The 67,309-nt window shown below is 45.1% G+C and overlaps 1 protein-coding gene across 1 annotated transcript; it reads left to right on the top strand.

Annotated features, from left to right (window-relative positions):
* The first annotated feature begins 26,906 nt into the window (after positions 1 to 26,906).
* CHMP4C (charged multivesicular body protein 4C) lies at positions 26,907 to 61,418 on the top strand. The gene is made up of 5 exons (XM_088471415.1): positions 26,907 to 27,234; positions 39,720 to 39,897; positions 53,383 to 53,497; positions 56,199 to 56,322; positions 60,843 to 61,418. Exons 1-5 carry the CDS (start codon positions 27,042 to 27,044, stop codon positions 60,905 to 60,907), a joined length of 675 nt encoding a protein of 224 aa, XP_088327541.1. The 5' UTR covers positions 26,907 to 27,041; the 3' UTR covers positions 60,908 to 61,418.
* Positions 61,419 to 67,309: the final 5,891 nt, after the last annotated feature.

Here is a 67,309-nt window from a genome sequence, read left to right as displayed (position 1 = left end):
GGGGCACTACTGTGTGTCGTAACATAAATAAGAGACACTACTTTATGGTGTAATGTGAATCAGGCCCTATGTGCGGTGTAATGCTAATAAGATTGTGCACTGTGACTCCTAGGGCCGTAGCCCACTTTGTAAACAAGTACTGTGACTCTGCTGGCCGTACCCCACTGGGTGGGTGGACTACTTTTCATTTCTGCCACTGCTGTGTGGCAATGTGTCATAGATGTGCTTTATACTGTGGTGTCTGTGTCGTTGTGCCGCTGATTTGTCGCTTAGTAACCAGTCAGCTCACTGCAACCTTTGGCCAATAATGTTGAAAACAATATTATAAGCTGTGATATGGTCTAAATTGACTGGAAATTAATGTTATTGAGGTTAATAATACTCTAGGAAGAAAAAAAAGACCAATTTATGTGATTTTAGCTTTTTTTGTCAATTTTTGTAAAAAAATCCAAATCCAAATCCAAAGCCAGTCACCGCAGTTTGGCAAATCCAAAGCCGGACGACGAATTAGAACCAAATCCAAATCCGGCAAAAATGGTCCGGCGCACATCCCTACTTTAAACTGAAAGGTGGGTTGTTTAATGTGACTGTTTGTAGACATGAATAAAGATAAACTAAAGTCCAGTAATAAACAAACTGATATATGTGGCTGAAGGAAGCTGCAGTGAATGGGAGTAACAAATGTCCAGATCAGTGGCAGAGATGAATCCAGATGAACTGTGGGAGTGAAGTGAAAATCCTGGTTTTCTGAATAGTGGCTGAAGGGGATATCCAGTAATGCAGTGATGCTGGCTGAAATGGAGATCCGGAAATGCTGTGATGCGTGAACTGAGGAGACTGGTGCAGGCAGGAGTGGGTTAACTGAGGAGACAGGTTCAGGCAGGAGAGAGTCTGGTGGAAGGCACAGGACTGATCTCAGCAGTGAGCAAGGCTAGGCAGAGCAGTGCAGGCTATGCAGGGAGCCAGAGACTGACAAGGAGCCAGGCCTAGCACTGGAACACAAGTCTGGGTACAGGAGCGCAGAAAACTCTCTCACAGCTATGCTGTGAACACGTTGCACTGGCAACTACAGGGAGCTCCAAACACCCTTAAGTACCCAGTACGGAACGTGATAGGCCAGAGAGAGTAGGTGACCTACAGAAGATTGGCCTGCTATGTCACATGGCCAAAGACAACATGGCGGCACCCAGACACCTGTGACACAGAGATGCCGCTAGACTTACCCTCGCCAGGATGGTCCAATGCTGGCAGACCTCTGCATACAGCCAATGCCAGTCTCCACATGCCAGCTCCCCCGACAGAAGGACCGCGCCACAGCGCCCTCACCGGTAAGGACCGCAAACCTCCACGCCGCGAAAGCCTGGTCGTGACACTCATCATTGGAACAGGGAGCAGAAAGGAGTTTTTCTTTTAAATCAAATTTTGTATGCAGCACACTGTGGATACATCTGCATGCAACACTACAGCACTTCCTGACCCCCTGCAAATCTGAACGAACTTCATAATTGCAGGACTGTCCTGCTAAAAGCGGGAAGGTTGGGACGTATGGATTAGCAGATTAATCGTTACTGTGCTCGAGGCCTGATTCAGAGATGGACGCCGTTCTGATGTTCGCAAGGTTGAGTGACTTTTTGGTACTGCACATGCACAAAAAGCCTTACAGCGCGAACCCATGTGTGCGATGCCGTTAGCAACTGCGTACACCATCGCAAACACTTGAGAAAGGGTCTGCAATCCCTGGGCGAATAAGGGTGGAGACTGGGAGGTGATCTAAAGTGTTCGCAAAAAGGGGCCGATTCATGGGAGTGTCACAGGCGTGCCTGGCAGTGCTGCTGCGTACCCAATCACAAATCCAATGCCCACAGTCCATGTTTAGTTGGATTTTTGGAGATTAGATAGCGTAGACCCTAGGCTACAGCAAGTGTAGATGGTACTACCGATGTTACGTTGATGTTGGAGTGTTTACAATCTCCTTAGCAAATGCACAGACCACACAGCCTCAAAGTGGGCGTCTCACAGTTAGTACACTTAGTCGTACTGTCGAGCACTAAAGGCAGGCTGAGATTAGCATTTGCATATTTCCACAGCTGCTGCTGCGAGAGCAGATGCGACTTTGTCTGCATAAGCAACCATCTGTGAATCAGGCTCTCAGTGTGTATATAGTTTGTGTATTCACGTACCTTTAAAAAGAAGCATTATGCTATATAAGACTTGGCGGAACCAGGGGACGATCGGGGCGATCGCCCTCCGAACACATAGCCCCGCCCATTTATTTACAGAGACACATACAGGTTCAGCCGGGCAACGCGGCCAGTGGCAAACGCAGGATTTCTAGAGAGGGGTTTCCAAATGCTTGATTTCAAATGGGGTGGGGGCAGAAAAAAAATGTGCACTGCCCTGGACATAGATGTACAGATTGGTCTCCTTATGTACTGGATAGTGTATTATTATTAGGGGTGTGCACCGGCCACTTTTCGTGTTTTGGATCTGGATCTTTCTTCGTGTTTTGGATCTGGATTGGTTTTGCCAAAACCACCCTTCCGTGTTTTGGGTTCTGGGTTTTGTGTTTTGGATCTGTATTTTTTTTAAAAAAAGCATAAAAACAGCTAAAATCACAGAATTTGTAGGTTTTTCTGCTCCTATGCTATTATTAACCTCAATAACCTTAATTTCCACTAATTTCCAGTCTATTCTGAACACCTCACACCTCACAATAGTGTTTTTATGTCCAAAAGGTTGCACCGAGTTAGCTGGATGACTATGCTAAGCGACACGAGTGGGCGGCACAAACACGTGACCCATCTAGGCATGATACTGCAGTGGCAGACAGGATGGCAGTTTGAAAAACTAGGCCCCAAACTGTACATAATGCAAAGAAAAAAAAGAGGTGCAAGATGGAATTGTCCTTGGGCCCTCCCACCCACCCTTATATTGTATAAACAGGACATGCACACTTTAACAAACCAATCATTTCAGCGCCAGGGTCTGCCACACAACTGTGGCTGAAATGATTGGTTCGTTTGGGCCCCCACAAAAGAAGCTGGCAATTAATCTGTCCCTGCACAAACTGGCTCTACGGAGGCAAGATGTCATCCTCATCCTCATCCACCGATTCCTCACCCTCTTCAGTGTGTACATCCTCATCCTCACAAAGTATTAACTCGTCCCCACTTGAATCCACCACCACAGGTCCCTCTGTACGTTCTGGAGGCTGGTCTCCCTGGAAGAGCTGATAATTCATTTTGATGAACATCATCTTCTCCACATTCTGTGGAAGCAACCTCCTACGCCTTTCGCTGACAAGGTTCCTGGCTGCACTAAACACGGAGTACACACTGGAGGGGGGGCAACTCAGGTAAAATAGAGCCAGTTTTTACAGCGGCCTCCAAATTGCCTCTTTTTCCTGCCAGTACAGGTATGGACTGTCTGACATGCCTACGTGGATGCTGTCACCGATGTAATCCTCCACCATTCTGTCAATGGTGACAGTATCATATGCAGTGACAGTAGACAAGTCAGAAATTGTTGCCAGGTCCTTCAGTCCGGACCAGATGTCCAAACTTGGTCCTGCCTGCCCTGCATCACCGCCAGCGGGTTGCTTAGGATACCTAAGTTTTTTCCTGGCAGCCCCAGTTGCGGGAGAAAATGAGCTGTTGACGTGTCACATTCCGGTTCAGCTGACAGTGTTTTCACCAGCAGGTCTTTGCACCTCTGCAGGCTTGTGTCAGCCGGAAAGAGAGACACCACATAGGCTTTAAACCTAGGATCGAGCAGGGTGGCCAAAATGTAGTGGTCTGATTTCAACAGATTGACCACCCTGGAATCCTGGAGTCCCACATGCCGAGCGGAATCGCTCCGTCTTAGCTCCTCCTTCACTTTCTCCAGCTGCTTCTGCAAAAGCCTGATGAGGGGAATGACCTGACTCAAGCTGGCAGTGTCTGAACTGACTTCACGTGTGGCAAGTTCGAAGGGCTGGAGAACCTTGCACAACACGGAAATCATTCTCCACTGCGCTTGAGTCAGGTGCATACCCCCTCCTTTGCCTATGTAATAGTTGGATGTATAGGCTTGTATGGCTTTTTGCTGCTCCTCCATCCTCTGAAGCATATAGAGGGTTGAGTTCCACCGCGTCACAACCTCTTGCTTCAGGTGATGGCGGGGCAGGTTCAAGAGTGTTTGCTGGCGCTCCAGTCTTCGGCACGCAGTCGCTGAATGGCGAAAGTGGCCAGAAATTTTTCGGGCCACCCAAAGCGTCTCCTGCACGCCCCTGTCGCTTTTCAGAAAATTCTGCACCACCAAGTTTATTGTGTGAGCAAAACATGGGACGTGCTGGAATTTGCCCAGATGTAATGCCCGCACAATATTGGTGGCGTTGTCAGATATCACAAATCCCCAGGAGAGTCTAAGTGGGGTAAGCCACTGGGCGATGATTTCCCTCAGTTTCTCTAAGAGGTTGTCGGCGGTGTGCCTCTTACTGAAACCGGTGATACACAGCGTAGCCTGCCTTGGAACGAGCTGGCGTTTCTGAGATGCTGCTACTGGTGACGCTGCTGCTGTTGCTGCGTAAGGTGATACATCTACCCAGTGGGCTGTCACAGTCATATAGTCCTTAGTCTGCCCTGTTCCACTTGTCCACATGTCCGTGGTTAAGTGGACATTGTGTACAACGGCATTTTTCAGGACACTGAGGACACTTTTTCTGACGTTTCTGTACAGTCTCGGTATCGCCTGCCTAGTGAAGTGGAATCTAGACGGGATTTGGAACCGGGGACACACTACCTCCATCAATTGTCTAAATCCCACTGCACTAATGGCGGATACCGGACGCACATCTAACACCAACATAGCAGTCAAGGCCTCATTTATAAGTTTTGCTTCAGGATGACTGCTGTCGTACTTCATCCTCCTCGCTAAGGACTGTTGGAGGGTCAATTGTTTAGTAAAAGTAGTGGTGTTCCTACTTCCTCTCTGGGATGATGAACGACTCCCAGCAGCAGCAACAGCAGCAGCGGCAGCAGTAGGCGTAGCAATGCAGGATCCTCCGAAGGAATCCCGGATAGGAGAGTCAGTCATGCCAGTGACATGGCCTGCAGGACTACTTCCGATCCTGACTAAGGAGGAAATTGACGAGGAGGGAGTTGACGGTGTGGTTTGCAGGCGCTTGGATACAACAGGACAACGGGATTTAGGTGTCCCTGGACTGCTTACAGTCTTAGCCAAAGTTTCTGAACTTGACAGTAACTTTTTATGAACGCGCTGCAGGTGCCGTATAAGGGAGGATGTTCCTAGGTGGTTGACGTCCCTACCCCTACTTATTTCACCTTTACATATGGTACATATGGCAAGACAGTTGTTGTCCGGATTTGGATAGAAATATTGCCAGACCAAAGAGGTGGAATGTTTGGTCTTCTGCCCAGGCATGACCGTGATGGGCTTTTTCATCCCACGGACAACAACTGTCTCCCCCGGAGCCTGATTTAAACAAACCACATCACCATCAGAATCCTCCTCGCCAACTTCCTCCTCAGCGCCAGCTACACCAGTATCCTCATCCTGTTGTACTTCAACAGTGACATCATCAATTGGCATATCAGCAAGTGGACTGTGGGTGCTCCTTTCAGCACTTGCAGGGGGCGTGCAAATGGTGGAAAGAGCCACCTCTTCCCGTCCAGTGCTGGGAAGGTCAGGCATCGCAACCACCACCACACTTGGACTCTCCTTGGGGATTTGTGATATCTTCTTAGAAAGCACAGTTCTTCGCTGTGCTTTTGCCAGCTTAACTCTTTTGATTTTTTTAGTGGGAGGAGGGCTTCCATCGTCATGTGAAGCTGAACCACTAGTCATGAACATACTAGGGATCGACCTTAGCCGTTCCTTGCCACTCCGTGTCGTAAATGGCATATTGGCAAGTTTACGTTTCTCTTCAGCTGATTTAAATGTTTTTTTCAAGGTCATTTTCCTGAACTTTGTCATTTGGGATTGTATGTGCCCTCTACTATGACATTGGGCATCGGCCTTGGCAGATGACGTTGATGGCATGTTATCGTCTATGTCATGACTAGTGGCAGCAGCTTCAGCACTAGGAGGAAGTGGTTCTTGATCTTTCTCTATTTTATTTTTATCGGAGAAAGTTTGGTCCTCCATTTATGTTATATCGATTTGATATATACGTGCGGCTACACACAGAAAATATTTTTTTATTTTTGCTGGAGAGTAGTGCACTTTGTGGGTTACACCAGCCTTTAAGAAATGAGCCAGCTGGCTCTTTACTTATGGGACACAGGCGCACGCTTGGCGCTGCTCCTTTGTTGATGCACGTGCGGCTACTGCGCACACAATTCACAAACACAGAAAATAATTTTTTTTTTGGTTTGGACTGGAGTGTACTTTGGGGGTTACAGCACCCTTTAACGGTCAAGCCAGCCGGCCCTTTACTTATGACACAGGCGCACGCTTGGCACTACTTTGTTGATGCACGTGCGGCTACTGCGCACACAATTCACAAACACAAAAAAAATATTATTTTTTTAGCACTTTGGGGGAGCACCCCTGATGGACAGAGCACCCCCTGGACAACACTACAGCACCCCTTTAGGACTGGGACACTGCACAGGACTTTGGAGTGGACACAGCCCCTATGGACAACTGACTGCACAACACAGTCCAGCCAGCCCCTATGGACTTTGAAGTAGTGGACACAGCCCCTATTAACAACAGCAGCACAGCACAACACAGCCAGCCCCTATGGACTTTGAAGTAGTGGACAACAGCAGCACAGCACAGCACAACACTACTCTGCACTACACAGCCCAGCCAGCCCTAACTCCCACCCTCCCTCTTCACTGTCCACAGTCGAGTGAGAAAATGGCGCCGACGCGGGTACCTTATATAGGATCCAAAACCCGCGAGACTCGGAAGGCGGGAAGATGACTTTTTGCCTCGATTTCAGAATCCGAGTCAGGCGGGAAAAGTCGAGCCTGACTCGGATCGGGGGGGGGTTCGGGGGGGTTCGGATTTCAGAAATCCGAACCCGCTCACCCCTAATTATTATACAGTATTAATAATTGACCCTATACAGTAGATGGTCTATATCAGTGCACCCCTAACAGTGCATGTTTTCCATATCTCCTAGTTGGTGCACAAGTATATTCATTACTGGCTGGCACATTTTAAAAGTTCAGCAGGTTGTGCTAATTATTTCATTTGTGACACTGAGGGGATTTTAAAAACATGCAACTTTACTATTATATGCTATTTATGTTGTGGTCCTCATGCTGTGGGCTAGGGAGGAGGGTTTCCAGGAAACTGGAAACCCCCCCTGCGTTTGCCTATGAGCGCGGCTGCTGCCTGTCAGTAGTGCAGGCGGCCGCAGCACCAGCGCAATGTAAATGTGACAGACTCTCTGCAGCCAGAGACTCTGGCAGAGAGAGTCTGTCACATGCACATCGCGCTGGTGCTGTAGGGCCTCGGCGGGCCCGCTGAGTTACCTACAGTAGTAGAATCTCTTCCGCGGTTGCCACCCCCCGCCCTGTCCTCCTTTGCGCATGCACAGGGTTAGAGATTGCTGACATCTGAAGTGAAGACAGTGAGGATGCTAAAGACACGTTGAGGGTGGCTCCATCTTGAGCAGAGAAGCAGACTGGGCTGTGACGGTCCGGTGGCGAATGCAAATACTTTGTTGTCATTGTGGAGCATATCATTAGGGGTCGGTCGGTCGGTGGGTCAGGTGCACATGTGGGGCTGGGGGGAGTCTGCTTGTGGAGCATATTATTAACGTGGCGATGTCTGGTGCATATGTGTGGCTGGAGGGAGCCTGTTTGTGGATCATATTGTTAATGTGGGGGGTACAGGAGGGTCTGGTGGACATGTGGGACTGGAGGAGCCTGCTTGTAGACCATATTATTATTGTGGGGGACTCAGTATTATTCTTAAACCGCCCCCCCCTAAAAGTAAAGTCTAGATCCGCCACTGGCAGTATGCTATAGCAACCAATCAGATCTGGCTGTGTTTTAAGTAAAATATCTAAAAAATTTTGTCTCTTACCTTGTTCCCTTGAGAGGATGGAATCTCAAAAGACAAGATACGAGACAATGGGGCCCATTTATCATTGTGTATTTGTGGCTATGTCTGTTTTTGGGGGTTAACCGCAAATATTCCGTTTTCCCCAGATGTATGAAGGAGGGACCTGCTGCGATCCCTCCATTCCCTCTGGCAGCCGCATCCCCCATAGGTGTCTATGGGGAATACGATGCTGCCCAATTTACCAACATATTGATCCCCGCAGCTAACGCCACCTGAAGATGGCATTGGCCGCTATAGCCTATGGGCTACACTCCACATAACACTTTGGAACCCTCACCATAAATGGCTGCCGTGCATGTGCAGTCAGCGTGACTGCGCATGCACAGTAGCCCTGGCAGCTCTCCGGGCACATCGCAGGGACGGGCATGTGCCGGATGATACATTTCGGCGATAGGTTTGCATCTTTCAATGCTATCATGGGCGGTAATGCTATGCCCAGATCGCATTTCAATTGTGATAATTAATAAATGGAGCCCAACAACATGTAGTATAGTGATATATTTTATTTTTAGATATGTGTGCAACACCTACAGTACATTGTATACACTACTCTATATATTGTATGTTATTTTGTATCTTGAAAATCCAATAGATGTACAATATACATGTAAAAAAAATATTGAAGGAGATAACAGACTATTATTATTAATTAAGTATAGTAAGTTACTATATTGGCCTATTTTTTTTACATAGTATGTCCCCAACAGCTCATGTTTTCATGGTTTCTTGCACTGGTGACTTGTGGTGAAATGTAATTGGTTGCGATCTTTTGAAATTCACGATTTTCAGGGGAGATTATAGTCTCTGTATGTAATAGAATTTGAGTACAGCCGAACTCAGCAAATATTGACCCCAGCGTTTTCAGCGCGACACAACCTGCCATCCAGATGTGTATAAGGTTATACAGTATATACAACCTGCCATCCAGATGTGTATAAGGTTATACAGTATATACAACCTGCCATCCAGATGTGTATAAGGTTATACAGTATATACAACCTGCCATTCAGATGTGTAGAAGGTTATATAGTATATACAACCTGCCATCCAGATGTGTATAAGGTTATACAGTATATACAACCTGCCATCCAGATGTGTATAAGGTTATACAGTATATACAACCTGCCATCCAGATGTGTATAAGGTTATATAGTATATACAACCAGCCATCCAGATGTGTATAAGGTTATATAGTATATACAACCTGCCATCCAGATGTGTATAAGGTTATATAGTATATACAACCTGCCATCCAGATGTGTATAAGGTTATACAGTATATACAACTTACTGGATGTAATAGTGTGTGAGTTTGATAATAGCTGGAACTGCACCAGAAAACTTTGCTGAATAATAGACGGTCCAAAGGGCAGCGAGATAGCTGCTAATCACTGTGCTCCTTATTATGAAATACTTTTTAAAATAAATACATTAATTAAAACACACTAGAACGATATCCTCACAATTTGTCGTATTGGAAGGAACAATCGTGAAGATTGTTTAGTGTGTACCCACAATTGCGCACTCTCGTGGGTTTCGTACGAGATCTTATGGTTGGCCGTGCTGCACGGCCAATCAGACAATATCGTAAGGGGTGCTGTGTAGTTTAATGAAGGACAGAATGAGGTATGGTTCTATCCTTCATTAAATTTCATAGGGCCTGATTCATTACGGATCGCAACTGCGAATGCAATAGCGATTACGCACGCAGTCTCACTGTGATAGTATGCTAATCCAATGTGATCGCTAGGCCGTCGCAGCACTTCACAGGGCCACCCCACCTTACCTTACACACATTCGTAATGTTTAGCAAGATTGCAAAACCATCGGTAACATCGAGTACAATTGCAGCTTCACGCACAGTTGCATAAGCTCTGACTTTACTCAGTTGCTAACCTCATTGCACGCTATGAGTACTCAAGCTGCGTATGGCATCGCAGTGGATAATTTATGCGCGCATATGCATCGCCGTTCGAACGCACTGGCACGGCTGCGTTTTTCTGACCAGCCCCCCGTCACAACCCACAAACGCCACATCCTGTCAATAACTCTGCGATGGGTCTTTGTAGCCACAGCGATCGCAGTCCCGATCTCAGTGGATGGTTCGTGCATGCGCACTGCGATGCATACACATGTGCACATCGCAACAATTTGGCCATCGGCAAGACTGCACATGGTTTAGATGAGGTTCCAGTCCGAAGCGCAATCAGCCCTGGCGCTGGTGCATAGGCTGGTATCAGAAAAAAAAGGGGGGAAGGCGTGAGGCCCCCCTGATTCTTACAATACCAGCTTTATTTTACTTTAAAGAACAGCGTGTTTCCAGCAGACCCTGCATTGCAGCCAAGTGTCACTTTTTAAGCCACCGCACATCGCTGTACAGTTGCCAAGCTGAGGGCTATCTTGCAACCTTTTACATTTGGCTAGTTTCAACTGAAAGTCGACGAAAACTTTCTGCAGATTCCAGCAACTTTATTGTTCCTGGAAACCCACACTCTATTACATTCCACCTTCAGTCTACTGGGCTGGGATTATCCAGAGACAGAAATCCTCAAAAACATGAGCTGATTTGGGAAACCTTGACCTAAGCCATACTTGCTGATTTTTTAAATCTCTTCTCTGGGAGAAGCCCAGAGAGGTAACGCAGTTGGTCACTTCGGGGAGCAGGGCTGGGCTCCTGTGTCATTAGGTCTCGCCCCGTCATGGCAAACTGACGCGAATCGCGGATCCGCGAGGAGGGGGTGGGGCTAAATGACCTGAAAACGCACCCTGTCCCTATGGAGCAGCGATTCCTAGCAATTATCTCCCCATCTTGCCCACTTCGCTAGGAAGAGGGTGGGATGCGTGTGATCCGGACACTCTTCAGGGGTGCGGGGGGGCTACCTGAAGATACAAGAGCCTCCCACAACTTCCGGGAGAGTAGGTAACTATGACCTATGCTAACAAGATGCTGACAATTAGGATTCACACTGGGCTGAATAACAAGTTTCATCACTGTCATTATAATTCAGCCAACAAATTTAATGCAGAGCTACTGCCATGTTTCTTGGCTCCAAAAGCAGTTACCGAGAATTGAATACAATTAAAAAATAATTCCGTCTGCCAGCCAGACACAGCTATGTATAATTTAAGCAGGTTGGGTATGGAATACTGGCACTCAGAATCCCAACACGGCATCCCAACTGGGTTAGAATCCCGACAGCTTCTGGTAAGTACCCTAACCCTACCCCTAATACCCCTAAACCTAACCCTTCCTTGCCGCAGCCTAAAAAGTAAAAACCCTCCCCCCCACAGTCTAAACATAACCCTCCCCTTAGTACCTAACCCTAACTATCCCCCATCCCCAATACAGTCAGGATGTCAGAGGTGTCAGGACTCCGACATCAGCGTTTTGAGTGCTGGGATCATAACTATATCCCCTATAAGCAATGCACTCTAAAGGGGCCTAGCCATTTGCCAACTTTCTTCACGATGCAACCAAAACCAGGAGGTTTTGGTCGGAAAGTGCAGAAAGTCTGCTAGTGGATAGCCGGCAAGGACCAGCAATGTGCGTGCACGTTGGGTCCTTGCCGACCCCGACTATTTCTCCAACATGTCAGTCAACCTGACGACAGTCGTCAGGTTCAGCATGTTAGGAGATAGGAAGCCGGACGTGCAGCAGCGGCAGCACTGAAAAGACGTTCAGTGAACGTCTTTCAGTGCCGCTCAGCACCTGGCGACTTGAAGGTCTGAACACAAGTCTATAAATGGACCTTAAAGGTGCATACACACAACGATTTTTTGAACAATTATCGATAACAATATCGTTTCTCATTCCATCGTTGAAAAAATCGTTCACTTTCTGGGTTAAAACGATGAACGGTTATCGTTCATGCGCGTTAACATTTGTAGTTTGTAGTTCAGTCAGACTGACCAACTCAACGATTTTCTGTAAGGGGATATGCAAAAATCGTTTGTAGTTCAAAACAATCGTTCATTACTTTTAGTAAATGAACGATTTTAGTAAATGATTTTCGTTCATTTTTCCCTTGAAAAAATTAACGAAAATCATTTACTAAATTCGTTCATTTACTAAATCGTTGTGTGTGTATGCAGCTATAGAAGTGCTGGTCATCATTTTGTATACTCCTTCAGCATATACTATATTGCATTTTGTTTTCAATTAGGTTATTATGTATTCTCAACAAAGTCTATTTTTTTTTTTTTTATCATTCTAGCTCTCGCATTTTCTCCTTTTCTATTCACAGCGCGCTCTTTGACTGTTACAGACAAAAGCTTATTTGTTTGAAGTTCACTGAATTCCAATGAATAACCCACTAAAGAACATTGGCAGTGTCGCTGTCTCAGGGGATTGGGCTTCATATAGTGTAAAATTCCTAAGTGCTGTCAAAAGGGAGATAAGGACCTCAATGGGAGCAGGGGGATAAATATACAACTAGAAAATCAAATTACTGTCTCAGAAGACAAATGCATTTTAAATCAAATTTCAAATTGTTGCTAATTAGCCATGCAGCATAATGAACGAGAGGGAGTTTCATGCTGATACAGAAGTGCACATCGTATAAATAATATTAAGGTTCAAGAGTGTTAATACAATGTATTCCTTTAGCGAAGACACAAAGAAAGGATATTGCATAACTGAGGTTGATATGCAGGGTTTGGAACGTGGTTTTCTGCCTTGTCACAGAGCCCAGAAATAAATGATTAAAGGGAGATGCTGATGCATCTTCATGGAGCAAAACTATGCAAATTCTATGGATACAGAGTGTGAAGCTCTCATGTTATTCCATCATTTCTGTTTTCAAAAATTGCCCTTTTGAGTCATCTGTTGTACAATGCTTGTATAGAAAACATAAGCTCTATCGCCTTGTTTATGTATAAGGGGTTTGGGGTACAATTTCTGGCCACCCATGCATACCTCCCTACACATGGAATTGGAAGAAAATAAACCCCACCCTTGTTACATCCAAACTCCCCCCTGATCCAGCCAAACCCCACCCACGAATGCCCACTTCGGGTGAAATTCCGCCCCTTTGAAGGTCCACATGTTGGGTTAGTTGGAAGGCATGTTAATTTACCATAGGGATGGCTATCAAAGGCCTCATCATTGATGGAGACCATGGGTGCTTTCCATTGATGGCAGGAAACCATTGAAGGACAACCATCAAAGTTTTGAACCATCGATGGCCATTCCAGCTGTGCATTACGGGAAGACAGCAATCTAATGAGGGAAAGAGGCAGCGGCTAAGGGGAAATGGGGGTGGGGCTGAGTGTCCTGCACAGGAAAAAAAAATTGCGGCATCTCAGCTATCTATGGCCGAGAACCATCGGTCCTCTGCCATTGATGGTGAAACCATTGTCCTTAATTTAACATGAGCGGACCACGCTGGCACATGCCTTATCTATCCCCATAAAGCTAGGGGTGTCAGGAAACTGAGGTAGAAGTGCTCCTGTCTCGAGTGTGAAGATATATAGGAATAAGATAGTATATATATATATATATATATATATATATACACACACACTAACAAACACAGGGGTCTACATATCTATGTACTAAGCCTTGGAGAGAGATAAAGGGGATGGAGATAAAGTACCAACCAATCGACTCCTAGCTGACACTTTACAGGGTGTGTTTGAAAACTGACAGGAGTTTATTGACTGTACTTTATCTCTATCCACTTAATTTCTCTCTCATGGGGGTATCCAATTTGCCGCGATCTGCGAAGAACTGGGTGTTTTCGCCGATTACCCTCGTTTCTCGCCAATGTTTTTTTTACCCTTATCCTATTATTTCGGACGAAATAGGATATTTCATACGGAAACACATAGCATCTGTGATAAGCTCACGGACCTATGTGTTTTTGCCATATCAGTGGTGAGAAAACGGCACTTTGTTCGTGGATTCTTTTTCGTAACACATCAGGTCCCGAACAAAATCCACGATAAGATCTGGCATTGGGCGGCACTCTGGGGCTAATTGGATAGCCCCGTGACGATCCATTAGTATGGATGTCTTAGGCTTAGTACATAGACCCCACAATGCTTATACAAAGAAAACTTTAATGGATTTACCGAACTGGCTTGTAAAATCTGATAATAGTAAATAATAGAAGTTATTTAAGTCGCGTTACTAGTCTAATTGAGTATATAAGTCCATAACAGTTCCACTGTTTAGTTAGAACCCCAGAGGCAGAAGTTTTATTTTTAAGTCAGTGACTCTCAGTCTGGCTAATGAGCCTCAAACAGATATATATGGACAGGCGAAAATGGGAAGGAAGTTTGTGGGGGGCACAAATGGCCTGATTCACAGATGTATGTAAACCCCATGGTCTATGTACATCTCGGATGGAGGGACAACTGCACATGTGCAGGACAAGTCCTGCGTGATCGCATGTGTTTCTTAGCATAAAATACACATTACTGTACTGCACCGCCCAGGGTACAGGGCTTAGAGGATGGCACCATCGCTGCCCCGCGGCACCTGTATTTGGTATGCAGAGTGCCTAGAGCGGCACCCTACAGCTTAGAAAGCCAACGGCTGAGGCATCCCTAGAATGCCCTGGACGGTCAGCTTCTCCTTGGTTTCAGAATCCCTGTCCCCCCGTTGTGACATCAACTTTGATTGTCGATTTTTTTAGATGCCATCATAACGTCCTTAACGACATTCTGACTGACGACATTCAGATCCTGTTGACATTCTGGTGCCGACATTCTAACTGTCGAATTCTGAATGGAACCCTTGGCTGGTCACCCTAATAACAGTACCCCTATTATTATTATCAGCATGAAGCTGAATTCCCTGAAGAATTTGGACCAGTAAAACAAATGCCCACTACCTAGGAAAAACAGTCCTTTGCCGATGGCCGACAACTCTAGCTGGTTGGTGTTAGGATAATAATGTTTAATAGCTAAAAAAAAATAAAAAAATGGCATACTGTGTTATAAGTCTGATTGCATGCTACATTTCTGATACATTTAGCAACATTTAAATATACATATGCATTATTATTGGATCTTTTGTATATTTGATTTAGAAGTTTTGTTGATTTAGACACATGGATCTATTATGTAATGTGGTTATCTAGTATGCGACTGAATGTTCATATGTGAATGTCTGTAAGGCAATGTGATATCCCTTAGATGACATAATCAGACTTATAAAACAGTATATTGTTCTATGTACCAAATGGATGATGTCATCACTGTGATTCACACAGCAGTTAGGCAACTCATTGGTTGCACATGTTACTGAAGGTATTTAAGGTGAGCACGTTATTTGATTCTTATCTGATGAAAGCAATAAACTTGCTGAAACGTATATAATTTTGCCAGTGTATTGCTGATCTTTGTGAGCTGAGTGCCCCTGTTAATTCATTGTTTCTGTGAAGGGCATCAGGACCAATCTTTAGGGATTCATCAAAACGTAAGTGCCATTTCCTTGCTGCAATTATATTCGTGTGTGTGTAGCTATGTACAAAAATATTCCATTATAAACAAGAGTCATATGTGGCCAAATTACAAACAGATCCACTTATTTTGTAGTTATACACAGTGGTTGCGCGTGTGAGAGAAAGAAAGAATGAATGAATTGTGGCATTAGGAAATGGTGGATAGATCATAATATTTTTATTCACCGAAATTGTGTTATCATGCCCTGTACTGCCCACATCAATGGGGAAGTGAGGTTTGAGACCTCCCGTAATATTGTGGGAGAGTAGGCAAGTATGCGTGTGGGGTCATTGGAACCAGTATATTCCTTCACCATAGCTGTTTACATCCCTTTGCTAGTATTAAGAAATTATCTCCATTGATGGTGCCATTAGTCTTTTCCATAGATGACATTAAACCATCAACGGAGAACCATCCATTGGCATCCCTGCTGTGGGACAAGTGAGCATTGTGGACTAGTAGCGAAAAGGGGTTGGGGCTAAGTGGTACAATGAGAACAGAGCCATGAGCTGTGAGCAGTGTGTGGGGGGAATTAAACATTGCCACATCTCTGCCATTGATGGTGAAGAACTACCAGACCTCCACCATTGATGGCAAAACCATCACTGCTCAATGGCCATTCCCAGTACTTGAGTCCATCTGAGGTCTTGGCAGGAGAATTATAGCATGCAGGATATTGGGGGTCACTGACTCTGTGCAGATCTTTGGCAAAATGCTTTTCCTGATTGTGTTCTCAAGCATCGCTATTTATGTTATTACACAAAGCGGAAATACGAACAAAGAAAAGGATACCTTTTGGGTGCTAGGAAATATATGTGATGATTCGATTTTTATTTAAATTAATGCCACTCGCTTCCACTCGGAGGAGCTGCAGAATAAACTATAAAAAATCTAGAAAGAGGTTGTGGAGCGCTGCTTTAACTGAACAGATATTTACTCAGAGAAATTATAATGAAACATTTTAATCCATATAACAATTTAAAATGCTACATGTAGCTATATATTCATAATAATGACAAATATCAAACATATACAGGTTGAGTCTCCCATATCCAAAATGCTTGGGACCAGGGGTATTTTGGATAACGGAATATTCCGTATTTTGGAATATTTGCACATCATAATGAAATATCTTGGGAATGGGACCCAAATATACACACAGAATACATTTATGTTTTATATACACCATATACACACAGCCTGCAGGTAATTTTATACAATAATTTCAATAATTTTGTGGCTCAAGCAAAGTTTGTGTACAGAAATTAAATTCAATTATGTTTCATATACACCCTATATACACAGCCTGAAGGTAATGCTATACAATATTTTTAATAATTTGTGCCTTAAACAAAGTTTGTGTACATTGAACCATCAAAAATCAAAGGTTTCATTATCTCAGTCATGCCAAAATTATTCCGTATTTCGGAATATTCCGTATTTCGGAATATTTGGATGTGGGAGACTCAACCTGTATAGACATATGGATAAAACATTTATAAAAATACCTTTTGTATTCACAACATTCAATAGAAATTAATAAATATGATAAAAAAATATATATAAAATATGTAAATCAGGATTGATAGTGGCAAAGTCTGTTTTGCACCGTCCAGCTCTAATGAGCAGTCATAGCATGTAAGCTCTGCAGCCAAGGGGTTAGTAAGTCTGTAGTATAGCAGCAGTTGACAGTGTTATTATATACTGTATACAGTATATTTATTTATTTAAAACTAAAAGCAGTAGTGTTGTTCCTAAAAGGTCTGGCAAACCAAAATTTGTTTTACACCTCAGCATTTTTAGTGTTTGGTTGTTTTTCTGTTTTATATGACTGTATACGTATCTATATATATATATATATATATATATATTTTATTTATTTTTTGTTTATAAATCACAAACACATTGTGGTATGCCAGGAGCATATCAATACAACACAGGCATAAAAAGAAGCAGGGATTCTGGAGTGGGAAGGAAAAAACAAAGCACCCCACAAGGAGGGAAGAAAATGGAGGACACAGGAGTAGGATGAGATCATGTCTGGCCTTCTCAAGTTGCAGTTCTCATTAAGGGCCTTATTGAGAGGTGGGCGCTAATTGCACGCAGCTCAGATGTTCACATAGTTGAGCAATTATTTGCTACGTCACATGCGTTACTCTGTGTATGCACAAATGCGCTGTTGTGTACGGGACCGCAGGTAACAACACCGGCAAGATAAAAACATGGGTATTCCTGGGTGGTGGCAGGGAGGTGGTCAAAAGTGAACGCGAAAAAAATCTGTTGCGTTGGCGTGTCATGGGAGTGTCATGGGAGTGTCATGGGTGTGTTATGGGTGTGTCATGGGCGTGTCATGGGTTTGTCGTGGGTGTGTTGTGGGCGTGGGTGTGGCAGCGAAAGTGGCAGCATTCGCTGATGCAGAGCCGCAGCCACAGAAGCCATGTTTAGCAGGATTTGAGGCGGAGACACAGCACCATAAGTAGGTACAAGTATCAATGGTGCACGTGATGGCGCGCCAAAGGTGGAGTGTCTTGAATCACTGGCGGGATTGCACCGTGCTGCACCGCTGATGGTGGGTGTGTCAGTGCTTGCTCAGGTGAACGCTAGTACAAAAGGAGTAGGCTGAAACGGGCTTTGTTTTATTTAAAACAACTTGCAACATATATCATACATACATAAAATCACAGAGGAGGCCCCAACCCACAAGGGGTGAGGGTCCAGGCAATATGACAACATTCAGAATCTCAATATTTTGTGAATATAATTCAAGATGTCAAAATGTTAGCATAATGTTGGCATAATGTTGGCATAATGTTGGCATAATGTCGACATTTTCCAAATGCAGACAGTAACAATATCAACCCATGCATTTAGTGTTAGGGTGGGGCTGGAATTAGGGTTAGGGTTAGCTTTAGGCAAAAATAGTACAGTCGACATATCATACCCAACCCCAAGGGTGTAACAGTAGCATGGTTATCTACCCAATCCGACCATATTTTAAGCAACTCGGACAACCTTAATTTCTATAGGTAGATTTTCAATATTCAACTGTTGAGAGACTAGGATATATCCACTTAACAGTAATTGCCTTTTTTGGAATAATTAAAGAGAAGTGAAAGTAATATTGTTATTGTTATTATTATTATTTGTTAAGTACATATATTTATATAGGACCAGCATACTCTGCAGCTCTTACAATTGGTAACAAACACAGCCAGATGCAATATGGGAAAGTACTTAGTGGGGGTGCATGACCCAGCCACACAGCAGTGTTTGGTTTTTAATAAGTGGGCTGTTTAAGTAAGGAAGAGGATAAAGGCAAGTTTTCAGTGGACTGTGTAGGAAGGTGGTAACCAGGCAGATTGTGTAGGAGGGTGGTAACCAGGTAGATTGTGTAGGAGGATGGTAACCAGGTAAAATGTGTAGGAGGATGGTAACCAGGTAGATTGTGTAGGAGGATGGTAACCAGGTAAAATGTGTAGGAGGGTGTTAACTAGGGATGTGCAGGCTCGGTTCTACTCGGTTCCGTTCGGTTCTTTTTACCGAACCTTATTGGCTATCCAAAACTCGTGACAGCTGAAACCCAATAAGATCCGGTAAAAAGAACCGAACGGAACCGAGTAGAACCGAGCCTGCACATCCCTAGTGTTAACCAGGTAGATTGTGTAGGAGGGTGTTAACCAGGTAGATTGTGTAGGAGGATGGTAACCAGGTAAAATGTGTAGGAGGGTGTTAACCAGGTAGATTGTGTAGGAGGGTGTTAACCAGGTAGATTGTGTAGGAGGATGGTAACCAGGTAGATTGTGTAGGAGGGTGGTAACCAGGTAGATTGTGTAGGAGGGTGGTAACCAGGTAGATTGTGTAGGAGGATGGTAACCAGGTAGATTGTGTAGGAGGGTGTTAACCAGGTAGATTGTGTAGGAGGGTGGTAACCAGGTAGATTGTGTAGGAGGATGGTAACCAGGTAAAATGTGTAGGCGGGTGTTAACCAGGTAAAATGTGTAGGCTGGTGTTAACCAGGTAGATTGTGTAGGAGGGTGTTAACCAGATAGATTGTGTAGGAGGGTGGTAACCAGGTAGATTGTGTAGGAGGGTGGTAACCAGGTAGATTGTGTAGGAGGATGGTAACCAGGTAAAATGTGTAGGCGGGTGTTAACCAGGTAAAATGTGTAGGCTGGTGTTAACCAGGTAGATTGTGTAGGAGGGTGGTAACCAGGTAGATTGTGTAGGAGGATGGTAACCAGGTAAAATGTGTAGGCGGGTGTTAACCAGGTAAAATGTGTAGGCTGGTGTTAACCAGGTAGATTGTGTAGGAGGGTGTTAACCAGATAGATTGTGTAGGAGGGTGGTAACCAGGTAGATTGTGTAGGAGGGTGGTAACCAGGTAGATTGTGTAGGAGGATGGTAACCAGGTAAAATGTGTAGGCGGGTGTTAACCAGGTAAAATGTGTAGGCTGGTGTTAACCAGGTAGATTGTGTAGGAGGGTGTTAACCAGATAGATTGTGTAGGAGGGTGGTAACCAGGTAGATTGTGTAGGAGGGTGGTAACCAGGTAGATTGTGTAGGAGGATGGTAACCAGGTAGATTGTGTAGGAGGGTGTTAACCAGGTAGATTGTGTAGGAGGGTGGTAACCAGGTAAAATATGTATGTGGGTGTTAACCAGGTAGATTATGTAGGAGGGTGGTAACCAGGTAGATTGTGTAGGAAGGTGGTAACCAGGTAGATTATGTAGGAGGGTGGTAACCAGGTAAAATGTGTAGGCTGGTGTTAACCAGGTAGATTGTGTAGGAGGGTGTTAACCAGATAGATTGTGTAGGAGGATGGTAACCAGGTAGATTGTGTAGGAGGATGGTAACCAGGTAAAATGTGTAGGAGGGTGTTAACCAGGTAGATTGTGTAGGAGGGTGTTAACCAGGTAGATTGTGTAGGAGGATGGTAACCAGGTAGATTGTGTAGGAGGATGGTAACCAGGTAGATTGTGTAGGAGGGTGTTAACCAGGTAGATTGTGTAGGAGGGTGGTAACCAGGTAGATTGTGTAGGAGGATGGTAACCAGGTAAAATGTGTAGGCGGGTGTTAACCAGGTAAAATGTGTAGGCTGGTGTTAACCAGGTAGATTGTGTAGGAGGGTGTTAACCAGATAGATTGTGTAGGAGGATGGTAACCAGGTAGATTGTGTAGGAGGATGGTAACCAGGTAGATTGTGTAGGAGGATGGTAACCAGGTAGATTGTGTAGGAGGGTGTTAACCAGGTAGATTGTGTAGGAGGGTGGTAACCAGGTAAAATGTGTAGGTGGGAGTTAACCAGGTAGATTGTGTAGGAGGGTGGTAACCAGGTAGATTGTGTAGGAGGGTGGTAACCAGATAGATTGTGTAGGAGGATGGTAACCAGGTAGATTGTGTAGGAGGATGGTAACCAGGTAGATTGTGTAGGAGGGTGTTAACCAGGTAGATTGTGTAGGAGGGTGGTAACCAGGTAAAATGTGTAGGTGGGAGTTAACCAGGTAGATTGTGTAGGAGGGTGGTAACCAGGTAGATTGTGTAGGAGGGTGGTAACCAGGTAGATTGTGTAGGAGGGTGGTAACCAGGTAGATTGTGTAGGAGGATGGTAACCAGGTAGATTGTGTAGGAGGGTGGTAACCAGGTAGATTGTGTAGAAGGGTGGTAACCAGGTAGATTGTGTAGGAGGGTGGTAACCAGGTAGATTGTGTAGAAGGGTGGTAACCAGGTAGATTGTGTAGGAGGGTGGTAACCAGGTAGATTGTGTAGGAGGGTGTTAACCAGGTAGATTGTGTAGGAGGATGGTAACCAGGTAAAATGTGTAGGTGGGAGTTAACCAGGTAGATTGTGTAGGAGGGTGGTAACCAGGTAGATTGTGTAGAAGGGTGGTAACCAGGTAGATTGTGTAGGAGGGTGTTAACCAGGTAGATTGTGTAGGAGGGTGGTAACCAGGTAGATTGTGTAGGAGGGTGGTAACCAGGTAGATTGTGTAGGAGGGTGGTAACCAGGTAGATTGTGTAGGAGGGTGGTAACCAGGTAGATTGTGTAGGAGGGTGGTAACCAGGTAGATTGTGTAGGAGGGTGGTAACCAGGTAGAAAAGACTAAAGAGGTTAATAAGGTGGTTTAGTAATTTAATATATTTAACTAAAAAGGTGGATTATTAGGGATCACTTAATGGCTTGGAGGCAAAGGGATAGTATAGTTGTATGAGGGAAAGGATTCCACATACTGTAGTATGTGCAGCCGGAAAAAATCCTGTAATTGGAGCAGGTGCATGACGCTGGGCACACACGATATATCATCCAATCCCGCCGATCGGAGCGACATATCAGGTACATTTTCTAGTTTGTACCCATGATATGTGCTCTCATGTGGGTCGCAGGGCCGACGGGGGATGTCGATAATGATACCATGCTGCAAAGTACAGCATGACACGTTCCCCACCCCCCCAACCGTCAGACACGGCATCGGCAAGTGTGTATGTGCTTGCCGCATGCCGACCGTCGCCAGTGATGTTGTGCTGGGTACACATCGTCTAATTTGTACCCAGCTTAAGAGATACAGATCTTGGTTCCAGTTAGGAAACATTTGTGAAACAAGTAAGGGGAATCTTCCCTTGTGTTGCTGCAGCTATATTTCCCATATCTCTGTAATAAATAAGATACAATGTTTTAGATTGTATCAGCGTCCATGTGTGCATCTTTTGCCAGTATTGCTTCAGTGACTTTATGCAAATGGCACTAAAAAGATTCCCGGGTGCACAGCCACATGCCTGCATAAGTAAGGACTGAGACACCCACTTTGACCGTTATTAGATGCTCAAATACCGATTGGTGAGTCTTTAGATACAACCATCGGTCGCACCGTGGAAACTTGCACCAGCTCCGTGCTAGGTGCGGATTCTCCATCAGAGATTGGCTTCCAATGTGAATGATAATGAATCTGAGTTCACAACCACTTCAGCTGCGCACCCACAATACTCCGATAATATGGGGCTGCTCTGTGCATGCGCACAGCCACCTCCCAGCCACCACTCAGGGATTCCCAATACCTTTTAAAGACATCTGTGAGACCGAGCACCTCAATGGCAACTGTGACTTAGTGCGCAAGGACTCAAAACGCATGCGCAGTGCCACTTGGACGCATGCGCAGTAGAAAAAGATCACTCGCCTGCGTCCGACATCGTCATCGCATACAACTCAGAATCAAGCCCTTTGTTGGACCGTGAACCAAGCATCTGATCAGTCCTCATTCTCCAGATTTCCAATATCCTCTTCCCATCTTTTTCTGTACATCTCTGGATGATAGTGGCGTGCTGGGCCTTAATGTCCGGGACTCAGCATCAGACATTTCAAGCTGATATTTGCCAGAATGAAACATCATAAAATTCATAGGGGGTGTATTTACTAAAGTGCGGGTTTACAGAAGAGGAGATGTTGCCCATAGCACCCAATCAGATTCTAGCTATTATCTTCTATAAGGTAAATGATAAGTAGAATCTGATTGGTTTCTATGGGCAACACCTCCACTTATATAAATCCGCATTTTAGTAAATATATGCACCCATTTTTTTTAATTCCACGTCGGCGCCAGTATCAGCGCTGTCAAAATTGTTTGTAAAATGGCCAACGCTGCCATTTTGCCGGCACTTTGCGCATGTGCAGTAGTGAAAAGGCCGCAGCGCCATTTTCCCGGTGACCTGTGCTTGTGCTGTAAATTCTGGGCACACTCTAGTGCCCAGAGTCTAGCGGTGCGGCGCTGTGCTCAATACACAGCCGGCCACCGGCGAGAGAGGATGGGCCCCGGACAGAGACTGCATACGGGCCCCCTCATCTCTTGAAATGCCCCTGCCTCAAATGATCCCAATATGGCAGCCTTCAGCACATTTGCTGCGTTATCTTACTTCGGGGCTAGCCACCAATTCAGTGTAATAAGGTGAGATGACATACGCTATTTAGAAGGAAGCCCCCACTTACTGTTTCTTCATTTTCAGTTTGTTCATGCAAATGGGTCTTTACAATATTTGCAATGTCCCCACAGAAATGTAACATTCCATATTACTGCATATTGCACTGATCTGGAATGTTTTTTTTTGTATGCAATTTATCAGACAATGGGGTCTATTCATCATCCCTTCATTTCTACAAAAGTGTGAGAAAATTAACATTTTCCCTTTTACTTTTGTAAAAAATTAAAGTTCACAGATATCTCCTGGTTATAATTATCCCACGATAATTTCCACAGTCCCCATACTTTAGTATGGGGACATAGAAATTATGTAATTCATCAAGTTCCGAAAAAACATTTTATTTGGAACTTGCAAGTGATAGTGTATGCCACCCTGAGATGGCGTACAGCATCCAATGCCCATCAGAAAATGCCTTTTACACTGCACCTTGTGCAGCTGGACGGAGCAGAGGAAAGTAGGCGACAGGGGAGAAGATTCAGACCGGACCCGGCAGCATGAGGGATGGACATCGGAGCTGGCAGTGGGAGTGAATGAAGCACCAAAGAAGAGGAGCCGGAGAAGGGATTGAGACCCCAGTCAGAGGACACAGCAGTGCGGAGGGGAAGACATCGGAGATGGCAGCCAGGGAAACTGAAGTACCAGGGAGTAACTGGAGTGAGGACATCGGAGCTGGCTGCGGGGGTGAATGAAGCACTGCAGAAGAGAAGCAGGAGGAGGGATTGAGACCCCAGTCAGAGAACACAGCAGTGTGGAGGGGAAGACATCGGAGATGGCAGCCAGGGAGACTGAAGTACCAGGGAGTAACTGGAGTGAGGACATCGGAGCTGGCTGCGGGGGTGAATGAAGCACCACAGAAGAGGAGCCGGAGGAGGGATTGAGACCCCAGTCAAAGGACACAGCAGTGTGGAGGGGAAGACATCGGAGATGGCAGCCAGGGAAACTGAAGTACCAGGGAGTAACTGGAGTGAGGACATCGGAGCTGGCTGCGGGGGTGAATGAAGCACTGCAGAAGAGAAGCAGGAGGAGGGATTGAGACCCCAGTCAGAGGACACAGCAGCGCACAGGGGAAGGCATCGCAGCAGGCCTAGCTGGCCACGCCTCTCTTTGCATGTGCGCCTTTGGCGTGCGCATGATCTCGGCTCTTTGACATACCTACAGATATTTTTGGTCTCTTTGCCTCTGACTGGTTGCTACCCCTGCTTTAGTAATTGGGAAATTATGAATAGGTCTAAATTTAACAATGAACTCGCAGCGAGTTAAAAAAAAAATGATCACCAATGAAATGTTTATCATGATGAATATGGGCCCTGAGCGCCTCGGATTATTCAGATTCATCCTGATATTTAAAACCGTTGGACCCTGAATGAATTAGGATAAAACAAATGTTTTCTTAAATAATAACACATAGTAAATCACTAATAAGGGCCCTCATTCAGAGCCGTACGCTCTGAGCAGAGCGCACGCTCTGCATGAGGGCCGGGCTCCATTTTCATGGAGCGTCCTCCTGGACGCTCGTATAGCTGTGGGTCACCACCCACAGGCTATACGAGCGTGCATTTTGATGGCCGCGATGGTCGTGACCATCGCGACCATCGAAATTGCGAGCCGGAGCCTGCGGTTGAGGTTTTCAACCGCAAGCTCCGGAGTGATTTTGGCTCTATCAGAGCCAAAATCACTCCCACTGACATCACTAGTGATGTCAGTGGGTCGGCTTCTGACGGGAGGCGTTCCCGTGGGAACGCCCCCATCAGGGAGGCACGCCCCCGGCACGCCCACCAAAGGGGGCGTGCTGTAAATCAACATTGACAGCACGCCCCCTTTGATCGGACACAACGAGCGAAGGAAAGTCCTTCGCTCGTCGTGTCTGGCGCATGCGCACGACGGAGCTCCCTCCGTCGTGCGCATGCTCAGTGCAGACCATCGACCCACTTGCGAGCGGACAGCCGCTTGCGAGTGGGTCTGAATCAGGCCCAAGGTCTGTAACACATTGACCCCATAATAGCAGAAAACCTAAGACATCTGCTAGTAACAGCGCCCCTTTAAGCGAAAAAATTTATTTGAAATAAATCCATATTATTTAGACAGCTGAAACCACCACATGCTATTCATTTACAACTGTGGGCCTGAATCACTACGGATCGCAATTCTGCTTATACGCACGCACCGCAGTTGCTAATATCAGCGGTGTTATTTAAATGTTTGCATTCACATTGTGATCGCATCCTGCCATAAGGACGCCCGCTTCCCCTTACTCACATCCGTAGACTAGGGCAACATAGCGAAACAATCGGTAACATCGGACCCAGACGCACAGTTAAGGCAGGTCAGACCTCACTCAGGGGGCGAGATGTATTAATGCTTACCGCCGTGGTCTAGGCTCTGAAGTTGCAGCGGTGACATCCGCACTCCCGTTGCCTCCCATGTTACATACGCGCAGCTGCAAGTCCCATCAGCTGTGTATGTAGCATTGCGGGAGTTCAATGACGCTCACGTTTACTTTATTGAAAGGAACCCGATGAAGTCACCGCTGCAACTTCAGAGCCTAGACCACTGGCGGTAAGCATTAATACATCTCACCCAGGAATTGCTAACTTCTGAGCAACCTATGAGACTTCGGGAGGCGTCTGGTATCACAGTGGCTAATTTATGCATGCCCATGCAACGGCGTGGAAACGCAATGGCACACCTGCGTTCGGCCAACCACCCCTCCCCCGTCACCACCCACAAATGGCACTTCCTGTCAATCACTGCAAAGAGTCTACGTAGCGTCTGCGTACGCAGTTCTGACTGCAGTGTATGCCACGCGCGATGCATGCGCAGTACGAATTAATCGACTGATTGCGTGCGTATTAGCAACTGCGTTCCTTGCTGAATCAGGCCCTGTATCCAATACATGGGGAAAAAAAAGATGATATTTCTGTCAGTTAAGCTGCTGTGACATTACTGGACCTGTGCCTCTGCATAAGTCCACCAATCAACAATCTGCATTTATGCTGTGCAAGCATGTCACTTACACTCTATTGTTTCGCATAGAGATACACCTTCCATCTGGCACCCTGCTCTAAAATGGTAACTGAGCATGATGGACATATTTAATGAATAAATACATCAGTTATTTAATGTACATTATCCAGCTCAGTCATACATAGCCTATGGGCTATACTGTACTAATGTTAAGTAGTGGCTTGGGTTACTCTTTAACATAACACAAACAGAACGTCATTGTTTGGTGTCTGCATTATGTAAAGGAAACACGTTGACATTTTAGTCAGTATCTGCTGTTAGCAAGGTGTGTGATTATCAGGCAGGTATTTGGTTACGTAACAAGTCACTTGATCGTGCTCTTGTTGCTCCACCCTTCTACCAAGTTGATCTTTGAAGTCGCTTTTCCAGTTTTACTTGACAGGAAATGACAGGTGCCTGACTACTAGGTCAGCTCTCCGTACAATCCTAGCTATATCCAGAATTTTGTCGGAAGGATATCTTCTAGTATTATTGGATACATCCCTTTTAACTGGTGCTAGTCAGTAAATCAGACAGAAAAATGAGCAAGATCACCAAACTGTTCGGAGGCTCTAGTTCTTCCAAAAGCAAGAAAGGAGGTCCGAGCGCTCAAGAGGCTCTATTTAAACTTCGGGAAACAGAGGAAATGTTAACTAAAAAACAGGAGTATTTGGAAAAAAAGATCGAGCAGGAACTGGCAACCGCAAGGAAACATGGTACCAAGAACAAGAGAGGTGAGTAGAGGGGACATTAATGGATTGATATTTAATCCACTTGTGGAATTATTTCCCCTGTATCAAGGCTGGTTAACAAAATGTTCACTTGATCATTCAGGTTTTTAAACTGCTGAGCTATCTCAATATCATCTTAAAAAAATAAAATAAATAAAATGTTATAATAGTTTTTTATATATATTTTATAATAGTTTCTCTAAGAATCATTTGGAAAGCAGACACATTCATAATGTAACCACAGGGTTAAGCAAACATTGGGTAGAATTTCACAGAAAACAGCAGTCAGGATTGAGGTCTATTCTTAGGACTTGGTAGGAAAGGCGTAACTTGTTTTCTTTCTTTTATGGCCCTGTTGTTACTGTACAGTCATTATACTCCAGTTAGTTTACCTTCATAGTCGCTACTGGGAGAATTGTAGACATTCATTGTTAGTACTCGAAGTTCACTTCCTGTCTTCTAGTGAATAATGAAGTTTCTCTATTAGTGAAGAGAATGCAGAGGTGAAATAGTATCTTGGAGAAAGAGAAGGAAGTTTTGTCTTGATAGCTGGAAACCCAAAACTCCTGAGAGACATTAATACTAATGAGCAGATCTTATCCCTGTCATCTGGTGTAATCAATGAAGATTAGACCAACCATCAGTAACTTAACAGATAACTTACTGATAGTTACCTGTCAATGGTTATCTGTTACCTTCCAATATAACGTGGTTCCTAAAAATATGTATCCTACTAGCTAGTGCCCAAAGTGGAATAAACAAGTGTTGGTACGGTAAATGTACTTCAATGGCCGGGGCCATCTAGCTCCCGAAACTTTATGCATTTTGACAGGTTTAAATGAAATTTAGCCCTAATTTAATAAGCTACTGTACAGTCTAAAACACAAATACAATGTGATAGCACTTAATGTGTCTGTGTATTGTATATACATTGTGTTAAAGAGCTTATGACATTATGGTTCTGTGTCACCCAGCTCTCTCATGTCGATTACCCAGAGGACATACAAACACACACACATGGAACACACAGACAGACACACCTGGAACAGAGACTGAGAATAACAAACAGTAAGTTACAGTAAGTGACTTGGCTCTATAAGTAATGTATCTGCCTGGGGCATACTAGAGCTCCTGGTTTATTCATTCTGCTGAGGGTAATACATTTTAGCCAGAACATAATTTACAGGTGAATTCATTTCCACCTTACAGTGTGCCTCTATTACTAACTGGTCATACTATACATGTGGCAGCCATTTTTCTAGGGACCAAAATGCATTCAGAACTATGTATATAACTCCTCATCAATGACAGCTTTGGCGACAAATTATATTGGGACAATTCATCACCAAGTGGTGAGTTGGAGAAAGAAGGAGATTATATTGTTTTATACTGGCTCACATTAAGTACAGTTAGTAGCAATTGTGGCAACAACACTGGAAAGGTTGTCAAGGGGTGATAAATATACCCCAGCTTTTTAGCTTTAGTCTTGTAGGCAGGAGCTGTTTAGGAGCCTTGTATGCCAGACCACCTGTGAGAGGCTGATAAAGAGTGTGTCATTTTCTGAAGTCAGTTTCCCACTGCCTGGGGAACAGTTCAGAGGCCTGTTGGGAGACATTGTGATTACTGAATGTAAGTGCTGTTTTATGAGTGGGAAGTTAGGTCCTTCCATTCTGAAATAGGGAATAATTTTGTTTAGAGCCAGAAAGGACAGAATTTACGTTTGATTTGATTATTTTTGTGCTCCTTATAAAACTAGCTGCAGATACTTGTACCAAGGTCCTGGACTGGTGTACTACTACTTGGCTTCTGCATTACAAGTGCAACCATTTACCCAAGGAAACGTGGGACAACAAAGCAATATTGTGAAACCTTAGGGCCTAATTCTAAGTCACATGCAACTCCATATGCTGCTGCATCCGATAAGCAGATATTTTGCTAACAGAATTCTAGCACAAATATGCCACGTAATCATACGTATGCACTCCCTCACTGTCTACTGTTGGCAAGTGCAGCCGTCATCACTGATATCAGGTCTTTCACTTCACCTACCCTGTGTTGGATGCAAGAGATCCAACTGAAATAGGTCTCCTCTCTGCATGGGCACACTCAGAATAGGATGCAATTCTGGCTACACTCCCGTGACACTCCCACAAGGCAATTGTCTACCATGCATCCGCACCAGTTGACACTCAGAAACACTCATTTCACAAACAGGGGCCTGTTCATCATCCATCCCCTAATAATTATCCATCTCATCTCTAAAAGCAGCTGTTCCCACGATCAGTAACACTGCTACTGCAGGGGTGCCGTGAACAGAGCTTTAACTAGACATTTTGGTGCCCTGTGCCAGAAAGCACATTAGTGCTCCCCCAGATAGTTTAACTAGCACCAATCCAAAAAAGGGGTGTGGTCTCATGGGGAAAGGGCTTGGCCACACAATAGTACCTCCAATTTGCATTGCGCATAACTCAGCATCCTAATATGTCAGACATTGGCAGCTTGCCAGCGGCTCTGAGCTTCTGACAAAGCCTTTCCTGTCATCACGTCACAAAATCTGAAACACTAGTTTTCGCATGTTTTAGTTACCGGGGAATTCATCATCAGGGGTCCGATAGGACTCCCTGATATTCAGCAAACTTTTAGTTTTCGGATTTTGCTGCCGAGAACAAGTTCCATCTTCAGACGGATCTTCATCTCGTAGCCCCGCTCCTTCCTATGGGAAGGAATTCCAGGGATGCAAAAAGGGATCCCTCCACTGCTTTCTCACGGACTCCCCAGAGGCTGTGCACATGCGTGACCGTGTCATGCATGCATAGCCAGGACGACGGGGAGGTGGTAAGTAACGCAGCTACTTCTGTAGCTGCGATACTAACCGAGAGGACAGCAGCTTTTCGGAGCAGCTGTCCCCTCACCAGAGCAATGATGAATTGCTCCTGTGTAATCTATCCCTCGCTGCGAGTTGGATACTTAAGTATCCCTCACAGCGATTTCAGTACCTAATCATCGGGGACCATATGGCCTCCGATGATGAATAGGCCCCTGTCCGGTGGTGCTTTACCAAGATTAGTCATTCTGTCCCAGAGTGCTGTCAATACTGTACATTCCCTGAGGTACATGGGCAGAGCCATGTTGTCTGTGGTCAGGTGAACACTAAGGGGGAGATGTATTAACGGCAAAAATGCGGTAAAACCCCCGAAAATGCAGTTTTCGGGGGTTTTACCGCATTCCCCATATGTATTAAGCAGTAGAATGTGCTGCATTCTGCTGCTTCGCGTTGCTAGGTAACGCCACCTTCACGTGGCTTTACCCAATAGAAGCCTATGGGCTTCTTAGCACGACGCTCGGGGCTGGGAGGGATCCGGACGGATCCCTCCCATGAGCTCCCGCGGCCCGCGTCCTTCTGCGCATGCGCAGAAGGACTCCTGGGAGTTAAACCGGAAGTCCCTCTGCCCGGCAGCATCGCAAAGGACAGCTCTCATCGAGAGAGCTGTTATTTGCGATATTCTTGGTACATGCCACGGTAATTAACCGCGGTATGTACGCGAAGTCGGGGGGGATGTACCGCATTGGCGATGTCGCCGATGATACATCTCCCCCTAATATCCAGTCTCTACCTGCTACGCTCACATTACTGCCTCCCCTATCCATTACAAGAGGGCCCTATTTAAGCCTGCACTGTAGACCAAAACATTGTCTGAACAATGTGGTTCTTAACGTTCTGTGATCTCACTCACCAGTAAGTAAGTGCTACCTCTAATCCACTGCTGAATCTGTGCTGCTGACTACTGGATTTCTGTAAGCCGCTGCTTCTGATTCTGCTCCATCTACTCTGCAGTATTGTGCTGTGTCCAACTTCCAGTCTTCACTTTACCAACCTGTGTTCAAGCACCGGAGCCAGTCCGGTTCTAGCTTGCGGTTCCGCCCCAGCTAGATGCTGTTCTCACCTGTCCGATTCCGGGTCAAGCATGCGGTTCTACCTCAGCAATCTGCTGTTCTCACTGGTCTCATTCCAGTTCAAGCCTGCAGTTCTACTCTGGCAGGCTGCTGTTCTCACTGGTCCCATAGCGGTTCAAGTTTCCAGTTGCACTTCGACTACTCTGCTGTTACCTCCAATCTCAATCCGGTTCAAGCCTCTGGTTCCACTCCGGCTACTCTGCTGTTACCTCCGGTCTCTTTCTGGTTCTAGTCTTGGTTTCACTAGAGCTACTTTGCTGTTACCTCTAATCCTATTCTGGTTAAAATTTTCGGTTTCACGTCTGCAACCTCCAGATATTATCCAGTTCATCTACAGTCCAAGTCTGTGAGTTCAGTCACAGTGATCTCATCTACTAGCAAGTCCCATGAGTATAACTCTCCTGCTCATTGCAGGTTCAATTGGACTTTGGGACTCACTTCTTACTTAATGGGAAATGTGATATGGCCAAAGTTACTAAAAATAAATTGTGAAAAATAAAAATACCCGTCACCTTTTCACTGTATTTTTTGCAAAAAATACAGTGATAAGGCTGCAGACGGGATTCGCAGGGACAGGGCTTTATCGCAAGCTCTGTCCCTGCAGGGGATTTTTGATAATTACCTGTGATATTGCCTAAATTCGCAATATCACACTACAATTTGCATTTGAAATGCGTATTGTAGTAAATAGGGCCCTTAGTGCTTTGCAAACCAGAAATATGCAGAACAAAGTCACAAATTGAACAAAAATAATACAATATAAATATAGAGTATAAGCAAAGCACAATCGTAAAATTTACCCAGAAATGAAGGTAAAGGAGAGGGAGAGAGGAGGAAAGAAGGTATTATACTAGAACCACTTTCATTAAATAAAAAAAAAAGGCTTATTTTAATCATAACACTTAAGGGACATTTTGGTTGTATTTGCTACATGTAGCACTTTTGTGTGTTTGAAGATTTGTTTTATATTGGTAGAAGTGTACTTAAGAATGAGTGTAGCTCCCAAAGCTAAGCTTAAGGCCCCTACACACGGAACGATATTGCTAATGATCCGACGCATCGTAACGATAAATCAGCAGTATTGTTACGTGTGTATGCACTATATCATGCATTTTGCGCTCCCGTAGGGTCGTCAGCTGCATCGCCTGATATTTTGTACATGCAGAAAGATCAGGCGATGCAGCTGATGATCCCATGCAACGCTATGCGGGGGGGGCCATAATATAGGGCGGTCGGGCAACGGATCGCCCCGTGTGTAGGGACCGGCTGACATATCTGCCCTGGGATCGTGGGTCGCATCAGTGGGTACACATCATACTTTCTGTACCCATCTTAAAAGTATAGGACATATTAAAGAGAAGGGGATTAATTCTAATAATGGTGCATACACACGATCAGATTCTTCCTTCAGATATGAACGATAACGATTTAAAAATCGTTCAGTCGTTCATATCTGATGGAAAATCGTTCATATCTGACATGCCTGAACGATGGACGATCAACGATGCGCGTTCCCGTTTGTCAGATAACGATATCTGACATCTGATGGGTTTGCAGTCAGACTTGGACGATTCCATTCATTTTAATGTAGTCAAAAATCGTTCAATCGTTCAAATCGTTCAAAACTTTGGTAAAATCGTTCAAATCGTTCAGATCGTTTAATCGTTCAATCGTTCATCTGACAAATCTGACAAGTCTGACAAATCTGACCGTGTGTACGCTCCATAAGTCTACTCCAGTAGGAGCTGGGTTTTATCTTTGTTAATAAAAATAACCATGCACTAATGGAGCGTACACACGGTCAGATTTGTCAGACTTGTCAGATTTGTCAGATGAACGACTGAACGATTAAACGATTTGAACGATTTGGACGATTTGACCAAAGTTTTGAACGATTTGAACGATTTGAACGATTTTTGACTGCATTAAAATGAATGGAATCGTCCAAGTCTGACTGCAAACCCATCAGATGTCAGATATCGTTATCTGACAAACGGGAACGCGCATCGTTGATCGTCCATCGTTCAGGCATGTCAGATATGAACGATTTTCCTTCAGATATGAACGACTGAACGATTTTTAAATCGTTATCGTCCATATCTGAAGAAAAAATCTGATCGTGTGTATGCACCTTAAGACTCTATATTAAAAAAAAAAGTCTTTAGAAAATGACCATGAAAAAACAAATGCACTTTTCCACTAACCTTAGAAGCTGAAAGCTAAATTTTCAATGTGCTTTTCAATGCTATGATTATAGCCACCAGCGTGCCGTGTTTTGTATTTAATATTATTGCTCCTTTAAATCAGATTATGGAAAACGCTTCATAATAAATTTAACCCTTTCTGTGGGGTCACATTTTTCTAAGCTAATTTCATGGATATGTATTAGGGAAGAGTCTTGAGAAAGTCAGGGACCCATCCTGACAAAACGTGCTGGGGGAGAAGTGATCTGGGGACACCTATTGCTCTACTAGCACCAGCTTAGGAAGGAACATCTGTTTAACCCTTTGGAGAAGGAACCTTTGTTGTTCTCTGTGTTGACAGCGGGACTTATAGGGCGGAATTCAATTGATTTCGCGGCCCGCATCTCCCGTCTAAAGTGACAGGAGATCACGGGCCGCTATTCAATTGTGCCAGCGTTTCACGCTGATGGCACCCAAAGTGGTCGGGTTTAGCCGCGTAAAACGGCTAACCCCGACCAAAGTGCTGGGCGCGATCGCGAAAAGTGCCGTTTCGGTGCCCAAACAGGACACTTTTCGCCGATTTCAGCCTCTGGTGATGTGCTCCCTCCAGTCAGCTATTCTCCCATGCTGCACTGGGGCCCGGTCATCACCTAACAGGGTCAAAGTGCAGTATGGGATGTCAACTGACCAGAGCAACAGAGGACATCATTGGAGGCCCAATAACTGCAGGTAAGTGTAATTAAGGGAGGGGGGGGTCGCGGGAGGTCTGCGATTGCGGGGACGGGGCTTAGCGATGGGGCTTGGCGACAGGAGGGGTAACAGTGGCGGCCGGTGAGCGCATATGCGGGGCACTTGTCACGGTATTTTTTGCGAAAATACCGTGACTAGTGTGCGGAGGGGATTCGCAGGGACAGAGCTTTCTCGCAAGCTCTGTCCCTGCAAGGGTTTTGTAGTAAATCCCTGTGATATTGCCTGAATTCGCAGTCGGTAATATCACACTACAATCTGCATTACAAATACGGATTGTAGTAAATAGAGCCCAAAGTCTGCTGTTCTTTTCATTCCTTGTCCCAGCACTAGTGCTCCCAGTCCCAGCACACATTCTCCCAGTCTGTTGTCCCTTCCTCTCCCATTACCCCTGCTCCCAGTCTACTGTCACTTTCCCTCCCAGTCCCAGCAGTACTGCTCCCATTCTTCTGTCCCATCCTGATAAAACTTGCTGGGGAGAAGTGATCTGGGGACACCTATTGCATCTACTAGCACCAGTTTAGGAAGGAACATCTGTTTAACCCTTTGGAGAAGGAACCAGCTGCTGTACATCCGTGTGGCCGAATGTACAATTACTGAGACGCCCACTTTCAGCATTTGTGCATGCAGTAGACGCCACCATCCGTCTCACCATAGAAACTTGCACCAGCCCTATGACAGGGTTAGTTTCTCCATCTAACTATTTCCTCCTATGTCTGTCTATCTTGATCACAACAGCGCCTTTGTGTGTACAGTCTGTGTTCTGCATTCCCCTATACAAGTTTGTAGAAATGTTTGTGCATTGCAGTTGCAAAAAAAAGCTCAACTACGTGAACATCATCATCGAGTGCCATAAATTACTGAAGGGCCAATGTTAGTTGGACATATTTTGCACCAAATATGCAGCATAAAATGCTGCATAAGATGTCTTTTTTTTTTGCAGTTTGCAGAGCTGGGTGTATCTCACACTGCGTCCATCTCTGTAACGGCATATGCACCAGCTGTATGGACAGAGAACAGTATTATACAGTATGTGCCAGGTTATAGAGCTGGGTGTATCTCACACTGCGTCCATCTCTGTAACGACAGCTGCAGCTTGGCGTTGCCCTATCACCACAGCAGGGACAGCGAACAGTAGTAGTGCCGGCTCCAGGACTGCACGCTGGATCTCGCAATACTTGCGAGATCCCGCGCATTGCTCAGTGGAGCCGGCCGGGTGTGAGACACAGTTTATCAGCATTAGACTGATGCGCTGTGAGCTCTAGCGGGGATCACGAGAGGGGGGCCTTTTTACTCTCCCGCTCCGATGTTCATACACCTCATCGTTAAGTGATTCCTGCTTCGCCTCGGTAAAGAGGCGAAGCAGGAAGTGTTATAGTGGCACAATAAGTGCCGCTATAATACATCTTCCCCGTCTGTGGATCCAGGGTCAGGTAGATGTCTGTTTGAGAAGTGGGAGTTGTGTAGGCAAAGCTGGCAGGCCTGAGGAGACCTCTTGACATGTGAATAGATGCCTCCCTGACCGGGAATCGAACTCTGGTCTCAGCAGAGAGATGCCGGATCGTACCCACTAGACCACCAGGAACATTGGTGTTGTTGATGGGATAATATATGTATGTAGCAGAGAAGAGTGTAGCAGTAGATTAACCAGGCTGAACTGGGTTGTTACTTGATAATATTAAAAGCACTCTTCTTAGTTTGGCTCTGTAGTCCAGGACACTTGCGTGGCAGAACTTGGCAGAAGTATTTATCAGGCTTGAACTGGGTTTTTTCCGTAGTCTGGGAGCACTCTAAAGAGGATAGGACCAGACACAGACCAAAAACCAGAATTGATGGTATCTGTGGAATAATCAGGACCGGCTGATATACCTGAGCAGACAGGTGGATGCGTTGCACAGGTGTAGAATAGAAAGCACACTGCAGCAGGCTGGAATTACCTGTACAACTTGAGATGCTGATTACACAGGAGAGGAATGGCAGAGAAGGTTAGTGCAGCAAATACAATCAGAACTGCACCAGCAGGCTGATAAACAAATGTAACTGGAGCACAGTTGCGCTTCACTCAGTAGGGACTAAGCTACACATTGTATTGGCAATGACTGAGAGCCAGAGGTTAGAATATATACCCCAGGGATAGCCAGGATTGGATGAGCAGTGTCAGATGATACTGGCTGGCTCAGGCTGGCTAATGATTGGCTGGATCGCGATCAGGTGATCGGGGCAGCAGTACTCCAGGTCTGGCTGGATGTGAGCTGCGGCCTAGTAGGCCTGAAACAATGTAGCTTGCGTCTCACAGGGATGACAATGGACACACAAACTGAGTACGGGGAGCGAGACGGCTGGCCACAGGAGTGGTAAATGACCCAGCGGCAGAAGTAACAAGCCCGAGTTGGAGAGGCATATTTATAATAGGTGCAGGGTGTGTGGTGCAGGGGGCCCACACCGCACACTCTGCACCCATATTATATTTACCACTACGTAGTCTCACGTCATCAGTAACAGTGTTGTAAAAAAAAGCCTGAAAAATGGCCTCCGTGGCCATTGTCCCAGTGTTTTGCGCATGTGCAGTATGGAAGACTTTAGGCACACTCTAGTGCCCAGAGTCTCAGTGTGGCGCTGGGCTCAGTGTGCTGCCGGCTGCCGGACTGAGAGGGGGGGGGGGCCCGGGACGGAGACTGCACACGGGCCCCCTCTCTTGAAATGCCCCTGCCGGGTTGTGACACATTACTGCTTTGTTGGACTTTATAGTCAATTCTTCTGGTGCCTGAAACTAACTATCTATCTATCTATCTATCTATCTATCTATCTATCTATCTATCTAAAATAAACTGTCCCTGGATCAGTTGCTGTCGGATGCATCTTTTATGATATATTTATATAAAAGTTTGTTTATTGAGAGCTCACATTCAAATCTTTAAGTATTTTTCTATTATATATACTGTGTTGTTGTTTAATAATTATATTGTTTTACAATTATATATATATATATATATATATATATATAAAGCGGCTAGAGTAAGTATTGAACACATCAACATTTTTCTCAGTAAATATATGTGTAATGGGGCTATTGCAGAGGTTCCCAAACTCCGCCATTACAGTCCATGTTTTAAGGATTTCCATGCTTGAGCACAGGTGACTAATACCCCTTTTACACCGGAGCTGAAACCCGGGTTATTGAAGGGTTAAACCGGGCAGCTCCCTGGTGTAAAAGTGGAGAGGGTTGGACCGCCGGGTTGAGTGACCCGGCAATCCAACCCAGGTAAATAGCAGGGTTTAACACAGGCGTAGCTTGTGAAACCCTACTGTGAGAACAGCGCACTCCGGGTCACGATGACCTGGAGTGCACTGCAAGCTGGCCGATTGGTCCGGCTTCAGTGGCACTTGGAGATGACGTCATCTCCAAACAAGCCGGAAAAGCCGGGTCTATGCAGACCTGACTCCGGTGTGAGCGGCGCCGACTCGGGAATATCCCGACTCGGCGCTGGCAAATTCCGGGTCTGATCTGGATAGGAACCCTGTGCCTGATTCAGAGCCGCTCGTAAGCGGCCACTCGTTCGCTCCGAGCGATGTTCGCACATCTGCGCATGCGTATGGTTCGTAATGCGCATGCGCCAACCAGTCACTGCGGTCAGAAAACGTGTGTTCGCAAAATTGCGAGTGCCTGCTAATTTGAGTGACAGGATGAGGCGTTTGTGGGTGGTAACAGGGGAAGGTGCTTGAAAACGGGGAGTGGAGATCTGAACGCAGGCGTGCCAAACGGTCAAAACGGACGTTTTAAGGGTGTGCATAATTATCAAAGCAGCGTCATTGACCACGTCACTTGGTTGTGTCTTAGCCTGAACTGTTCGCATGATTGCGGTAGGAAAATCCAACCACAAGCACTGCGAGCAGTTTAGACGCCTTTCGATGTACTCGATTAATCAATTAAATAGTGGAGATGACGTAGGATGCGAGCGGCCAGGGGGCGTCTTTACAAAATAGCGAGCGCATGTTTCGTTCGCTCGCTCAGACATAGAGGCGTCAACAGACCGCAAATAGCGAGCGCTCAATTTAAATAACCGGCCCCTTTTTCTGAACGAGTGAGCGCAAATAGCGTCCGGCTCTGAATCAGGCCCCCTGTTCCAACTCCGGGTCAGACCCGGAATTTTGGTGGAAAAGGGGTATTAATTAGTTAAATCAAATTGACTGAGGTACTATCTGGATTCAAGCTTATATATCCTTAAATACTGGACTGTAATGGTGGAGTTTGGGAACCTCTGGGCTATTGTAATGAAAATTTTACCAAATGTCAGCAACAACCCATGCAATCCACACATGCAAAGATATCAAACCATAGATGGCCATAAATGAAGTTATGTGTAATAATGTGAAATGACACAGGAAAAAGTATTGAACCCGCTTACTGAAATGTATTTAATACTCCTTAAAAAAGCCTTTTTTGGTAATGACAGCTTCTTCTTTCTCATGATAAGCACCATCCCCTTTGCTTTCTCCAGCCCCTTGGGTTCCTGGGAAAGGAAACCTGGCACCCCATTGGTAGATGGCAGCCATCTTTCTGTAACCTGCTATGGGGGCAGCTATTTTCTGTTAGCCCCTGGTGCAGCCTCAGCCTGTCAGGTCTCTCACTCGTGGCACAGGCACAGGCACACAGAGCGCATACCTCCCAACAATAGATGAAGGCTGATCGGGACATTCGCGCGCCTTCGGCGCGTGCTCCCGAAAAGGGGACGTGGCCTATCCCAAAAGGAACGTGGCCTTGTGGCACGCCCCACTTCCATCGCTAAGGGGCATGCCCAGCATCCCCGAGATGCTGGGCTGCCCCTGGGCTTCCTCCCCTACTGTGAATAGATGCTGTGCGCATGCCAGTGCGTTTAAACGCCGTTACAGGGGTGTGCATAAATTAGCAACTACAATGGCATACGCAGCCTGAGTACAAGGAAGTTAGCAATTTATAAGTGAGGTCTGTCCCGCTGTAAATGTGCGAGTGGCTCCCGCTATGTACAACCAGCTACTACTTTCAGATAAGCTTTATTGAAACTTTTTAAATGTAATTATCCATCTTTATGTGTGTTTGTGTGATGTGTATAAATAAATGTTTTGGAACTACTACATTATGACAGCATCATTCTCTCCCTTTTTGTTGTGATCACTGGAGTTTAGTGCCACATACTGCATGCGTAGAGGTGTTGAGGGTGTGGATCCAGGAGAAGACACAATAACAAATGCCTATTATGTTTGGTTAATACGGTGCATTTTATTATTAATCATGCCGTAATTCTGCCAATCATACTACACTATAAGGCGTTTGTTCTCATCCTTTCTATTTCATAAATTTGGGATCTTGCAACAACGGTCCAACTGGAGAACATAGAGCTGCCACCGTGAGAAAGGGATTATAGTTCACCAGACTGACCTATCTAAGAACTATTACCTATATAGAAATCCTCTGGGTCTAGCACTTTTTCAGTACCATTTTGTATTATATATATATATATATACATATATATATATATATATATATATATATATATATAATCTATGTGTGTTATTATTTAATGTCTAGAGGCCTCCTTTAACATGCAAATGTATGTCTTCCCTTAGCTGCATTACAAGCATTGAAGAGAAAGAAGAGATTGGAGAAGCAGCTGACGCAGATTGATGGGACGCTATCCACCATTGAATTTCAGAGAGAAGCCCTAGAGAACTCCCACACCAATACAGAGGTGTTGAAAAACATGGGTTATGCTGCAAAAGCAATGAAAACAGTCCACCAAAACATGTAAGCATGTCTTGTATTTCATTTAATGTGCATAAGATCTAGATGTTATAAATCAGTGAAAAAGTTAAATTAAACATAAACTTGTTATACAAGTTTGAAACAAAGGGCCAGATTCTGCAAGGATCGTAATTGCCAAGCTGCATGCAGGCTATAGATATGATGTATGCATGCAGGCAGCTTTGCAATTGTGATCCTTGCAGATATGGGTTGCAGCAGGAGGCTTCACGCCTCCTGTGCATTACTTTTCTGAGCTGCGTTGTCCAACGCAGCATCGGATAATCTGCGTACCATTGGCCGGCTGCGGTGAACCATGCGGTTCCATAGCCGGTCACAGCAGTTTAGAGGAGGAGATCTTGGCCTCTTCCTTCCCAGCTACGGCGGCGACACGTCTGCATTTCGGGAAACGGAGGGCATCGCCGCCCCCTCCCCGCCCACAAACGGCAGCAGATTGTCAATCACTGACAGTCTGCTGCCTGTCTGCGAGTGAGTTAGCAGGACCCATTCTGCACACTCACAGAATGGGTCTCGTGCCTGCGCAGATTCCCAAACATCGGGAATCTGTGTTCAGCACTGCTGAATCAGGCCCAAAGTCCACGGCTTTGCACTCAACATGTCACCTTTCCAAACAACTATGTGTTCACAGTTATTAGGGTGCAATCACTGCTGGGTTCCAGACTGCAATGTCAGTACATTAATTGTGTGGTGGCTGCTTCATAGATTGGTTTCCATAGTTGAGCACACAAGCCTTAAGGCCCCCATACATCAGCAATCGATTGTGGCAATCCTGCAACTTGCAATTGATTGTGTATAAAAATCTGCAATGTATGGGCTTCACAGATGGCAGATTGCAACCAAAAAGTGATTGGAATTGTTAAATCAGATTGCCAAACATGTTGAATTTCACAGATCGATTGGGGCTGTAAATTGCTAGTGTATGGACATGATCAGCAGATTTGCAGACTGTTACCAGTAAAATGATGGGCCTTTCAAGATTGGAAGATCTGTGTTTGCTGCAATCAATCTGTAAATCACTGAAACAGATCTATAGTGTATGGGCGCAGATTGCTCGATTGGGAAATCCTAAGATCGGGCAATAAATCTTCAAATTGTTCAATTGTGGTTTTCAGATTGCTGATGGTTGGACAGAAAATCTTTAGGTGTGTACCCAGCCTTACAATGTTTAAGTCACCTGAAATAGTGACTCCTAGATCCCTTTCCTCTTCAGTAGTTTCCAGTATAGTGCCATTAATACTATATTTAGCCTTTGGATTTTTGAGACCCAAGTGCATGATCTTGCATTTTTTGGCATTAAACTGTACAGTAGTTGCCACGTTCTTGACCATTCCTCTAGTCTACCAAGATCATCAATCATTTGTTTTACCCCTCCTGGTGTGTCTACCCTGTTGCCTTCAATACCATTTGCAGTGTCACAAATAAATATATTAAAAAGCACTGGTCCAAGTACAGATCCCTGAAGTACTCCACTGGTAACATTTTCCTCTTGAGACTGCACTCCGTTTACTATAATTCTCTGTTTCCTATCCTGCAGCCATTATCTTATCCAATCAAATATCTTTGTATCCAATCCCATGCTATCCAGTTTATTTTACAGTCTGTGAAACAGTGTCAAAAGCCTTACTAAAGTCTAGATAAGCTATATCTATGGAATCGGTATGAAATACCACCGGCCGCATGGCTGACCACAGCTGAGTTCCCGGCAGCGGAAGCCCGACAGCGCTGGAAATCCCGATCGTCGATAGGTAAGTATGTTCTAACCTAACCCCCTAACCCTCCTTAGGGGTGCCTAACCCTAACCTCCCCCCCAAGTGCCTAACCCTAATCCTCCCTCTAAGTGCCTAACCCTAACCCCCCCCTTCCCCGCTGCCTAAACCTAAGTCCCCGGGGGGTGCCTAACCCTAAGTCCCCCCAGGGGTGCCTAACCCTCCCTCCCCCTAGAGTAAACCCTAATCCTCCCTGGGGGTGCCTAACCCTAAGTCCCCCCCGGGTGCCCTAAACCTAACCCTCCCCCCCCGCGGCTGTCAGCTCACGGTGCCCATCATCCCTTCGATCGGGATGCCGGGCGCCGGTCTCCTGGCATCGGGGAAATGTCAGGCGTCTACATCTAGACACCCGGCATTTCACCCTCGCCGGGATATGACAGTCGGGAAGCCGGCTGCCGGTATTAAGGCAGCCGGCTTCCCAATTGTATACCATATCTATTGCCACCCCTTTATCTATTTCCTTAGTCACCCAGTCAAAAAAGTCAATAAGATTTGTTTGACATGATCTCCCTCCAGTAAATCCATGCTGTTTGGGATCCTGCAAATTGCTGGATTTGAGATAACCTTACTGAGGGATTGCGCGATTACGACATCGTAATTGGCAATCGCTCAGTAATCAGCCGCAAATCGGGCATTTGAATGCCAAAAACGACCAGCGATGCGCATGCCCGCTGGTCGTTTTTGACAGCTATCATCGCCCGTACATGCTGGTCAACCGGACGATCACATCAGGGGATGATGGATGTGCCTATACTGAACGACTGAATGTTCAGTGAAGGCACATCACAGACTGAAATAACAGCACGATTACAATGTCATAATCGTGCTCTCGTTTCTCCGTCTATTAGTGGATACGCACCTTAAGAGTGTTTACATCAATTTCCCTACTACTGATGTAAGACTCACTGGTCGGTAGTTGCTTGCCTCTTCCATGCTTACACTTTTGTGCAGTGGGACGTTTGCTCTTTTCCAGTCCTCTGGAATTACTCCAGTAACTAGTGACTGGTTGAATAATTCTGTTAATGGTGTTACCAGCACCCCTTTAAGCTCTTTTAGTATCCTTGGATGTATCCCATCTGGTCCCTTTGATTTATCCACTTTCAGTTTTGAGAATTCTGATAGGATCTTCTCCTCTGTAAATGTGCTTTTTCTACCTCATTTTTCTGATTACACCTGCAACTTAACTGTGGCCCCTTTCCCTCTCTCTCAGTAGTGAATACTGAACAAAAATAATTATTAAGATGATCAGCTATTACATTGTCTCCCTCAACAAGACTCCCTCTTCCTGTCTTTAGTCTTCTTATTCCACCTTTTGTTTTACTCTTTTCGCTTCTACACCATAGTTGCCTACCTTTGTTGTCTCTTCCCCGGCAGAAGCCCTGGGAGGAGAGGCAGGTGGGTGGTGATTGGGGCGGTGCCTGGCGATTCGCATCATTAAGCCCCGCCCCCCACAGTAAACTGCCCGCGATTGGCTTAAATTTAAATAGGGGGTGGAACCAAATGACACGTATCACGTTGTTAAGCCCCGCCCCCTCCATGGACACCCGCGATCGCAGCAGAAATTCTCCTAGGAAGTGGGCATAATGCGGGAGAAATGTCTATCCTTCCGGGGTGCGGGGTGTTACCCGTGAAAACCGGGAGGGTAGGGATGTATGTTCTACACTTAAAAAAAGTTTTTCCCCCTTTACCCACTGACTGTACCACTTTCTCCTCAGCTTTTGCCTTTGCACATCTGATTACTTTCTTAGCCTCCTTCTGTTTTACAAGATACTCCTCTTTGTCTTCATTATTTTGTGTCTCCTTGTATTTCCTAAAGGCCATCTTTTTTGCTTTCACAATACTTGCTACCTCTTTCCCAAACCACACTGGCTTCCTTTTCCTTGTGGTTTTCCTAACCCTTTTGATACAAAGGTCTGTTGCCTTTAATATTGCACTTTTTAAATGTTCCCACCTCTTCTGCACTCCTTTCAAGTTCCTTCACTCTGCCAAAGATTCACTTACACATCTTCCCATCCCTGCAATATCAGCCTTCCTGAAATCTAACACCTTTGATTTTGTATGGGGTGAGTGAGTATCTGTCTTTATTCTGAACCATACTGCTTGATGATCTCTGGTTCCCAGGTTTTCACCCACTTCTACGTCAGATGTCTCCATTTGTAAGTATTAATTCTAATATTGCATCTTTCCGAGTGGGCTCCCTCACCAATTGCTGGAGGGAGGCTCCCTGCAATGAATTCAGGATGTCCCTACTTCTAGTGGAACTTGCCACAGACACCTCCCAGGCTATATCGGGTAGACTAAAATCTCCCATGATTATAACCTCTCCTTTTAATGCCATTTTAGTGATGTCCTGCAGTAGTTTATTGTCCAGTTCCTCTTCCTGACCTGGTGGTCTATAGATCACCCCAATACGAAGAATCACTTTCTCCCCTGTTTCTATAGTCACCCAAAGGGACTCATTTTTTTGTATTAACGTAGTATTTATGCTTTCCTTGACATACATTGCTACTCCTCCGCCTATTCTTCCCATTCTGACCTTCCTAAATAAAGTATATCCCGGTATAGCTATGTCACAGTCATGATTTTCATTGCACCATGACTCTGTAATTGCCACAATATCCAGATCATCCCTTGTCATTATTGCAATTAGTTCGGGGACTTTATTTCCTAAGCTCCTAGCATTTGCTCTTAAGAGTTTTATTTGTTTGCTTATTTCTCCTGTTCCTAGGTATGTTCATCTCTCTGCCTAGGTTTATTTGGTTTTGTTCTGAATTATCTTCTGTTGCTGTGGATATGCTTCCTGGTCCATTTGTCAGCAGAAATAATATATCTTGGTTGGGGGAGCAGATTTATTTTTTCTTGTTTGGTTCACTGTCCCCCTCTTCTAGTTTAAATAGTTCTTGGTGAAACTTTCAAACTGTTTACTCAGTATTCTAGTTCCTTTTGAAGATGGGTGCAGGCCATCATATTTGTATAAGCTTCTATCTTGCCAGATGGTGTGGCTATGGACTGTCAATCCAAGTCCCTCCTCATTCTCCTCACACTTCTGTAACCAAGCATTTAAGTTTCTGATGCAATGATTTCTATCTCCCCATCTGTGTACTGACAATATTTCTGAAAAAGTTACAATGGTTGCCACCTGCTTTAGAGCAGTCCCTAACTTCCTGAATTCATCTTTTACTGCCATGACTTCAGCATTGGCCAGGTCATTTGTCCCTAGGTGGACAATGACATCCACCTCTCCTTCTTTTCTTGCTGCCTTCACAATTCTCAGCATGTGCTCTTTATCCCTTGGAGCTGTGGCTCCAGGTAAACACCTACTTGTCTCTCTACCTCAGCAGTGTTTCCCAGATGTACTCCTCTAATAATGGAATCTCCCGGGAGAAGAGTACACCTTTTTGAAGATGTAATTTTCCTGTTCCTTTTCCTATAGTCAGTGGAAGACCCCATATCTTCCTGTTCTGTATTGCCTATATTAGCTGTACCTTCCAGCCCTGCAAGAGCAGCATATGCATTTTGCAGTGTCACAGTTTGTGGGAGGTGTCTGTGGGCCTGATTCAGAGCCGGACGCTATTTGCGAATGGTTGTTCAGAAAAAGGGGCCGGCTATTTAAATTGAGCGCTCGCTCTTTGCGGTCTGTTGACGCCTCTATGTCTGAGCGAGCGAACGAAATATGCACTCGCTATTCTGTAAAGACGCCCCCTGGCCGCTCGCATTCAAAGTCATCTCCGCTATTTATTTGATTAATCGAGTACATCGAAAGGCGTCTGAACTGCTCGCAGTGCTTGTGGTAGGATTTTCCTACCACAATCATGCGAACAGTTCAGGCTAAGAGACAACCAAGTGACGTGGTCGATGACGCTGCTTTGTTAATTATGCACACCCTTAAAACGCCCGTTTTGACCGTTTGGCACGCCTGCGTTCGGATCTCCACTCCCCGTTTTCAAGCACCTTCCCCTGTTACCACCCACAAACGCCTCATTCAAGTTCTGTCACTCAAATTAGCAGGCATTCGCTATTTTGCGAGCACACAATTTCCGACCGCAATGACTGGTTCGCGCATGCGTATTACCACCCATACGCATGCGCAGTTGTGCGAACATCGCTCGGAGCGAACGAGCGGCCGCTTACGAGCGGCTCTGAATCAGGCCCTGTGTTCCTCTGGAAATCTCTGCCTTTCGGAGCCCACAATAGTCCAGGCAGTATGTCTTCTGGGTGCTCTCTGAGGCAGTGGTGGCCTCAATGACACAGACATCCTACATATCTCAGCATGCAGTTTTGCTATCTCCTCCTGCAGCAGAGAAAATTGCTTACAGATTGGACAGCAGCTGAGTCTCCAGCATTCTTCCTGCAAAACAAATGCATTACATCCTCTACAATGCATACATTTTGTGCAGAAAAACTTTCATCTAAGGCTGCACAGATCTAATTTATTTGTGACATGTTTTCCTCTTTACTCAAAGGTTCTGCAAGCAGGGGTGTATCTATAATGGGTGCAGGGTGTGCAGAGCAAATAGGCCCCATAGTGCCAGGGGGGCCCACACCGCACACCCTGCACCCATATGTCGTTATACAGTTACTCATGGTTTAAAATGCCCCTGTCTGCAAGGGTACTGAAGAAAACCATTAATCACTATCTAGATAATAATCCGGCTCAGGTTCCACCCAGCTTCTGGATGATGTTTCTGCTATGCTTGCAACCAGCGCCATAACAGGGCTTTATGCCTCTCCGAGCTGCCCCGCCACCTAAACACATGACATCGCTGCTGGCTGAGGTAAGTAGAGCATTGTTCAGAGTTCCTAAGGACGCTCCTGGCAGCTCCACAGGCTGCAGGATGTCTATAGTGTCACTTGGACGCCCTGGGTGGTTCTGCAGTAGCGCTAGTTGCTGAGGGTGATGTTTCAGACACCCTGCAAGCCACATACAGGTGCCATGGGCCAGTGATGGTACTGCCCACAGAGCACTGCCCTCTGCACAGCAGCACTGCTTGCACAATCCTAGTTATGGCCCTGCTTGTAACAAATAACAAAAGTATTGCAGAGTGCTCAGTCTGCTTGGCACTGTGTGTGTATGCACAGAGCAACACAGTTTTCTAGCCTGCCCGTTACTCCCTGTGTTCGCCAAACTGGTACTTCCTGTGTGACGCGATGCATGCACAGAGCACTGGTCTTTAGTTTGTCTATATGAAAATATTAACAGCTAGCTTTGCTCCCGGAGGTAGCAGACTGGAATACCCGGTCAGCCAGCCCATCTGTGGCTTGCAGCATTAGAATGGTGTATTGCTGGGACTGATTAGAGCGTTAATCCTCTGCGCTACAGAAAAACAAAACTGTTACATGATATGCCTAGCTTAGAGACAGGAAAAGACACAGGGGAAGAGGAGGAGCCACATTATATACCTCTTACCTTGCCCCCCTTTGTGCCTGCATCAGTAGGTATAGATTTGGAATCGCACTGGTAGCCAGCAACATACCCACAGCAGCCCTTGAGACTAGAGACATAGCGCCACTGTCATTCTACTGTGGCGCCAGTCGCGAGCCAATTGGAGCTCCTGGTCCACGAGCTCCACTTGGCTCGCAAACAGCCCCATATTAGAATCACGGCAGCGCTGTACCTCAAGGGCTGCTGTGGATGGCTAGCTGCAGTGCCAGTGCGGCTCCAAATCACCACTTGCAGCCACCAGGGCCCCCGTCTCCTCGGCGCCTCCCTCAAGCCCAGTGCCCCTCTAGCTCCCCCTAGTTGCGGCCCTGTTATATATCATCTAGGGGCGTGTTTTACATACCTGTTTTTACCTAACGTAGAAGAATTAACCCATTTTAAAAGCTGCCTCAGAGTACTGATGGAGAAATCTTAATGATATAGCTTACAATGACATTCTGGAGAATTGTATGCTTCCAACCTAGTGGCAACAGTTTGGGAAAGGCCCGGTGCAGGGCCCTGGGGGCTCCGCCATAGCTGCCCCACAGCACCTTCATTTGGCTTGCAGGAGACCTGGAATGGCACCCTGCATCTTGTACAGCCACCCGGAGCATCCTAGAAACACAATGGTCAGTGCTGTACTTCCTTATGTTGGCGGCCCCGCCCCCTCGGTGTGACGTTACTCTGGCGCACTCGTGGAAGTTCACTTGCCTGCGCAGAGCTATGCATTCAACCCCATCAAACACCGTTGATAAGAATTGGAATGCCTACTGAGCCAGGAGTTATCACCCAACATCAGTGCCTGACCTAAGGCTTTTGTGGATGAATGGATTTAAAAGGGTTAGGTTTAGGCTGCGGGAGGAAGAGTTAGATTTAGAGGTAGGGTTAGTGTTAGGATACTTACCTGGAGGTGTAAACATTCTCACCTAGGCCCGTATTCAATTAGAAGTGAAAAGCCGAAATCCCTGAAAAAGTCTTGCCGATTGCAACTTTTTGCCTGTCGGAAAAATATCGCCGTATTCAATTCCATCCGCTTTTAGCGTACGCGGAAAGTCAATGCAATGTAATAGGCGAAAAAGATTCGCCCCTGAATAGCAGGAGAGAAGAAGTGCAACATTTTTGTTTTTGGGGTGCAAAGGTGGGGAAACCACTCAGAACCCTTGGGACAGCCTCAACGGACAACTGCGTCAAAAATTCCTAAAAAAAAAAAAAAGAACACCCCAAAAAAGTACTTTGAATTTGGGGGAGAAAAAGTGCAAAGTGGGGGAACAAGTTAGCAAACTAGCGAAATAAGGTTCTGGGGGTGCACTAAGAAGGTGTCAAGTGTTTTGGGGATTGCAGGTGCATTTTTGGGGGTGAAATTTCACTTTACTTAAAAGTTCACTTTTAGAGACTTTAAAAGATGTTTGCACCCATTTTCAAGTACCCCAAATTTGACAGGACTGCTTATTTTCATCCAAAAATACTGCTTTATGCCATTCTTCACCACTTGTGCAAAAACGCAAATTAGTGGCAAGTGTACAAACTTAAGTTTTATCAGGGCTAATCGGGCACTACTACATTGATCCCCAATGTTTTTGCAGCTTACTGGGGGGTTCAGGATGATTTTCCCGATTCTGACACCACTTTTCACCTGTTCTGACTTCGTGTTTCTCTGTTTTTGCGTCCTTTGGAATTGAATATGGCGAGTAGCGGGGGCGTGCATGATAAGATTCCGTGGCTAAAATACGCGATGTAGGTGAAAAGTCCGTCAGGCGAAACTTTAGCGCGTACGCGAAACTAATTGAATACGGCCTTAGTCGGGATTCTGAACACAGGGATCCCCAGATCCGGCTCACTGTACCCAACCCTTTCTAGTGTAATCTTATCCACTACTGCTGTTACTAACTTATTGTATTCTTATACACTTACTGTGGCTGATTGGGTGTGGATTGAAAGATCTACAGTAAAAGGTAGACAATGTCTAGATAGATAGCAGATGTTAGACAGTCAATAGGTCGACAGGGACAAAAGGTTGACACACTAAAGATCGACATGTAAGAAGTTCGACAGGTACAAATGGTCAACAGGGTCAAAGGGTCAACACAAAAATGGTCGTCACACATTGTTGACACATTTTTTTCTAACCCTAATCTTCACCCTAACCCTACCCTTGGTGCCTAATGCTAACCATCGGGGTAGGTGCCTGACCCTAACCATCCCTTCTAGCACCTAACCCTAACTCTCTGGTAAGTGCCTAACCCTCCCTCCTGGTGCCTAACCTTAACCGTTGGGGTAAGTGCTTAACCCTAAAAAAAAATTAAAAAAATCACATGTCCACCTTTAGTGTGTCGATCTTTTGTCCCTGTTGACTGTCTAACATCTGGTGTCTATCTAGACAATGTCTATCTTTTTACTATGAATCTTTAGACCGGATCCCGGCTGAACACATTCTGGAATCCTGCACTGTACTACAAATTCTAGAACAAATTCTAGTAAGAAGTATATGTCATGTTGTATTTGTTATGTCTTCCCTGCAACTAATAAAAACAAACAAAAAAAACAAAGAGCTAACACAACTCCAGTTCATATCCGGCATTACGGCGGCCGATTCTCAGTCGGACGTAGCTGTGGCTGTATCATTTGGCGATCGCCTATCTGCAAAGTTATGCAAATGCCGCTACAAAGCCCTTCCCCTTTATCCGAATGCGCAAGGTCATGGGCGCCCACTTACACTGTAATACCGATTGGTGCATCTTTAGACGCAACCTCGGATCTTGCACCAGCACTATGACAGGTGCAGTTTCCCTGTCCAAGTGTAGCCTCCTACGTGAGCAGTTGAGCGTCTGTGTACGCAACCGCATTCCGTAACACGCCGCGACACTCCCATAAGACAGACCATCTCCGTCCGTGTGTTAAGCCAGTACATTTTCAACGGGATGTGGGGGGGTGGGTTAGGTTTAGGGAGGTTAGTGTTAGGTTTTGGGGGGAGGGGTGGTTAGGGTTAGGCAACCCTAGGGGGAGGGTTTGGGTTAGGCACCCCCAGGGAGATATTAGGGTTAGGCACCCCCCTGGGAGGGTTAGGGAGCAGTAAGGCGGGGGGTTGGGGTTAGGCACCCCCGGGGGAGGTTAGGGTTAGGCACTAGGGGGGGGGGGTAGGGTATGGTTAGTCACTACTAAGGGAGGGTTAGGGTGGGGGACAGGGGATGTTAGCATACTTTCCTGCCTCTATTGGGATTTTCATCCTGACGGGCAGCCGCTGTCGGGATTTGAACCGGCGGCTAAACAGCTGCCGGCAATGCAGTCCCATTCCATTTTCAACACATTTCTGAGACTGTGCGTCTCCCTTGTGCCTCAGTCACAACTTCTACCATTCGCAGCGTGACAGACGCATGCATAGAAGAAATAGATCGCTTCCCTGTGTCCAACATCTACAGTGCATGCGACTCAGATTCAGGCTCTACATGCAAAGCTAGGTAATATATCACCATCTCTGTATTGGTGTTAGCACTGCAGCTCATAAGACACACAGGCAGAGCCGGTTCTATGGTTACGCATGGTACGCGGCCGCGTAAGGCGCCACATAATGAAGGGCGCCGCGGCCGCGACCATGCAGATTTCAGAGTCTCTGTGACACAGCTGCACTGCGCGTGTAGCCCTGACCGGACGGAGTTCGGTCAGCGCTACACAGTGCCAAACACACAGCCGCCGGAGCCGGCAGCTGTGTGTTTGTTTCAGCAGCTGATGAGAGTCTGTCAGACTCTCATCTGCTGCTGCAGCTCCCACTGCGGGTGCCATCTTCCGGCTCCCGCTGTGGGTAATGGGAGAGACATTGTCATGACGACGTCTCTCCCATAATGCAAAGCGGCCCTGGAGAATGGTCAGGAGTAGCTGATATCGGCGCCGGGAGCAGGAGCGGGGGGTTCAGATGTTTTTTTTTTTTTATTACGTGTGTCTACTGGGGGGGGCTACAAGGGGGGATTACTACTGGGGGCACTAGAAGGGAGGATTACTACTGGGGGCACTTGAAGGGGGGATTACTACTTGGGGCACTAGAAGGGAGGATTACTACTGGGGCACTTGAAGGGGGGATTACTAATGGGGGCACTAGAAGGGGGGATTATTACTGGGGCACTTGAAGGGGGGATTACTAATGGGGGCACTAGAAGGGGGGATTACTACAGGGGCACTAGAAGGGAGGATTACTACTGGGGCACTTGAAGGGGGGATTACTACAGGAGGCACTAGAAGGGAGGATTACTACTGGGGCACTTGAAGGGGGGATTACTACTGGGGGGGGACTACTACTGGGGGCACTACATGGGGGGGAAACCTCCACTGGTGGCACAACAATGGGGGGACTACTACAAGGGGGGACTACTAGGGGCACTACAAGAGGGGGGATTATTACTAGGGGCACTACAAGGGGGGACCACTACTGGGGACACTGCATGGGGGGGACTACTACTGGGGGCACTATATAAGCTTATTAATGGGGGCACAAGGGGCACTGCACAGAGGGGACCACTACCGCGGGCACTGCATAGGGGGGGCGCCAAAAAACCTACTCGCTTACCAAAAAATTTGGGCTAGGGCCGCCCCTGCACACAGGGGTAGATGTACTAAGCCTTGTAGAGAGATAAAGTGCATGGAGATAACATGGAGATAAAGTACCACCCAATCAGCTTCTAACTAGTACTTTATCTCTCTCAAGGCTTAGTACATCTCCCCCACAGTCACAAGATTAGCTTCTATCCTGACTTTTAATTGGTGTACAACCCGTAACAACACCAAAGCACATAAATGTATAATAATGGCTTTTACGCGCACGTTATTCAATAGCTCTGCCCAAGAAACCAATTCACAGTAATTCTGGTTCTGCAATTATGATATATTCTCTTTGTGTAGGCTGCAAACCGTAAGCTACATATTGATATGTGTACTCTGATTCATCCAATAAGATATCACTTTTTTACTGTTCCTTTTGATCAGTCTGTAGCATACGGATGGCACAGAGCTCGCAGCAAGAACAAAGTATTGATTTATCTTCGGCATGAAAAAAATAATAGTTAGAACTGGAAAATAAAAGCCGGGTTCTGTACAGTGTACGTGGTTTTACCAGACAAAATGATGCCATGGTTATTGATCATTGTGTGAGGGCAGTGGGATAATTCCATGTTCACAATTTCATAAAAGACTCTAAATGGAGTATTGTGTACAGTATGTAGGATGGTTTATAGGAAAGTAGTATTGCTATGATATTATGAGATTACATTTTGCAACAATATCATAAACTCCCCATCACCTGATGGCTACCTTCCCGGACACAGCAAAGGGTAAACCACAATATGAAACCTGAAATAACGACACTGAGACTTGCGTAAGGGGAAAGGCCAGCTTTATTTCTTTTTATTTAAATTTCTTTTTATGTATTTAAAATCGTATTACAAATTCTTTAAGCTAATAAGTAACCTTACTGAAACTGAACTATAATAATTGTAAATGAACTAGCTAATAAGAGAAAGCAAAGAGACAGACACAGTATGGTGGCTCAGAGAGAACGGCCCCAAAATGCAATATCACCATCTACACCACGACAATCTTACAAATGGGGGGGCGCTTATCCGCCAGCCCATAGTACTGCCTAAGGTATCCAGCTCCCGCCCAATGACACCACGTGAAACCCACTGAGATCGGTGAAACTGCTGACCCCATTAGGGTATAATCAGCCTAAATCATGTATTGGACGGGAGAGCACCTAGGCTGCTAAGGCAGATGGCGACTGCCACCGTTCTTTCCCGCCACTAGAAGCTGACATACAGTGAAATACAGGGGGGGGGAAGGGTGGGAACAACTCCAGGACAGCTGTCTAAAATGCCTACCAAACACACAACTAAAATGGCTCCTAAACTCCTCCCCCTATAGAAAATGCCCTCGAACCCCACCTACAATCTCAGTTCACCACAATAAACCCTTTCCTATCAGAAAAGAGGTCACCCCCAGGTTCGGGTGTTTAATTTGCCTCCTTGCATATTAAATCTCTAATAAATCAGCATGCCCTCTGTTACTGAACTACAACTCCCAGAAAATAGCAGGTGTAGTATCATGGTAATTAGGAATTTTGAAATAACTATAAAGCTAAATGATAACTAAGCCACTATAAAGGAGTTTATTCTTTTAATTTGGTAAAATAATTTTCTATATCTCTAAAACAAGTGGGAAATCTTGGTATATCGGTATTTGTAATTAATTGTGCTACAATACCAGTGAATCTGTTTCTAACATAACACATATTGTTTCCGGCAGGGATCTGGATAAGATTGATGAGCTGATGCAGGACATCCACGAGCAGCAGGACGTTGCACAAGAAATTTCCGATGCCATTTCTCGGCCGGTCGGTTTTGGTGAAGAGTTTGATGAGGTAAATCGTAATAATGCAGTTTGTGGAAAGGTCGTTAATGTCAGTGGAATTTTCCTTTAACCACATGTGAATATTGTTTCTACAAATGTACCGCCATTTTTTTTTTATTATCAAATTATGTAAACTTTATAAACTCTTTAACTATAACTTTTGCAGATATATTAATAAAATGATACTGAATCAGGTTTAATGAGCAATTGTTTACATAATCTAATAATAAACAACAATTTTCGGAACATCTTTTGAAACAATTGTTTTATAAAGTTGAAAAACCATCCTCAAGTGTTTTGGTTCAGATTCGGTTTCGGTTTTCTTTAAAATTGATAAAAACAGCTAAAATCATATAATTTGGACCTGTGTACATGCAATCCAAAACGTGATTTGTTGTTTAAATCCAAGTCCCAAACTTACAGCAGACCCGAGGCGGGACTCGGTTTTACTCGGAACCCCAAAAATGATCAGAGCCGGGACTTTGTTCTACTCAAAACCCCAAAAGCGATCCAAGCCAGGACTCAATTCAACTTGGAACCCAAAAGTTTATATATATATATATATATATATATATATGTGTGTACATATACATATACACACACACACACACACACACACACACACACACACACACACACACACACACACACACACACACACAATCTTGGAGGCAGTCGTTGGAAGTAGTAATCAGTTGGCAGGATTGGCAGGAGAGGTGGCATTCATTAGCAGAGTGAAGAGGGCAGACGAGAGTGTGAAGGGAGATAAGGTCATAGATGTAACTGGGAGAGAAATGGGTGTGGGCTTTGTAAGTGAGGAGTTTCCCACATGCCCTCAAACCCCCCCCCATATCCCCACCCCCCAATCTGTATTGTGCGCACTTAATCTGTATATCCTGCACTGTGGGCCTGATTCAGAGATGTGCTCTAACCCGGTGGGTCTTCGATGTTTAGGGGTCTGCGCACATGCAGAAAGGGTCCTGCGATCTCGCTTACAGGCCCCCCTTAACCGCAGCATGTCACTCATTTGGGGAACGGAGTGGAGGGGTGGCTGGCCACCGTTCCCGGAAATGTGGGCATGGCGGTGGACATAGATTCCTTGCAAGTGACCAGGCACCTGCCAGGCTGAGGGAAGCTTCGGCTTACGTAACCTGGCCAAAGGAGCGACCATCGGTCGCAAGAGTTGTGATGGTAAGCTGAGGATGCTGCTCTCCTGCCGGAAGTCAGCCCGGCGGATGTATTACTGACGCCGGAGGCTAGAAAGGACCAGATCCCGACAGGGTAAGTATCTAATCTATCCCTAACCTTTCCCCCACCTAACCCTCCCGTAGGGGGTGCCTAACCCTCCCCCCCCCCCTGCGGCTCTCCGCTGCTGCCCAGCTTACCTTTGTTCGGTATGCCGGGCGTCAGTCTCGCAGCGTAGGGCGTCAGGATTTCAACGCCTATCATTAGTACATTGCCGGGATATGAAAGACGGGAAGCCGGCATTTCGACTGTCGGCTTCCTGACTGCATACTGTCTATTTCCTATAGACATCTCCAGTTGCATTTGCATTTTGTAGGACGGTATTGCACAGCTGCTTCTGTGTGGCTGTGCAATACCGCCCATCTTTAAATCAGGCCCTGTATTTTCCCTGCCATCTGCAGTGGAGTACTGATGCCCTTCCTGTTTCTTAGTCTCAGTACATCACGTTTGCGATGCTGTCAGGAACTAAGGACCTGATTCAGACTCGCTCGCTAGATGCGTATGCTCGCTCCCAGCGTATGCAAATCCGGCCAACCCACAGCAAGGCAGGCGATCGCACGGCAAGGCATTAGCACGCCCACTATGTCCTGGCATGCGATCACTTTGTGTATACGGACACCCAGCAGCCTGTCTTAAGAGGCCCACTTGTGCACGTCATCTCCAGGAAGTGTATGCAACCATCAGTATATCGCGTACCCTCGGATGCGATCGCAGCGCTTGAGGTTGACTATACCCTACCGCAAGCACTGCGAGGACTTCAGTGTGAAATACAACCAGGTGACGTGTACTATGACTCTGCCTCTTAATTATGCACGTCTCTGAAACGGCGTTAACACGCTCAGGCACACCTTTTTTCGCACCACCACTCCCCCGTTTTTAATGGCCAGCCCCTGTCACCACCCACAAACGGCTTCTCCTGTCATTCACTCTGCTGGTCAGTCTATGCGCAGCGAGTGAATGCTTTCTGATCTCCCGCACTGGTTTGCGCATGCGCACTGCGATGGGTGCACATGCACAGAATGCGGAAATCGTCCAGCTACGAGTGAATGCATCCTAGCTAGCGAGTCTGAATCAGGTCCTAAGTGACACTGGTGCTGTGGCATCATACTGTAGGTCACTTACTTGTGTTTGCCCCTTATGCTACCAGCCCTCATATATTCATATGTATATAGTGCAATGAGGCCACATTTTTTGTTAAATAAGATCATTATATTTTAATTTTGAAATCTTAATTTTTTTTTATGCAAACATTAGATAAGGCTTTGTTTTTAGCTATTAGCCAAGTGAATAGAAACTTTTCTATTAAATCCAATAACAAGCATGATCTAACTGTATTATATTGATCTATGAGAGGAGGCAGTGATGGTATAATAAATTATTCAGATTGAACATCTTGCTCCTAATATATATATTTGTTGTCAGTGACTTGTGATGTGTCAGACTAGTTAGTTTGGTCTGTGTTGCAGGATGAGTTACTGGCGGAATTAGAAGAGTTGGAACAAGAGGATCTACACAAAGAGATGGGCAGCGACAGATTGCCAAGTGTGCCATCCACCAAACTGCCTTCCACCAAACTGCCCTCCAGACCAGGTAACCTTTCTTCTTTCCCATCTATGACTGGTAATAAATATATATCGATATACCAGAAAAATACAGTCACTCACCTAAAATAAATCGTTCAAGTCCAGGTGCCAGAGCCCATTATTGTTAGTAAAGATAGATAGATATAGACAGACAGATACTGGCAAGTGCAGTTTCACCGTCTGAACATGGCCTCCTGTGTCAGTGCAACTGCATCTTTTGCTGAGGTCGCTGTCGGCGACACATCCGCGTCTGGCTAAGCTACCCCCATTACCTCCCAAGAAAGCCCACTGAAAATCTATCTTTCTGTGTGCAATATTGATCTGCGTAACCATGGGGATGCATGCGCAGTGATACTCTGATGTATGCCCATGCTGAAAACATCGGCCACTTGCATGCGACATCACCACTGCGTGCACCTGAACCAGGCTCTGCATGTCATTGAAACGTCTCTGCAATACAGGGAACATGACATAAGGTGAAACATGTCTTCATTAATATCCTTACGCTAACTACACACTGGCAGATTTTTTTTGGATCGGGACAAGGAACGGGGTGATTTTTGAAAGCCCCGATATCTGTGCAATTGTTTTTATTAGAAGCTACCGATTTTCCACCACTCCACACTGATTTTGCATATGTCCACCCACAAGGAGAACATAGGGAACATGGGCAGATTATTGAGAACGCACACACACTGCTCTATACCAGGAAATAGAGGCCGAGGTTTTTGTTCTTGACCAACAGATCATATAATCGAAGAAATGCGTTTGTGTATATTTTCTAACCGTTTTATCTGTGAAAAGCTTAAACAATCATTCACACTATACAATAAATGAGGGCTATTCACAAATCGGCCCAATAATTGTATAGTGTGTAGCTAGCTTTATAGTATATATTAACAGCTTGTGGCTGGGCTGCTGCAACTGACATCACCCACCTGATAAGGTTAAAATTATCCACAAAATTTAAGCCACTCCTGTGGTTGCATGTTATCAAAAGCGACTAACTGAATTCTTCCCCTGCCCTGCCCCAATACACAAGCATTTAACATGTTTGTATCATTTATCAGAAATGTGTAGGAGAGTGAGACATGATGCAGACATAGGGGTCTATGTACTAAGCTTTGGAGAGAGGTAAAGTACCAACCAAGCAGCTACTGTCACTCTACAGGCTGTATTTGAAAAATGACAGAAGCTGATTGGTTGGTATTTTATCTCCATGCACTTTATCTCTCGCTGAGGCTTAGTACATAGACCCCATAATTTGCTATGCTCCGATGCCTTCTTGGAAAGAGAACAATGGTGTGTACTTTTACACACATTGAAGACTTACTAAACACTAGACATCTGCAAACTCCAAAACAATATAAAAAACTATAATGTGGATACTCCTCATCCCCTTAGACACAGTCAATCACTGTCTTCTCCTTGACACTCAACGCTCCCTTGGCCATTGTGACACTGCCCCTAACTGGTTTCTCGCCTACCTCTCAGGTCGCTCCTTGTGTGACTTCTCTTCTTCCTCTATCCATTGGGGGTTCCTCAAAGTTCTGATTTTTGCACTCTGCTCAAATCCCTCTATATATCTTTTCAAGGCAAACCTATAGGCTCCTTCAGCCTCCAATACCACCTCTACATAGGCAACACCAACTCTTCTCCCAACATCTGTTTTTCTTGCTTATCCCTTGTGTCCAACCATCTCTCTTCCATCACCACCTCAATGACCCAAAGCCATCTCAAACTTAAAATGTCAGAATCTGAGCTCATTACCTCCTCACATCTCCCTCCTGGTTGACAACACCACACTGTCCCCTGTTTCTAGCAACTGCTGCCTTGGAGTAATTATTGACTCCACTTCACTCACCAGTAGCTCTGTCAGTCCTGCCTCCTCACCCCACCAAATACTACACTTTCTCATTCCATTGCTGGTATTCTTGTTTATTATCTCCTGCATTAGTAGCTGTAACCTCCTCCTCACTCATCCACCCACCTTTCTCCTCTAAAACATCCATCCTTAATGCTGCTGCTCAACTAATCTTCCTCTCTCACTGCTCCCCAACTTCTGTACCACTATATTCCGTACTTGGCTTTCTTTATCTTCCAGATTTCAATCCAAGATACTCATCCTCATCTAAGATGGGAAGCATTATCATCAATTATGTGGTCAAACCCCCAAAAATGCAGTTTTGGGGGATTTGGCCACATTTCTCATACAAACCAAGCATTGAAAAGCAAAGCTTTCAGAATCTTGGACCTGGTGGGCAATGGCATGCTCTGAGATCCAATTGGATCCTTCCCAGCACCCCATCCCCCTTCCCCCATGGCACATGCGTCATATGATGCATGCGCAAAGACAGTCCTTCCATCGCAAAGGACAGCTCTTATTGGGGGAGCTCTCCTTCACGATTTTACTTGCATATCTTCATGCATACAGGTGTTATTAATGCCGGCATGCATGCGATGAGTGGCAGCAGGGGCAGAACTATGGGAGACAATGGAGGCGCTTTCAGCCAGGCGCCAGCACTGGCGGAAAGCGCCAGTGCTGGCCCACATTATATTCACCCCACTTAGGGCTGTAAATATGTACCTGGAGTGTACTGTCACGGCCACCCAATACATGGCACCTCTTCCCAGCACCTGAGAAGCTACCATAACCATATATTAGTGGTGAGCTCCATGTCAGACCATCAGATGCCACTTCCATCTATCTATAGCCTGTCCCCACTCAATGTCGCTGCTCCTCAGCAACTTCTCATGCCAGTGTGACTTGGGCACCCCCCTCACCCACAACTCCCCGTATCACTCCTCTCTGGTGGCAGCTCTAGCCACGAACCTGTGCGGTGGGCCCCAGCATAAGGGTAGCTGCAGATCTTCCAGTAGCTGGATCTCAACAAGGATGCAACAGACTGAGCTGGGGGCAGATCTTTTGGTGGAGCAACTTCCCGGCATGTGAAGCAGTAGGCTGGGTATTTTATGATTTGTAGTTCCTCCACAGTAGCAGTCTAATGTTGCGTACACACGGTATGACTTTTATGAGCGATTTGAACAATATCGTTCATATCGTTAGTGTTCATATTGTTCACTTTTTTGCAGTGACCTACCTGACAACAAACAAAGATGCACGTTCCCACATTAACAATAATATCTATGGTCTGTCATGCATACAGGCCGACGTGGACGATTTTGTAAAAATATGCCTGTAAAAAGATAGCTTCACTGAAATATCTATCATAGATATCTATCAGTGTGTACAACCAAAATCTTTTGGCCTGCACTACAGAAAGTTGGAGGGAAATCTATCAACGATATCTATGGTTGTTCAAGTTGTTCCGTGTGTATGCAGCACCATTACTGTCACTTTACAGGTTGTGTTTGAAAAATTACAGAAGCTAATTGGTTGGTACTTTCTCTCTCTCCAAGGCTTAGTACATCTACCCCCTAGTTCCGAAAAAAAATAAAAATTGGAACCTGATTGCTATAACAGCTTAGTGCAAAACAGTGGGGAGAGTGGAGAAAGCCTGAAGTGACAACACGCAGAATCTCCCTCTCCCCTCTCCTCGTAAAACCCTTCAAACGATACTTACCAGCTTTCTTGCTGCCCTGCCAGATGGTGACGTGATGGTGCGATTGTGTCATTGTGACCCTACCCCCATTATAAAGCTATTACTTGCTTTGTAAAGCGAGGGTGGGGCCATGATAGCAAAATTCATCAGAACACCCACTTCACTAGGGGAATCGGCAGCCTTGAGTGGGCTCTGGGAGACCTGACCACTTTTCCCACCTTAGATTCGGCGTCCCCCAGACATTCCGGTCACCGTAGGCAGCATGCTTTAAATTTTCCCTCACATTCCACCTCTGTGAGCTTACCTATCCAACCTCCTCCTAGACCCTCATTCCACTTCATTCACCCACCACATGCACTTGCTCCTACCGTCTCTAATTTTCCCCTCCCTTCAGAATGTAAAGGTGGCCATACACAGTGAGATTCAAAAGTTGGTCAGATCAGTTGTACGATTTCCCTTGAAATTTCTTCCCTTCAGATACAGGACGATTTGTATTTAAAATGCAACTATTTCACATAAGACCATACGATTTGATCAATCACATCACATAATGTGTGTCAATTCCTACACGATCAGTTGAGATCTCTCTGCAAAACCATCTGATCTGCGATCCAATTAGACGACGGCGGGGACGCGCATTGGGGTTGCAGAAGACTCAAAATACAACTATTTTCAAATGATTGGTCTGTCCAACCTGTAGAAACTGCTCAAATTGTGTGCTCAATCGTCCCGCGTATGGCCAGCATAAGCTGTCACATACCGGGCTGTCTGTCTATCTACTTAATTTACCCATGTGATGCTGATTGTTTACTCATATGCCCGGAACTCGTAGTCCTGCAATTGCTCAAGTATAACTCACAAGCTCTGCTTACTTGTATTTGTAGTGCCTTATAAATGAGCTATGACAATGATGTAGAATAATGCCTATCCCATTGCCAAACTAAATTCCTTTGTTGATCTGCAGCATCGTCCCGGAGAAGGATGGAGGATGAAGATGACATGCAGATGCTGGCCAGTTGGGCTACTTAACCAGGAACATTTTTTATCTTCTATTATTTGTACAGATATTTCCATAGTATAATAAACTTTACATACACAATGCGTCTCTTCCTAGCTTAGGAATAAAGAATTTATGGCACTCTATGTTGGATTATATTTGGCAGAGCATGCAGGAGATGTTCAAGGTAACACATTTATAGCCGAAGAAGCTTTCATCTACAAAGATGTCAGTGTATCATGCAATGTGTACATACTCACCCATGCTTACCAAGTCATCTCTCCTGCAGAAGGCTTTATGGTATGGCCTACAATGTACTATACTTTCCTTAATATTTTCTGGATGTCATCAATATTTCTTAGAAAAAAAGATTTGAAATAAATATGTGGGGGGTATAAATGTTGTACATTACTAAAATTCTGCAAACACTAGTGCATGTGTTATGCACTGCAACCTGGATTTACAGGGTATTTTTTCTTTATTATTTGGCGGTTTTAATAAAATACTGTTGTGCTTAAAATAAGGGGAATATTGAGTGCTAATTATTTTTCTAGGTATTTCCAAATGCAGACTGAAGGCATATACAGTTTATTGTTATCATGTAATATATTATGGTCCTCTGATGTATTAGGGGGTTTGGTATATTTGTTAGACGTTCACAATGTCGACATTATATCAACTTACTGTTTTTTTTTGTTATTCTGTCTGTAACCCTAACGGCAACCCTAGCCCTAAGCCTCATGGAAATGACAACATTCTGCAGGTGGCAATGTTGATTATTTGGGCTTTTTTTAAATTTTTTTACTTCTTCAAAACATTTTATTGAGTTTTTTCCAGAAATAATGTACATCACTGTAAATAATGAAAAGTAAGTGACTGAAATATCACATCACGTCTCACACAAATACAAGAATATAAACTGTAAATCTTAATCGGGGTAGGGTAGACAAAGGGAAACACGATAGGTTAGGATGGAGCAGGGAGTGACTATGAAGATATCAACAGGTGAGCTAAACCTCTCCTAGGCAGAAAATCAGTGACAATTATTATGTTGGCATTTTAACCATGTTGACATCATCAATGTCGACATTGTGAAGGTCAACATCTAGAACGGTGACAACCCATACCATATTGGGGATTAAGGGGTAAATTTACTAAGATTCGAGTTTGGTCGAGATTGCAATCTCGAGTGAGTTTAGGCATTTTTTTTTCAACTCGTAAATTTACTAAAGATAAACTCGGGTGAGTTTGGGAGAGATTTATTTCTTTTCACTGTAAAACTTGGATGAGATTGCAAACTCGAATATAAACTCACCATCGGCCAAACTCGAAAGTACTTTCACTGAAAAAGATACAACTCGGGAATTTGCTACATTTACACCCGAGATTGTAATCTAGTTTGTTAATAAACTCGCAGCTAAATTGTATTTAAAATAGATGACCTCCTGAGCTGCGAGGTTGGCAGAAACATACACAGATCAGTGTGACTTGTGTATGTTTCTGCATGGAATCAGTATTGTAATGGTTAATTAAATAATAATAAAAAATAATATAGCCTAATTGAATAGCCTCGAGCGATAAAGCTTGGGGTTACCTCCCTTTTTCCCCCCTCTTTACAGTATCTGGTGTCCATTGTTTGGTACATCACCATTGCTACATGAACAGTAAAGCTGTAGTAAGGGCTGCATTTACAGTGTGTTTTCTCAAGTGAGTCAGCCCCAATTTAATTTTACACCCCACGGGCATACACACATGCCAAAATGCACATAGCAGCAATGTTGCCCTAATGGTTAGCATTGCTGGGTCACAGCCTGATCAACAAACTGTATGGAGTTTGTATGTTCCTGGGTGCTCCTCTCACACTACAAAAAAAAAACTGGCAGGTTAACTGACTTCTGTAAAAAAATAAATTAAAAATAACCCCAGTGTGTACATGTGATACTGGACTGTGGACTGTAAAGACCACTGGGGTAGGGACTGATGTGAATGGTCAAATATTATCTGTTCAGTGCTGAGTAATATGTGTGCGTTGTATAAATTAACCAATTATCCAGCATGTTATACTTTGGGTGACCAGTAGATGGTAATATTACACACACACACCTTTATATGTACTGTAGGTGTATTGACCTATAGGGTATCTGCTTAGTCAGTTACCTATTAGAATGTTGATTAAACCAGACAGGACAAAATTAACTGTGTGCTCCTTGTCAGTGATTTTATCATGCCCATTAGACCCAATTACCAGGTGTAGCTTCCGATTTCTACAGTTATTATGGGGAACTCTTCTAAACAGTTTCATCATCATGGGGAGGTGGCAGAGTGGAAAGACAGGTACATTGCCAAATGCATTAGTCCAATCTTAATCTATCATGCATGTTAACTATAGTGCCTATGATCTATAATACTAGGATATTTGATTACATTTAAAAGGGCAATGTTTTTACTAGCTGTGTCTGGTTAGTAAAATCATTGCCCTAAATTTACATTTTGGGCATAAACGCAACCAATCACTCTGGGTTTTAGAACCTGACGCTCTGTAAACAAACCCCTTCATATCTCCTGTGTACATCACCTTCGTATGAGCTCTGTAAGGCACACACATAGGATTTCTACTACTTAGTAGTGGTACGGCTAACTGGGTGGCCAATAGACTGGCTAACTGTTCCCGGTACAGTGTTGTTAAACATTCTAAAAAGGATATGAAAACATTATGAATAATTATTCACTCACAATGAATAATATGAACTGATCCAATACATTTCAATATGTCAGAAATCAGCCATGTGTCCGGAAGTCTGGGGTCCGATTATAAAAACCCATGTATACATCCAGTATTGCTCTTCATGGCTTTACAGAATCCTCAATGACATCTAACTAGAGCATACAGTACTATGAAGTGGGAGATTACTCTCAGGAAACATCATTTATAATTAGACCTACATTAATATGAAATGTTTCATTCAATTAGCATTTTGGATGTACAAATGTACATGCATGCTAAGCAAATACACTTACATTATATACAGTGGGTGGGTAGAGTAACTACAGGGCACACTATCCCTGAAAGAAAAACTTTATTGAAAGTCAAGGGCAGTGCTCTCTCACCCAAGTGCACAAAATAAAGTGTAAAGATGCAAAAAATAGAAGCTCAGGGGTATGGTTTCAGGTCCTCTTCAAAACAGTAAGGGACTCTTTATCACAGGCCCCCAGAACTAAAAGGTCCATTAGGTTATTAGGGGGTCTTTCTCCTCACCACAAGGCTTGTGACACCCAAGGACTGGAAATTTGTGCCCTCACCCTGGATGGAGGATATTGGGGGTAGGCACCCCCCGCGGGCATTTTATCCTGGGCTTTCTTGCTACTGGCCAGTGGACTAATGCAGTCTATCGATTCACTGCACAACAATGAAAATGTTTCCGATGTGAAAATAGTTACTGATTTATAGTTATTGATTTCAGCATGCAAAGAATGAATATGACATTTAAAACTCTCAGGGCCTGATTCAGACCCACTCGTAAGCATCCGCACGCTCGCTCTGAGCGATGGTCGCACAACTGCGCATGCGTATGGTTCGCATTGCGCGTGCACAAACCAGTCATTGCGGTCGGAAATCGTGCGCTCGTAGAACACAGAGGGGCTGCTATTTTGAGTGACAGAATGTGCCGTTTGTGGGTGGTAAAAGGGGAAGGTGCTTGAAAACGGAGGAGTGGTTGTGCGAACGCAGGCGTGCCCAACGGTCAAAATGGCGTTTAATGGGAGTGCATAATTAGTAAAGGAGCGTCAGCGATCACGTCACTTGGTTGTCTTTTAGCCTGAACTGCTCGCAGTGATTACAGGAAGTAATTCCTACCTCAAGCGCTGCGAGCAGTTCAGAAGCCATTCGATGTTCCCGATTAATCTAACAAAAACAAGAGATGACGTGATTTGCGAATGGCAAAGGGGCGTCTTGAAAAAATAGCGAGCGCATTTAGCGGACGCTCGCACAGACATAGAAGAGTCACACCGCAAAGAGCAAGCGCTCAATTTAAATATCCCGCCCCTTTTTGAGAGCGAGCGGCCGCAAATAGCGTCCGGGTCTGAATCAGGCCCTCAAGCTCTGAGTTCTGAGATATAGCCCATTTATGACGATGTAGGGGTATTCCTAGTGAAGTGGGCAGAATGGAGAGAATCTTACCAGCAATCTGCATTCCGCGCAGAGGGGGTGGGGCCTAATAACCCAATTACATGAATCAGTTATTTGTCCCCTCCCCTATTCAAATATATGCGATTCCCGGGATTACCCACACAAGATAACTGTGGTGCACTGAGTGACAAGCATAGTGAGCGATTCCACCAAGACATTTCAGCAATGGAACAAAGATATCAGGGTAGGTGACTCACTACTGCTGGACAGTGACAAGAGATGCCCCAGAAGAGGAGTACAAGCAACAAGCAAAGAGAAAGCACCGCCATGAATAGGGCACTATATTAGATAGTACTTTCCTATGCTGTATGTTTGTTTCGTTTTGTGTTCTTATTTGTGACTGATAGAAAATAATAAGTTGTTTTAATTAAATCAAGAAAATATCAGATTATTTAAAAATAGCTCTTCACTATAACTATATTACTAATGTACATACAGTATAGTGGAAGTAGTGTAGCTCAAAAAATAGAGCTAGTAAAAACATTCTGAAATCATTTTAGTTTTTCTTAACCTCAAATTAGTAATGTTAGACTATTTTTAGAAAGGAAACAAATGAAAAGTATTAATTTGTTGTACAGTGTTATAGGAGGACCGGACAGAACTACACTTAATCTTAGACAAAAGGCTGAGAAGCAAAAGAACAACCGTGTAACCTAGAAACATACTCCGTTTTTATCTAAAATCTGTGGTCAATGAACAATGTAAAATCATAGGACGAGAGCATGACTGGCAGGTGATAGAGAGTATGTGTATCTCCTCTATAATATGCTAAGGATAGTGGAGAAATTACTTTAATCATAGGATACAGGTAGAAGACCTCTCACATTTATATATACCCACAGCGATTGCTGTACATTCATGGTGCTGATTTGTATGTGTTCAGGGCCGGTTCTAGACATTGTGAAGCTCAGGGCGAAAGTTCGCATTTGCGCGCCAACCCCTCCCCCTCCTTTTTGTAGATGACGTTGCTCTGCGGGCGCTGAAAGCCCCGTATATTACATTGTGCCACACACAGTAATTCCCTTTTATAATACAGTATCCCCAATTCAAATTACGCCACACATTAGTCCCTTATTCATGTTATGAGACACAGTGGTGCCCCTTATACGCAAGGGCCCACAGTACTGAGTAGTAGTGCCCCTAATACAATGCCCACAGTAGTGGTGCCCCCTATAGTAGTGCCCCAGTAATAATGCCCCCAGTAGTGCCCCCTATAGTAGTGCCCCCTTATAGACATGCCCCCAGTAGTAATGCCCCCTTATAGACATGCCCCCAGTAGTAATGCCATGCCTCCCTTCTGAAAAATAAAAAATACAAACACAATACTTACCTTAGGCCCCGCTCCTGCGTCCGCTACCGTCCGGTCCGACCACGCTTCAGCACGGATCTATGGGAGAGACGTCATGACATCCCTCCCATAGTGCTCTATGCGGGAGCCGGAGCTCTGGAGTGAGCTTTGGCTGCCGCTGCAGGAAGGGAGCTGGGTGCCCCATGATAACAAATATCAGCGGGCGCCCGGCAACGCGGGGGGGGGGGGGGGTCCAGCGCTGGGGTTTTATTTTTATTATGGGATTATATTTTTTTTACCTTCTGGGAACTCAGTGGCGCCCTCTAGGGGCCGGCGCCCGGGGCGACAGCCCTGTTAGCCCACCCCTAGAACCGCCACTGTATGTGTTATCAGGAGAGGCAATCTGATTAGAACGTTATCTTTTAACATATATAGAAGCACAGACTAATTGCTTCTCCTTACCCTAGGGCCACAGGAGGATACAGACCTATTAGTGTCATATACGTAGTCTTGCTCTAACCCACGTTTATAACCTTATTATATATAAGCACTACAATTCCATTACGTCTAAACACATTATTCAGCTGTTTTCTTAAGGTTCAAAAATTAAACCACAACACTTACAGAAGAGTTGCCGTTTAGCTATTGGAATGGTAGAATTGCTAAATAGCAGTGCATTAACCCCAGCCTGCTAAATCAGTGTGCTTAATTGTACTAGTGTGGTAAATACTTTGTTACTTACAGTAAGTAGATTAGAATCCAATTCTGGTGCACGGACTCACTGGGCCAGCTCTCTTTACTACCTCTCTACATAATGGGCCTGCTTCAGAGATGGACAGTAATGAATTCGCTAGTGCGGAAATATGCAAATGCTAATCTCAGCCTTTCCCTTGTGCACCAGCGTACGACGGAGAGTACAAGTAGTCAGACGCCCACTTTCAGGCTACGTGAACTATGACG

The sequence above is a fragment of the Taudactylus pleione genome, unplaced genomic scaffold (assembly GCF_031769625.1).
Source record: "Taudactylus pleione unplaced genomic scaffold, aTauple2 ptg000114l, whole genome shotgun sequence".
Classification (NCBI taxonomy): domain Eukaryota; kingdom Metazoa; phylum Chordata; class Amphibia; order Anura; family Myobatrachidae; genus Taudactylus; species Taudactylus pleione.
This window is presented reverse-complemented; position numbering and strand designations above follow the sequence as displayed.

Excerpts from the sequence above, each read along its gene's own strand:
- CHMP4C (XM_088471415.1), top strand. The coding sequence starts at position 27,042 with ATGAGCAAGATCACCAAACTGTTCGGAGGCTCTAGTTCTTCCAAAAGC. Across the intron at positions 53,498-56,198 it reads TTGGTGAAGAGTTTGATGAG|GATGAGTTACTGGCGGAATT; the intron begins GTAAATCGTAAT and ends TCTGTGTTGCAG. Across the intron at positions 56,323-60,842 it reads CAAACTGCCCTCCAGACCAG|CATCGTCCCGGAGAAGGATG; the intron begins GTAACCTTTCTT and ends GTTGATCTGCAG.